This window comes from Talpa occidentalis, unplaced genomic scaffold (assembly GCF_014898055.3).
Source record: "Talpa occidentalis isolate TD23 unplaced genomic scaffold, MPIMG_talOcc4v2.1 talOcc4.2, whole genome shotgun sequence".
Lineage (NCBI taxonomy): Eukaryota > Metazoa > Chordata > Mammalia > Eulipotyphla > Talpidae > Talpa > Talpa occidentalis.
Window position 1 is genome coordinate 62,014,430 of NW_023602073.1, and position 72,089 is coordinate 62,086,518.

Sequence of the window (72,089 nt, forward strand, 5' to 3'; positions counted from 1 at the left end):
GGGCTTATTCCTCTCCCACAGAAGTCTTATGAGGTTCTCTGGGGGAAGGTTCATCCCCTCCCCTTCTTGTAGACCATCCCTGCTAAATTGTCTGCAGGAAGCAGTTCAGTGGCTCTCCTTGCTGGCTTGCCTGGACAAGCCTCCAGATGCCATTGAGGGCCTCTGGCAGATCATTCTACTTGCCTCATCCCAGGCCCAAGACAGACATCTGACTTGATTTCCAGTTCTTGAAGTTGGTCTTAGAATCTGTCCATCTATCTATTTCCAGAGTGACTGCTTTAGGATCACCAAGGACATCCAGGAGTATGAGGAACCTATAAGCTTCTGGACAAAATTCTGGCATGACAAAGAACAATGGTGACGTCTCCCCATTTCAGCCACCTTCTTAGATTAATGGCTCTAAAGCACATTACAGTTCTTTTTAAATTCTCAGTGTGATATTTCTAACATCCATGCTATGTCTGGTCCCAGTGCTTGCATTGTTTCTTGAAGGCAATGAAATTATGTTAGCAAACATGTTTTTGTATGTAGTAAACCCTAAACAGTCAAAACAAAAACCTGTCAGAATGAGTTCAATTGCAGGATACAAAATCACCACCAAAAATTTGTTGTTGTTCTATATGCTAACAATGAACAATCTGAAAAGTTCGGAAAACAATTTTATTTACAGTAGCATCAATAAAATATGTAGAAATAAACTTAATCAAGGGGGCAACAGACTTGTTAATTGGAAATGCTGCTGAAATTGTGTTGTGTTTTTTTTTTTTTCCCATTTTGGTACAGTTGACATATAACAGTTTAGTTTCACGTAAACAATATAATTCAACATTAGTATATATTGTAAAACAGTCACTTTTTTTCTTGATAAACATGAGGTATCAGGTAAAAGGAAATGCTATACATAGCCATTTAGTGATGTGGTTTTAAGGGAGGATGAACATTCTATACTGCTATGATTAACTCTTTCCATGGGCCTCTGGACTGAATTTTGCAAATGATTCTCAGATTTTTTTCCTTCTTTTAGGTGGAACAATTTGACTAGAATGGGCTGGAATTGGGTATTTCCGTTCCCCAGGTCAGTTAGGTTCTAATAATACACCAGCGGCCGATTTTAGTTTTCAGGGCCCTCCTTCAGGGGAAACTAGTTAAGAATAACAGAACAAAATGCTCTGGCCATGTTTCAAGATCATTCCTTTCCCCCCTTTCACTGTGGGAAGTCTAAGGGAATTTTTCTCCAATATTTATTGTGGAAATCTGGTTAAGCTTACATAGGTTTATCTCACAATACCGATTCCCCCTGTATTTTCTTTTTTAAACTTCGGTTTTCCGTACAAGCTCCAGTAATTCAACAACAGTCAAGGTTTTCCTGTTCAGCACTGGTTCCCAATTTCTGCTTATGAGTCTGGCTCTATCTGCCTGTCTTTCCAATCTTGGGGCAACAGTGCTTTCTTTCTTCTGGTACCTTATGAAGCCAAGAAAAGTTGCTTATTTTTCAGTCTGTTATAAAAAACAAGAAGGACATTATACATTAAAGGGTCAATTCACTAAGAAAATCTAATAATCATAAACATATGTACCAAGCATCAGAACTGTGAAATATAAAAGGTAAACATTGACAGAATTGAAGGGAGCAATAGACAGCTCAATAGTAATAGGTATACTAGTATTTCACTTTCATAGAAAAGACAACCAAGAAAACAGAACTTTAACATGATTGACCGATTGTTCCCAATCAACACACAAAACTTTCTACTGAAATTAAAGATAAGACACTTTTCTGAAGTTCATAAAGCACATTCCCCATGACAGACCATATGGTGAATACAAAAAAAAAAAGACTTAATAAATTGGAAAGTGATGAAATCATGCAAAGTATCCTATCTCAATATGGTGAAATTAGAAAACAACAAAGGAAAACTTGAAGACCACAATACATGGAAATTAGACAGTGTGATCTTAATCAATGGATTGAAGAAGAAATCACAAGTAAGGCAATATCTGAAAACAAAGGGAATGTGCAGAGGGAATTTTTAGCTGTAATTGTGTAAATTATGAAAGATTTCAAACAATTTAACTTTACCCTTTAGCTTTTTACTATTTTTATTGTCCTGTAAACCTAAAGCTAGCACAAGGAAGGAAATAAAGATTAGAGCAGAGATAAAAATAAAGAAATCAATGGAACCAGAGTTGGTTCTTTGAAATTACCAACAAAATTGGCAAACCTTTAACTAGGTTGACTAGGAAAAGACTCACTAAAATCAGAAATGAAAGAGGGGACATTATAATTGTTATAAAATTTCTTGTAAGAGAATAAATGACCAGTTATTATTAAAATAAAATAGTCTAGATGAAACAGATAAAGTCCTAGAAACACACACCAAAAATCATTTAATCATGAAGAAACAGAAAATCTGAAGAGACCTATAATTGATAGGATTAAATCAGGTATCAAAAACCTCCCAAAGAAATGTCCAGGAACAGATAACTTTATGGGTGAATTCTTTTATTTTTTTAATATTTATTTATTTATACATACAAGAACTTGAGTACAGGCCAGAGGTGTGGGGGGTGAGAGGATTCACCAGAGACAGAGTGGGGAACAGAATGGGCAGATCTACTGAAATACACTGCTGAGGGGAGCATTGGGTGAAACAGGAGAGGTCTGCTGCACCATGTGGGTTAGCTTCCTGGCCAGGGATCAAACTCATATTGCAGTGACTGGCAATAGCTTGATAATGCTATATCTTTAGCCCCTGAGTGACCAGGCCCTCATCAGTGAAGTCTATCAATCATTTAAAGAATGAACACCAGGGCCTCCCCAGTGATGCAGCAGTTGAGCGCTGGGTTGCGAAGCTGCCCATAGCCTCTGCAGCGCAGGTTCGATCCCCGGCTGCTCCCCAGCCACCGGAGGAGGGTCCCACATGGCGCACAGACCTCTCCTACTGCCCGCTGCTCTCCTCAGCAGTGTACTTTGGTCCTTCTGCCTGCTCTGCTCCCCGCTCTGACTCTGGTGAATTCTCTCACCCTCCTGCGCTTCTGACTGTACCCAGTGCTTGTATGTATAAATAACTCTTAAAAAAAAAAAAAAAAAAAAAAAAGAATGAACACCAATTCTCCTCAGACTCTACCAACATGTCCCATCGCCTTCTGTAAGACCAGCATTACTACAAGAAAACCATGTTTTTCTTGTATTAGCAATAACTATTGATGAAAATATGCTCAACAAAACATAAATTGATACTAGCAAACTATTCATCAACACATTAGTGGGGTTGTATACCATTACCAAGTGGGATTTATTCCTGGAATTCAAGAATGATTCAGCATATGAAAATCAGTGTTCTACACCATCAGAATAAAGAGAGATCACACAATCTTCTCAACTGATGCAAAAAAAATGACAAAATTCAATATCCTTTCATGATAAACAGTCATCAAATTAGAAACACAAGGAAATTTTCAACATAAAGGACACTTGTGAAAACTCACAGCTAGCATTACACTCAATTGTGAAAGACTAAAAGCTTTTCCTTTAAGTTCAACCAAACAAGGATGTCTGCTTTTGTCATTTTCTGTAACATATTACTAAAATTCGTAGAGAATTAGGGAAGAAAAAAATAAAAGAATCCAAGTTGGAATAAAACTATATCATTAAACATGATCTTATATGTGGAAAACCTTAAAGATGCCAAACAAAATCTTGTTACAATGAATCTGGTTGCAGGATACAAAATCAACACCCCAAATCAGTTATATTTCTATATACTGACAAAGAACAATCTGAAAAGTTAACAATTTCATGCAGCTCTCCTGCCCACCTGTGACTATGCAGGTGCCTCTCTAATAAACCTGTCCTTTTAAAATTCAAAAAAAAAAAAATCCCATTTACTATATGTAGGGATAAATTTAATCAAGGAGACAAAAGACTTGTAAACTGGAAATGCTGCTGAAAGAAATAAGACAAATAAATGGAAAAACATTCATGTTTATAGAATGAAGATTAATATTAACACATTAAAACATAAATTGATACAGATTTCATGTAATGCCGATAAAAGTCTCAATGGTGCTTTTTGTAGAAATGAAAAACCAAAATTCATATGAGAACTTAAGGGACCTTGAATAACCAAAATAATCTTGAAAAACCAAAATAAAGTTGGAGGTCTCACATTTTGTGATTTCAAAACTTATTACAAAATCACAGTATTCAAGATAGACTTGTAGGCAAAAGACGCACATTTAAACCATAGGAATCAGAGAGCCCAGTAACAAACCTTTGCATAGTGAAATGATTGACATGGCGTCAAAATCATTCAGTGGGGAAAAAACCAGCAAATGTTGCTGGGGAAACTGGATGTCAACATACAAATGAAGTGAGAACCTAACTTTATTAAGCAAATAACACAAAAAGCATCAAAGACCTAAATATCAATAGAGCTAAGAAACAGTGAAATTCTTAGAACCTCTGGGGAAAGCTTTATAACACTGGATATGGTAATAACTAACTGGATTTAATAATATGACCTTTCAGAATTAAGAGATGGGGTCACGAGATCGCTTAGAAGGCTCTGGACTCATACTATACTACTGCTATCCCCCTTAGGGAAAAGAAATATCTTGGAAAAGTAGAAGGAGGTCCCTGGAATAGGATTCCTGAGAGAAAGGAAATTTCTGACTGATAGTCCAGCCTCAAACTAACATATGATTGATCCTCGATGTTCCCTTTGTGCCAGAACATGTGGAATCAGTGGCTGAGCACATGTATGTACTAATTTCGAAAAACAGTAACTGATATTCCAACAGGGGTCCCATTACTGCTTTGACTGGAATTGGATAAGTGTACTAGAGAGGTATCCAGGATGGTCACAAGAGCTCCATCTGTGGAAATAAGAAATAGCGGGAGTGGACAGGACAGACCTTTCTTCATAAGGCCAAACAGCCCCAGGGCTCTCAGACATATTTTCTTGACTTTTTGAACAAATTATTGATAAGATCCATTTTAAGGTACATAAATAGACAAAATACAGAATATAAAGCTATATTCAGTAATTAGTATTACTAATCAGCCACCAGTTTCCCCTCAGGCTTGTCAAATAAACTTAACTCTAGCACTGGGGAAACCGGATATCAATTTCTATATCAATTGATAAACTGGATATCAATCAATCAAACTGGAAGGACATTGAGCCCCTTCTCAGTGGAGTCCCAACTACCGCTCCTGGTTTCCTTGAAAACCTGTCACACTCCATGGCACTAGCTTCTAGACACCATGTTCCCCTCACTTCTCTGGACATTAACATTTCACCAAACACTATCTTTTCTTCCCTTCTATTTGACTCAAGTTCCAGAGTACTAGATTAAAATCTGAATTAGTACTATAGTTAAATATTCCCTGTTTATATCTCATGCTTGGCCATCACTTCAGTCCAAGAGACCTCTGATATTGATTCCTTTGCCCCTTCCTCTCTCTCCCACCCCAACTAATATCTTCAATTATTTGCTATTATTTTCCTGAAATGGTATTATGATAATCAGTTCTTAATCTTAAAAAGAAGACAGAATTGGATAGCAGTCCAAAGAACAGACTTTGATTTGAGACAATTGAAGGGGATTAGAATACAGAATACATGCCAGTTGGCACACTGATTACTTTGAGCTGAAGGCAATTGAGATAAAGATGCAGGGAAGGACTCTGATTTTCTCCTTTCTACTTAGAAGCAGGAGATAAAATTTTGAGTGAGAAAGGTACCCTCCTTCTGTGCCAGGAAGAATACACTCTTATCATTGGAGATAGTGGCGCAAATATTCTTGTCTCCAAACATATCCTTTGTTAAAATAGTTTATAAATAAGAAAATTTGAAATATGGTATATAAACTTTCCAGTCCATCTGTTTCTTTGGGTCTTCATTTCCTATGATCTCTAGGTACCTGTAAAATTATCATCAAAGTTTATGTGCTTCCCCCTGTAAATTTAGCTTTTGTCAGTTTAGTGTTCAGCTCCAATCATGTAAATCAAAAGATTCAGGAAAGAACAGGGGTTTCACAATCCTGGCTGTGCCTGTTATGAACTGCTATATATAGTGAGGATTTGGGGCAAATCAACTGCTGAACTTCTCTCCTCAGTTGTAGAGGATTGAAAGTGTTCATGTCAAGAACATAGAGCTCTCAAGAGATCTTAGAGCAGTCCACTGATAACCTGAGTCCTGGAGTATTTTCAAAAACAGAATTATCATATTCTACTTTCTTAAGAGTCAAATCTCACAGTAAACTGAAACATTTTTAGTGACTCATCTTACATTCATTCTCCCCACTGAAGCTCTCTGTAGGAGATGGCGCCTCCCTAAACTCTGATCAGCCTCCAAGCAAACTTACTCCTACTCTTCCCACTATTTTTTTCCTTCTTAACTTCTGCAATAATTTTCCTCTCCAGGCAGTGAAGTCACTCTTTCCACTGCAAACATAGCTTCCCCAATTCTCATGCATTCCTCTGACTGATTACCAGAAACTGAATGAGATCTAGGAGCGTGGGGGATGGCAGAGATGAGAGAGGGACAGGAGGTCTCAGAGAACATTCAGACATACATCATTTGACCCTATTACACTAGACACTATTGGCTAAAAGTTAAACATGTGTCATGCAGTATGCTGTATGTCGTGCAGTATGCACTGTGGGTTAGGAAAAACATATGGTGTATGCCTGGCTATTAGAGTTCTTCCTCAACAACTCATCCCTCAGATGAGATGGACTCAAATTATATGAGAGTCTTTACCATGACTCATATGTTGGTGCAGCCTCTCAGTTGTTTTATTTTGAATACAAAGTGCCTTGTGGGGAAGACACATTAGCCAGAAAAGACCTCAATCAATGCCAGTTCAGGACTGTGCTAAAGATCATGTGACAAAATGAGGCATCACTTGTACACATAGTAACAACCATTCATGAGTTATTCCTTGGGTTATGTACTCTGTCTTCACAATCAAATTTTAAATGTCACTACCAACGCATCTTTTAGCGATCACTTGAAGATTACTGTAGGAAACAAACATCTGATCGTAGGAAGAACAGGGGAAAAGATCATGACTATATTATGTAAATGTATCCTCGTGGCTTGTTTCCTATAGTTATGTCTGATTGAAGTATGAGATGGCTGAGCTACAGGCAGAACGTTTTCCAGAGCCATATTCTGTCAAGTACGTCATTAGTGATGACAACAATAAAACTGCATATGAGGCAACAATTCCAGGATAAATTTAAACTCTCTCCCCTTGGCCCCAGTTACTTCAGATCGCCTACCTGCCCTCAACTTCTTATCAGGACATGACCTCTAGGGAAGCAGGCTACTTCTTCCTGTGCTTTCTAAATACAAGTTTTTCTTACCTTTCTTTCTCTGAGACAGTCTATTGATTACCCTTCCTCCTTCACCTTCATCTTGGCAGTCTATTAGAAGCTCAGTCTATTAGAAACTCATGTCTCCATCTAATTAAAGAAAAACTTTCCACAGTTTCCTAGTTATCACCGATTTCCTGACCAATAATGTCCTTGAAATATTTGTTCATTTCAGCAATGGACTCAAATTTAAGTGGAAGAACCCTAATCTACCACAATAAAGTCTATTGGGGGTATATAGAGACTCACATTAGCATTGGTAAATATTTTTTAAGACTTATTTATGCAGACAAGAGCTGGGAGTGTAGGCCAGAGGTGTGGGGTGGGTGAGAGGATTCACCAGAGAAGAGTGGGGACCAGAACAGGCAGATTGACTGAAATACACTGCTGAGGGGAGCAGAGGGTGAGACAGGAGAGGTCTGCTGCATCATGTGGGTTGCTCCCTGGCCAGAGATTGAACCTGTGCTGCAGAGGCTGCGGACATCTTCATAGTGCTGAGATTTAACCCCTTGCGCCTCCAGGGAGGCCCAACATGGGTAAATTCTGATAAAGACACTGGACACACAGGTTGACCCCTGCTCATCTGAGCTGGCCACTCAGGGCCTCCTGGGGCACAGGCAGAAAGGGGGCTCTACATTCTGGAGCTGTGATGGAGGCTCTCTGAGGCTCTGCTTTCCCTTCACTCCACAGCACTGTGTTGCCTGGAGTGGACTGGTGGACACTTAGTTTTAAGTTAACTAATCTTCACAACAGAAGTATGGTTTAGACTGCTACACTAAACCTATAGATTGTAAAAACTAATACAAGGCTCCTGAGAATAAGTTGAAAAGTTGATCATTCCTATTCTTAGTATGAGTTTTTATAGTCACATTGTGAGATAAAAATCAGTTCAATTAATCTGGGGAGAGATTTAATTGAAATTGTGCAGTATTATGGTAATGCTTGCCATTAATAGCAGATAAATACCTCTCTCTAAGTATACACTATGATCTAACATGTTCACCTTTGGAGTCTTACTAGTCCTGATAAATTCATACTACACATGCAGATTACAGAAAAAGCTACAATTCTGTCAGCTCTCTGTAGGTCTACACAATTCTGACTTTAATATGCCACAAAATTTCACTGAATTTAGCAATGAATGTTTAGGAATAAAGATAGAAATCATTTACCACTAGGGAAAGCACTTGGCTTATCTTACCATGATAGAAATTACTAGAATACTTCAGAAACAATAGGACAAACCAAATATACTACTTTATCACTGAGACTATTGGCAGACACACAGAAAATGCTGAAAATTTGAACAAACATGGTTTAGAGCAAATTACATTGTGTGGGAGGTTGCTATACAGTTGGATGAAACTACATTTTGAATATGTCTCAGCTTGTGGTATGTGCCAGATTCCATTTTAAAATGATATGCACCTGCAATTACTTTTGTGAGTCGCATTAGATATTAAATGACCACTTCATGGAAAATATGTGTGACCATCCATCGTTGAGACCAAAGTTTATAGATATCTCACCACATCTGTTGTATAAAGTGGATTTTCTAATATATATATATATATATATATATATATATATAAAATGCTGAAAGATGTCATGGATGGGACTAACTTCATGACAAGAGTTTTAAACCACAGTTGACACTTTGTAAGAGTTGCACTAGCACCAAATGTCTATGTTCTGAAAATAAAAAGCTCCTTTTCACAAATAGGGCAAAAAGTGTTTGAAGGTATGCATTGGTCTTTTCAAAATCTCAAATGGTCACATTTGCTGCCTTGACAGTAGTAGGGGGTTTTCTTAAAAAGGTAAAAGTGAAGTTGTAACAATATAGGGACAAACTGCATTTGCAGGAAGAGCTCATACTATGGACAGTATTATAAAAATCATACTTTTTCATGTTTCCAATGTTGAGATTTCCATGTTGACACTGCAAAAGTGTCTAAAATGTCTTGTCTGCATACTATAATCTGACTGAACAGATTAGAAGATTGTTTGAAACAATCAGGTTTGGATTAACTAATTAAAAATGTAGAAATATAAAACCTTCCAGTTATTTTACAACTGATTTGGCAATTGAGAATTTTCCAAAAGAGTCTCAAAAATGAAGGATTTTGCATAATTGGTAGATGGAATGGTTTCACAATTTAATAACCAATAGTGTATTTCTTTGATGTCGATATACCAATCTTTGTAAAAATCTGTTATGACAACCCTTGAAACCAACAATCAAAATAAACTAGATTTTCAGTACTTTATTCCAAAGTTAAACAGTTTAGAAAATAGAGCACTCATTAATATCAACAAATGAATATTTTTTTTTGTGAAGATATTCTTTGTGAAATTTTATAACATTCATATTTTGGAGTATAATTAGAAGTGTACACACATTAACATGTAGTGCTTACACATGGAAGTATACAGACATACCAGTGTTACTGGTATACCTGGATCACTGTTTCAAATGTGGCTTGAATTAATTTTGTGGCTTTGGGAATGAATAGTGTCTCCAAAATTGAGAAAGAAATTTAAGTGTGATTAATGGACGTGCCTGCTTCATCATACTCAAAGTTTACTAAAGGCAACTTATGCACAGGCATTCTCAGTGCAGAAGCCAGTAGATAGGACTCAGGTGGAGGCAAAATCCATACCACCTGTGCTGACAGGGCTCTCCTAGGCTCTGCTTAGTATGTGTGTTCTTGCTTGTATAAAAATATTGATGCCACATGTCCGGGGGCGATGTCAATATCTTAGTTCTAAGAATAGGGTTGTATATGGATCATCAGTACACAATGGGGAAATTGGCTGTCTCTCCAAGCAAGGTAGGGTAATTATTGGTTTCAGCCTAAGATGAGTCACAAGATGGAATCACTTTGGAAAGTCATTAGTGTAGGAAAAAAAACATTTATTGGTTCATAATCTATCTTGTTTATTTGATATTTTTCTAATTCCTTTATCTTAAAAACTTCTCCCTTGGGTTTTGTGACATTTCCTCTAAAAGTTGGAGTTCCCCAGGGGCTCAGTTGTATTTACTTCTCTACACACTGCCTCTGAGTGGATAGGAAATTTCTAAATCCTATCCATTTATTATCCAGCATCTGTTTACTCTACAACCAAAAAAGACTGGTGGAAGTCATCTCCAACCCATCCTTTGTACTAGAAGGACCAATTTTTGCATTGATCAGTTTGTTTTATGCATTAGTTTATATGCTTTATTATATTATATATTAATATATAAAATATAATATATTATGTATTATATATATTATATATTATATTATATATAATATACATTATATGCTTTATTAGTTTATATGCTTTTGTTATTTATTTTTATAGTGACCTTGAAGATATTGTTTATGAAATTTCACTAAAGCTAGTTACACATGAATGCTTTATAATGTACTTTTTAAATGTGTTTTTAAAAGGTACTTAAGGTTAGGTGTTTACTTACTTCTGGCACTTGGTTTATTTTTTGACTTGATAGTTGTGAAGCACAGCATTTTAAATTGGAAGGGTATGGGAATTTCAGTTCTATAAGTTATAGTCTCTTGTGGCAATATAATTTCTGCTTTTTGAAATTTAAGATTCTCTGATCTAGTAAAGAATTGATTTTTATTAGCCTTTCATGGATGCTTAGAGAGTTCACTTTGTTAATAGAGCACAAAGTTCAATCAGTAATTATCAATTTAGTGTAGAATAGAAAAAATCTGGAGCTCTAAGAAAATCAGGAGATGGAGATGTAACAACAATCATTCCTGGATATATCCCCAGAATATTCTCACAAGTTCATAAATGGAATATTCTAGAATAGTCATTTCAGTGTTAAGGAAAGTTGGGAAAGAACCTAGATGTTCATCACAGGAAATTAAAATAAAATTACAGAAGTTAGAAATCATGAGTTGCATGTAATCTAACCACCACCAGTCTTGGCATGTTAAATGAAATTGAAATATCTATAGCACAATTATTTGTGTAAATTAAAAATATGTGTAACATTTTATATTAACCAAGGACATTTTATATTACCTAAAGACATTTAACACACTTTAGAAAGATTGGCTATGAGAAAGTTTGGAATGGAGGTGAAAATTCATGGATAGGGAAACAAAAGGAAATAGGAGAAGCTAACATAGTTTTGGTTTATAAAATTTGAAATTTGGTGTGTAGAAGATCAGGCTCAGGCAAGTAAGTAGTTCACAGGGGAAGGAGAAATAGGATCTGAAGACAAAACAACTCCAGATTTCTCTGCTGAGCTGGGCAGTCTCTAAGTCAGCCCTCCTGATTCCTACCTCCTGGTTTTCACATGGTTGCATAATACCCTCCCCCCTTGAGTGTGGGCAGGTCCTGCCTCTTACTTATAACCAATAATATATAGCAAGAGTGTTAGCATGTCAATTCTTTATATTACATGAGTCATAATACATATATTAGTATCTACCCAAGGTGTAGATCATATTTCCCTCTGGGCTTTAATGAAGCAGTTTATCTGTGTTAAGAGAATGCATATGTCAAGGTAATTAGGGACACATAGAAACTGAGTACGGCCTTGCATAGGGTCAGGAACCGGCACAGTGCAGGTTTTCTGATCCAGCAGACAGGGTAAAGGAGGAGTCAGTCCTCAGTGGCTTTTGCAGGTCTTTTATTGGGGTTCACCAGGCATATGACAGGCAGGGGTGCTGGGGGGCCAGGAGGCTGGCAGTCCTCCCAGCCCCCAGCAAATCTGCACTCTCTCTGGGCTCTCTGGCATTCTCTGCTTCTGCTTCTTTGCTTCTCTCATCGGCTTCTTTCTCAGCTTCTGCTGGCGTCCCCGTGATGCCGCCCTTAAAAAATACAGTCTTAGATCAGCTGAATCCCATCTACCTATGCCCACACCCTATTTCAGGTGCCCGCCATCAGGCATGCATTCAGGACAAGGATCCATCATCTATCCTGATGGCGGGAGGGCAGAAAAGCCTGACATTTTCTTTACCCTACACCTTGTCAAATGCAGCAAGAAGCAGTTCTTACGTTCAGAATTACAAGGAACCAAGTTTTACTAAAGCCAGTTTGAAAGTAATTTTCCCCTAGGTGAATCTCTAGATGAGAGTGTAGTCCAGTCACTTTGATTTCAGCATTGTGAAGCCCTGAAGCAAAGGACTCCGGTAACCTGGACCTGGACTTTTAATCCATTGGAATGGAGATAAAGTTGATTTAGGCTGCAAAGTTCATAGTAATTTTTCTATGTTCTAGATGTATTTATCATTTCTTTTTTTAATTTCTTTTTTCTTTCCTTTTTTTATATTCCCCATACAATATCACCCCCCTTATTTTGACCCCACTCCCTCCTTTCCCCGCCCCCCTCATAGTGTGTCTCTGGTTTATAGTTGTTTGTTTATAGTTTATAGGTTATAGTTGTTTGTTGATTTTGATTTTTTCTTTCTTATAGTTATTTTTTTCCTGGTCCCTTATTTAGGTTTTCTAGATTCCTGCTATGAGTGAGACCATCCGGTATTTTTCTTTTTCTTTCTGGCTTATTTCGCTGAGCGTGATCCCTTCCAGCACCATCCATGTTGCTGCAAATTGCATGAGTTTATCTTTTTTGAATGCTGAGTAATATTCCATTGTGCATATGTACCACATCTTGATCCAATCTAGATGTATTTATCATTTAAATTTATGGTTAGCAAATGGGTCATGCTAAGAGAATATTGGGGACTGGAGGCACAAACTCAAATATTTATCTTCCCCTGGCTTTGAGCATCACCTCACGGTGATTACATACCCTCCATGTTGGCTGCTTCTGCCAGGTCACCTTCATTGTCTTCCTGCTTTCTGGGTTTTGGAAAGACAATAACCTCCCTCTCTCTCATTAACCTGGGCTGCTAGTGGTTGCTTGCTGTTGCCAATATGATTCACTGTGTTCCAGTGCAGCCCTACAGGAAACAGGGTATCCTGGGTGAGAGTCCTCACACATGAACTTAAGAACTTGGGACAAGACCCCAAAGCAGACAACGAGAGAAAAAAAGGTTTATTTACAAAGGCAGCTGGCATGGGAGACTGACCACATGTTGGCCAGTTAATTTTTCTCTCTCAAATACTACCCTTCCTGCACGGTACCAGGATACAAGTCAGGGTTGCAGAAACAAGAAGGCCAGCATTAGCATGTGTTCAGTTATATGTCAAACATGACACTTGACTCCACCATCAGTTCCCCTGCTCAGGAAAATGGTTCATGGTGCCCCACGATTCAGTCCAAGGTGTGCATGTAAGTGGAGGCAGGGAAAATGGCACTGTCCACTGCACTTCTCCCCTAACAACCACATTGATCCCTTTTTGCTTCTGTTTTTATAATGCCTATTCTGATGTATTTCTACTGGATTACTCCTACTTAAGTAGGAGAAAACAGCCAACAATGACAGACAAAAGACTTATCTTCACTAAGTATACTAAGAAACAGAAGATCTAAGTAGAGTGTTATGTCATTCACGGAGTGGTGAACTTGACTGTTGAAATGCCTATTCTCCCATTGATGTAGTCAACAATACCAATACACCAGATTTTTGCTATAATTGACATTCTAGAATCCATACAGAAATGGAAATAGAATAACCAACATCATTCTAATATAAAGGAACAAAATTGGAAGACTTACTACTTGCTTTTATAAAGCAACATTAGTAAAGACTGTAGTACTGCCATAGAGGTAAACACAGATCACTCATCATGTCATGCTATCTGGGACACAGATGCTGAAAAATGTTAGGAATGTAAAAGATTTGAAAGAATAAGAAGGTAAGACCTGGGAATGTCTCTGCAATAGAAAATGTTTGCTCCTGAAGGGAGGTGCATTATGACTAGAATTAGCTAGATCTTTGACCTAAGTAGTGGTAGATGAAAGCAAACTCTACACGGGGCAACCTCTAGCCAATGACAGACCAAATTGGTGGTACAGTCTTTAGTTGGGGCCTACTCTGAAATTAATGTAACTTCATAAAAAGCTGAGGCAGGCACACCCTGAAGAGCTTAAACTTGGAGGATATCAAGTTACCCATCCTTGTCTCCAGCATTGATCCCTTTACTGATGTCATCAGTGGAATAGAGTTCAGAAATATGTTCACGTGTAAATTAACAACGTAACCAATGCAATTCAATGGAGAAATTTTTCATAAAAGAGTTAACTACAAATCCCACCTCATTCCTCAATCCATTTGTTCGGAATGGAAACAGATCAAACCCCTGTTTAAGAGCTAAAGCTTAAAAATTTCTGAACTTATATAGGACTATTGATGATCTGTGACTACTCCAGATGGGACGATAATGGCTTCTTTTGTACTACAATGGCAGGGTTGAATATTTGCAAGAGACTATGTGACCCACAAAGTTTGAATATCTAGTGCTTTGGTCCTTTCAGAAAAGGTTTGCTCAGTCACCACACAGGTTTGCTAGGTTGTCTGACCCAAGCAGCATAGAACACCTGTTTCTTCTGAGCTCCACTTGGATTTTGCAGCCTTTCTTGCCACTGAGTATTATGGGTCAGTGGAATATGCTGCCTCTGAGCCTAGAGAGCCCCTACAGGTTTTATGCTTCCCTCTTCAGTGAAAGGTACAATAACTTGTCCTTGTTTTGCCTGGAATATAGCAGCACACCCTTGACTATCAGACTTGTAAAAGATTTACTGAAATGGTAAGCCCCTGAAACTAAATGACCTGTCTTCCACCCCATGAAGCACATGGCCTTGCCCATTCCGCCAATGTGCTAGCCCCTTCCTGTTTATGAGTCCAGTCAGCATGCCAACAATAGCATGGCTCAACATTAGGACCTTTAGTACATTCGGATTGTCATGATCTCCTCAAACTCTTCTATTGTCATAATATAGCTTAACAAAGCTCTAGGACAAAATCAATATAGATAACATTGTTCCATATAAATGAATCACTTCTGATTCTAACAGGAAAACATTTACCATGCTAATGATCACATACCATGAATCTTAGGCCAGATTAGTCTGTCCTAACACTGGTGTCTTATAGCACTGCAGCTGCAATGGGAGCTACTGCTTACTTCCAGCAAACTCACACCAGACTCGCTTGTTTTTGCAACCAGACTGATTAATAAATAGAGATATGGACTTTTCTATCCACATATCCTTTATAGTTGGCAATAATCTGTACCCTTTTCAGCAGTACGATATTGTGTGGATTCATTCCTTTGGCTAGAAGGAAACAGTTTTAGAAATTGTTGAGTAAAACCTACTATAGTTAGGGAAGGGCAAGGGTATGATGTAGGAAGTGTGTCAACTAACAAATCTGATTATAAAAGCTGTGAGTTTTTTAGTTATGAAAGTGTTGGATGAATAGGGCAATGGGAGGTTTAGACAATAGGTTTCAGATGTGAATCCATGCATTGTATGTAACTTAATATTGACTGAGAAATATTGCTGGCCAGCAGGGAAGGGATGTTCTATTCAATATATTACTCATAAGGAAAACATTTTATTTATTTATTTTTTTGATAATTATGATTTTATTTCTGCCAGATGTTTCTTATAAATCATGAAATGCAAAGACAAAGATTTGAAAGTCATTCTGAACAAAAGTGTGGTTGAGGTGAGGTCTTTTGTTACAATTGTTTTTAGTCTTCTCTAGGGAGAATTTGTTTTTTAAAATATTTGTTTCCCCCCACCCCCTCAGATTGAGTCCCCATAGAATTTCCTTCCCAAAGGCACCTGTGCACCATCACCACAGTCTCCTCCTGTTCTCCTCCCTCCCTCCCTCTCTGATCCCTCTCCCTCTTCCTCCCCTGCAGTATGTCTGATTTGTAATTGTGTTTTTGCTTTGTTGTATTTTGTACTGTTTATTTTACACTGATGTCTTATTTGGTTCCCCTATATTCCTGTTATAAGTGAAACCATCTGATATTTTTCTTAAGGAAAATATAATACTTCATTTGTCTAATTTTTGAATGACATAAGGTTCATCTATAGATGTGAAGCAGAGCTTTATAATTTTAACAAAATATGTTTGACTTCAGTAAGAATATAAAAAGTACATCAAAAAAAATTAAGAACTTTTCTGTTCAAATGAAATAAAGCAATGAATAGAAAAGTACAATTGGATTTGAGATCTAACTTGATCAAGATTGGTATCCAGGATATGTGAAGAACTTCTAGAAATCAAAATCTAAAAATAAAATGATTAAAACATACCATTAATGGGACCATGTTAAAAGAAACTGAAGAAATATTTTAATTTTCCTGCATATAATAATGGATATATTTTTCATGCATATAATCAAAGAAATGAAAATTACATGTCATGTACTTTTGTGCCATTGCAATTTTGTCCCATTTAATTTTTGCCAGTACTAAGAGTTGACAAGGATGTTGGCAAGTATGTGGAACAAAGGGAACATTTTATACCCTGCTGATAAGTTATAATTTGGTGCTGGAACTTCAAAAATATGGAAGTTTTAAGACCCACTCTCATATATGCCATAGAAAAAATGTATACTTGTATAAGATTCATGAATCTTCAAAGAGACATTGGCCATAAGAAAGAGTATCTGATCCACCAACAGGAAAATGAAGCTATCACATTTTATCCATGGGAATAACTTGGAAACAAAAAATGATTAAACACAGCAACATAAATGTCTAAGTCTCACAGTGAGTGAATAAATCACAGGAGGATTATAGTTGTTCACTTATTAAAATCATCCACAAACATGAAAATAATGAAAAAAGGGATTGAGCAGTTCTGCAAAGGTTTTCCGAGGTGGTTAAGGGTTGTAGTGCAATGAATTGCTGATCCTTTGCTGCTGGCTTGTTTTTATTTCATTCAAACTTAATGTTTGAGTTAAAAAATACACATTTTATTACAAAGTTGATTTTTAAGTGGATGATTAGTTTTGACATGTTTACACCTAAATCACTTTCCCAGATTAGTTTTGACTGTTCTAAAAATCCATGGAAAGAAATATACACCCTTGTTAGTTTCTGGAGTTTCTGGGTTTCTTCACCATCCCTATTTAGCTTCCCCAGTCTTTCATTACTCAAAATTAGAAACCACTGAATATTTCAAGCAAAGTGAATTTGTGTTCCTATTTGGATCTGGACTTTTAATCAAACTCACATTGCTGTGGGAAAGTCTGCTTTATATTTGTCTTTTATGTAAGATTGTTCATGAATACAAGTTTCAAAAAGTCCCTTTTGCTTTTGTTTAGTTTCATAAATCAGATAATTTAGACTTTGAATTGAGGAATGTCTCTTTTCTCTGGAAGACTTTAAGATTGGAGTTAACAGAGCTTAATGAAACAGTCTGGGCCTGATTTTATTACTCTCCCAGTTATAGTTATTCAGATGAGTCAGTTCTTGACTTCATTATGGCAGATTCTTGTTTTGTGGAAATGTGTTTGTGTCATCCAAGTTTTCAAAGTTATCGGCATAAATTGGTTCATGGTATTCTTGTGCTGTATTTGTAATTACATTCCATGTTATCAGTACAAATATTTCATTAGGGCATTTTTCTTTGACCAATTGCTTTAGTTAGCACAAGGAGATAATTTGGATTTTGAGCACAAGGTGATAATTTAGAAAACCAGTAGGTGAGAGGGAAAGGGAGACATTTAAGAGAAGGCAGCCAAATATGATGTTAAGCCTCTTACTGCTGGGAGTAACTGAAGACTAATCCCATGGTGAAGATCCTGAAGGTCAGATGAACTGGGGCATTTAGATACCAAAATAAAATGATTAAACCAACTCTAATGGGGCATGGTGAAAACCTGCTCCAAAGATGTGTTAATACTCTAGCATTTTGGGCCTTTGTCCTATGAAGAAACCCACAGGTGGAGAGGACAGGTGGAGATCAGTCTTTGCTCACTGGTGTGTTAAAGGTTCAGGAATATGGATGGACACTAGTCATACTCCAAATTTGTCTATTTCTGGCCTTTCCAAAGAGTCACTATTTGGTTGTGTTCCTATTGCACCACTACTTTTTTATTTCATTGGGCTCTGCTTTTGTATATATGCTATATACGTGAACATAATTTTGATGTTCCATATTGAAAGTGCTAAAAAAGTAGAATGTGCTCTGAAAGAAAAATTTAAACTATTTTCCATTTCTCATAAGTTTTGATTCATGGCATTTATTGTCATTCATTTACAGTATAGTATCTAACTTACATTATGATATGTTCTTAGATCAAGAATTTGTTGATTTTAGTTTAAAACTCATCATATGTTTGGAATTTAGGAGATTGACAGATAAAATTGCACTTTGGTCATAGAAAGTGGTGTGTGAGGGAGTTTTGGTGGTCCAGCCCCACTCTTGGCACAGCCGTTCTCAGTGCAGCATGGAGGACAGTGTATGATGCTAACTATGTCCTGTCTTGAGGACTCACGGCTTATCCCTGAAAAAGTGTAATTCTCTGAAATTTGGAAGCTTATTCAAACACATACTTAAGTGGGGTAGTTAGGACTCATAGGGGGACAACCTTTTATAAACAGGGATGGAAGTTATGGATACATGCTGTGGCCTCCATCCTGCAGACACATGTGATACTCTCTGGTTCCTCAGAGGTGCCCCTGGGAGCCAAAGTCCAGGTGCCCAGAGCAGTAACCAACTAAATGCTCCTTTACTGCATCTTGTCACTCCTGACTCCTATGGATCTGCTCCAATAAATCTCTGCCCTTGAGTTTTCTCAGACTAAATTCTTAGAAAACCATTCCATGACTGATGATAGAATCCTTAAGTTTGTTGAAACTTGCTTGGTGGCCTTTCATGTGGTCAGGTTACAAGCATTTCCTATGTACTCAAAATTAAATTATTTGGCTGATTGATCTCAGATCACTGCACCTTAGATTATGCCTGTTTGGTGTTTATTTTTATTGCACCTTAGATCAGATCTGTTTGGTGTTTATTTTTATTCAGTCTATAACAACCTTACCTCTTTTGCCAATTTGATATAACTTGATGTTGCATGCATGAGACACCACTTACACAACACTTCAGATCTGTTCAGCTCATCTATCTCTTGTTCCAGCAACTGATTTCACATTGACAAGATCTAACAGCACTACTTTCATGTTGGCACCTCCACTCCTGCCCTTGGGTTTCCCTATTCAAATGGCAGCACAGGACACCTTAGGTCCCTGCTCAGTACCCAGACCTGTGCAAAAGGGCGCAGGATGGGTAACACTGTCAAGAGTCTGTTCATCCAAAAGGAAGTATTGATCTTCCACTCCCCATTTTCCATCAGAGGCAGTCAGGGACACAGATTATAGTCTCAGGAGGGTCCAACAATATTGAGAAATAGGCTGTATTGTTACTTGTCCCCCTTTTGACTAACAGCTTTTAGTTCCAAGTCACATCTTCAGAATCACCTGTAATTTAATCTGCAGATGCTTTGGACAGTTCTAAGTGAGTCTGAACTCATGCTGACAATGTCCAACCTCAAGTGAGCTATATGCTGTGCTTTTTGCCTTGGGGTCCTCTGAAGTCATTAAAGTCAGTCCAGCACAAATGCAAGTGCAGCCTGGGAGTGAAAGTATGTGGGGAGGAAATTAGTGTCTAAACATCCCCCAATATCTGTCCTTCATGAATGACTTGGAAGACCTCCTTTATGTTTCTCAGATTGCACCTGACCATGATCCTACAGCATCATTTCCTGGGTTGAAGTATAGGTAAAAAGAGACACTGGATTATGTAGTGGCTTTAGCACCTGCACAGTATTAGGTAATGGAAACTAAGGCTTATAAAAGAGCATGACTTTGTAAAACTCTAGTATAGAAGTCTTAAAGGAATATTGAAAAGCCCCGATCAGCTAACTACCTTCTCAGGATATGGTGTGAAAGTCAGGAAATTTCAATGACTTCATTTAAGGAGATCTTATTGCCTGTTGTTGGAGAGCAGATCATGCAGTGAAGCAAGGTTGAGAATTTGACTAACAGTGGCAGAAATACAAAGGAAAAATCATACAAAGTCTTGATAGGTCTGCTATGCTAGATTGAAAGCTCTGACTGAGAAAGGTTGGGACCCTGGGACTCAGGGGCATCCCTGAGAATGTATCATCCTGAGAATCATTTTTCCTAAGGCTCTGGGCTTGGAGAAATGCCCTCCTCATACTAGAAAGCAACTTCCTGTTGTCTGGGGATCACAATGTGATCACACAAGGCAGATATCTTGAAAGATGTCACAGGACATAAAATTCCACCCATCTCCTTCCCCTGTTATCTTAAGGAAAGTAACTTGGGTGAGATCCCCCAAGCCAGGATCTGAGTCACTGCCTGAGAGGAAGGAAAGTCATCACCATAAAGTTTAAAATGCTGCTCAATATATACTGCTGCATTTATGAGAACACACATGGAAGTTTTATCTTTAGGATGTTGGACCATGGGGGTGAGAAGACTAGGATGCCAGATAAAGGAGAGTAACATGAAAGCACTTACTGGCATCTCAGGATCTATGCACTGGCTGTGACATCTAGAGATGCCCAATCCAGGTTGCAGGGTAAATGAATTAATCAGGCTTTTTTCATCACTATGGCTAAACCAGTGGCTATCACCTGTGGCCTTGAGCGTGTTGCTGCAGAAGATGCTTGAGTGGGTCATGTGTGCCTGATTGTGGCCAACTGGAGCATGGGTGTGGGCAGGCACAAGTGTGCACACCTGAGCCAATAGGCCAGCGATAAGGGCAGCATCACTCAGGACAGCTATGAGAGGTCTAGCAGCATGACTACAGAAAAGGTAAGAACATGAGAGAACACTAGAGAGCCCAGAGAAAGTAGATTCATGGGGGTTTGGAGGCTCAGTTGCCTGACTGCCTTCCAGGCCTTTGCTGGAAGGGGTCTGCTTCCTTTCATGCCAGAATCCTTGCCTGGTATGCCTGTGTACTTGGTTCCCTGAGAGAGCATTAAAGCCTGAAAAATCCACTGAGGCCTCCTGGACTCTCCTTATCCATCTGCACAAATCCACAGTGAAACTGCCCTGTGCTTGCTGGCACTAGACAGATGCTTTGCTGGCTCTTCTGAAGCTTGGGAATGATGACCTATAATAAATGAAGTAGAGAAGCTAGAACTGGTTTGGTAGAATATTGAGAAAGGGGATAGAATGTGGGAGAATTATTACAATGATTTTTTTCCTAAAATCAGAATCTACCACCTAATAGTGTCTTTTGGGTCCTTCTATAAGATAAAGGTGACAAAGACTGCATCAGGGTATCAATGACATAGATACTGTCAACTTACTTCGTTGTAAGATTTCACAGGTGCTGCTGCATGAAATTAGGTTGGTAGCCATCACGGGTATAGACTTCTATGGAGATCAGGTGTTAGCATTTTACCTCCTGATGGTAACTTAACAAGCAAGGTCTGAGTGGTCACCTGCAGAGATTGTTTACCTGCAGAGATTTGTGATATTGGCTAATATATCATGGTATTCTAGGAATGAGATAGTTACCCATCTAACTAATTGTGCCTCTATTTCATCACTTGAACAGCAAGAAATATTCAAGGACCAAACACAAGTGTGATTTTTTTTTTTCCATTATGATTGTTGAAATCAGTTTTTGAAGCTTCCAGGTCTGAGGCAGCTGTCTTACTGAAGGAAAATGCATCTCAAGGAAAGGCCTGCAATATCAAAGCAAATTCTCTCCCAGGAGGACAGAAATCCGTTTAAAAATAATCATATGCAAGAGAACCTGAGACACCATGCTGCACCTCTTGTTAGCTTTGGGTTTGTGGAGAACCAGGTGATAAACAGTCCTAGTTCAAGTTCATGCCACAGTGAGGCCAATGGTTCAGTGGATCCATCCATCCTGTTTATTCTTACTCTTGAGTGAAGAGTTGCTATGCTTAGCAGCTTACTGATATTGGGTGTGCTTTAATTTTCACATCTATGCTCAGTGACCAGTGGTATAAAAGAATGAGTTAGTATCAGAATTCTCAGATTGTATCATCTGAATCCATTCCAATTTCTGTTTATCAAGGCCAATATTGTTTCCCAGGAAGAATTACATGTATTGGTACCAAATACCTAAATAGTGCAGGGATGCTGTTCTGTCATTACCCTGTCAATTCATTTCTTTGATCCTTATTAAAACTAGATAGATGTGACTGATAATGGGCCAACCTAAACTTAAGTGGCATCCTAGTTATACTGCTGTATCAGACGTACTTTCTTTACAGGAATAACAGTTCTAACATTTGTATACAGCTATTAGTCTAGAAAATGCTTCCCCACCCCCAGAATCCTGTCAGCAAAGGCAACCAAAATATTTCATCTTGCAATGTCTTTTCCTGCTCTGTTACATCTGGAGGCACAGGAATTATATTCTCAGTCTCTAGAACATCACTGGTTTGATATCTTGCTGACATGCTAATTGGACTCTGAACAGGAATGGCAAGTTTTCTGTATCTCCAAGTAAGGCACATGTATTCCAAGGGGTAGGTGATAAGGGCTACAAATACAAGGCACACTGAAGAGTCTTCAGAAGCACAGGAGTCTGGGACACATCACAACATCCCCATATGCTAAAACACTTGTATTTTATTTTGACTACCTAATGCTAAGTAGCCTTGCACTTAAGATTATGCTAGACAACATACTCTTGAATTTTTCTTTCCTTGGAATATACCACACCCCTGGGACTTCATTAGAAGTGTCAATTTTGAGTGGGCCCAAAGAAATGCAGAGCACCATAGTAGGTCTACTACTAAGTACAAACTCAGGATATATTAAGCAACCGCAGGGACATTAGAGGTATCAGAGATAGGCATGTGGTGTGTGGTCTTAGATCAAACCCAATAATGGAATTGCAGCATAGATTCCTAGAGCACTAAGCAAGGTTATGCCATCTGCAGTAGAATCATAGGTGTTGGGGTGTCAGTGGGCCCTTGCAGAGGATGAATGCTGACCAGGGTCATCTGTGGCATTAGAATATACTCAGGAGGAGCCACTTGACCCCTGAACACTTGCTTCAGCTTTGTAATGAGTTGTATGGCCAAAAATGGCAACCAGACTCCTTTAGGCAGGAATTATATAGTATGTTAATGAAGGGTTGGGTCATAGGGAGTTCATCTTGCAGTTTGATCTGGTTTGCTCTGCTTTCAGGTGAGATTCATTTGTGATGTTGCTAGAACACCTATGGAAAATGTTTACTCCTTTCTTGGGTCTTTAACTTTTAACTTGCTTGTATCCTGGTTCCAGTCCTAGGTCACACAATGCACTAAGTCTACTTTTAGTACCCAAATATAGCTCAGATATGAAGGCTAGAACTGACCCAGTTTTTCCTCAAATTGCTCCAAGATTGAACTTGAATATGCTAACTTGAATATGGATTTCTCAATCTCATTCTACAATTATATATTGGTGGAATTTACTATGGTAACATTAATACTTTGAGCTTGTCCAGCGTGTTCCCCAGACTAATCTGTGTGTGTCTGGAGAGGTTTTCCCATTCTGCTCACCTAGGAGCTAGAGATCATCCCACTGAAGCCAAGATGAGAAACTCATTGATTCTTGAGTGGTGGAGGTGGTGAATACCCCAGAGACAGACCTCACCTGAACATTGACCGTCTAAGCTGTGAAGTTCTTTCATCCATCTGCTGGATCCAAGGCGAAAAGGTGGCCAATACTCCTTCAAGAACCCTAAAGTGAAGGCCTATGCAAAACAATTTATCAGTTCATTGTCTGATCTTTTGAGTCTACATGTCAAAGACCAGCTTTCTAGAAAATTGATTCACTTCCCACAGCAATCTTGGTGGATTATGTTAAAAAGTCAGGTTCATCCTCTAACAGAAGTTGTTTCTTTTCCTGAAGATCTAAAAGTCCTGAGAGTCAGGATGAATTCCCACCATTACAACTTCAAGGGAAAGCCTTTGGAATTGGGTGGTTTGAGATGCAATTTCCTCTGAAATGATCAGTCAGGATATATTAGGTCATTATTTATACTTAAGGATATAAGCATCCCCCAGTGATCTTGAGAGCATAAATGCTATTTCATACAGGAAACATGTTACAAGTTAGACAAGGGTCTCAGGGGGAAGGGTTGGGGGGAAACCCCATGTAAATGCCAGTGAGTCATTCTTTTAAATAGATTTATTTGGGGACAGGACTTTTAGCCACTGAAATTAAGAAAGTTGGTGGTATTTATACCACCAACTTATTTAAAGATAATCCAGAGCTGATATACCCCATAGAAGAGCTTTCCATGCAGGCCAGCCTGATGCAAAACCAAGTGTGGTAGACTTTGTCTCCGACATGAACTTTCACCCAGGACTTAGCCTTGAACAAATGCAAAGGTGTTGAAACATACCATCTCCCCAGGACATCTACTTTAGGGATTTCACATCCTAAGAGTTTTGCCATCTGGTAAATGAGATCTGTTATGGGACCTCATCTTGCAGCTTTTGTGTTAGTCCTCCATTTAACACAAACTGAATTTGCTGAACTTCAAATGCTTCCTAGCTTAGTTTCCCATGGTAACAGGGTAGGCATCCCCAAAATCAATTAGATGAAGGGAATAATCTGCTATCTGTGAAACCTGTCATAGCAAGGTCACTTGAAAGTGGTCTAAGGCATAACAGCATTTTAAGTTGACTGCCTGGTCCTTCTAGAACAAGTACAGCTTCCCTGGGAAGTTTTAGATCAATTTAGGGGGACTTGTACATCAGTTAGTCTCTTCCGGAAACTTTTAATAAAAATTTCATGAACAATTTAGAGAAAGATAGGACAGCTAGCTTGATAGTAGCAAAATAGGTTGTGGTATTAGCGTATCATGTCTACTTTGTGCTAAATTCCTGGTGTGATTTCTTCATTATGAAAGTCTAAGTACTTTTCACAAAAAAAATAAGTTAGAAGTTATATTTATTATGGTTTTCAACCAAGCATTTGTGGATAATCTACTATACTATGCTTTATTAGAAAGACATGGTTAAATATTTAATATCTTAGCATTTCTTCAAGCTATTATGTTTATTTAAAAATGTCTTTCTCATATTTGGTCTTTTTAGACTCAGGTACTAGGGGTAAAGTTGTTGAACTAAGTAAAGCTAGAATGCTAATCATCAACACTGCCCTGCTGGCTCTCAAACATCCTGTCAACATCAACCAACACCCTTATTTGATGAGGTCAATCAATGTTTCCCACCAACATAAAGTGCAAGCATTCAAGTAGGATTATCCATCAAGTAGGATTATCCATACCTTGCTTTTATATTCACATCTATCCTCACAGTGGAGGATTTCTTACTATTATACTTTGTAAGGTCCATTTCCATGGTCCATTTCTGAAGATACTTCACATGCCATAAAATTCACTCTTTGAAACTATACAGTTCAGTTTTTAATATGTTCACAAGATTGTGCAACTATAACCACTACCTAGTTCTAGGACTTTTTGATCCATGTTCAAGTTCATTGATTCTTTCCCTCTGTGTATTCACAAGGATTCAACATAGATGAGTTATTTGTTATTTAAGAATTTCAATTTTATTCTTTTAGAATAATTATCTAGTTGATAAGACTGCTATCAAACTTTCCTTTAGTTCTTTGGTCATGGTTACCTTTGTTTCTTTGAAAATCTGTATTCTTTGTCATATGAGACCACTGAAGTCTTTTCAAGTTAACTAAGTGGCTAGTTACTGATTGGGCAATTTTCCTAAATATCTAGAGCCCAAAGACTCTCAGTCTTTGCTGAGAAATTATGTTAGGATATGACTTCAGAACACATCTAGCTTGTTAAAGATGGCCTTAGTCTTCATTTCCTGCTTGTGCAGAACTCTAGGGTCTGTGAGGAGTGTCCTTAGAGCTTTCTCAGGTCTTTTCTGATGTTATTTATGTGACCTTCTAGATTCATAAATACATGTATGTGTATGTTGAAGCTTCTCCAAGTCCCTCTGGGCATCTGTTTTCCAGCTTTTCCCTTAAGTTTTTGTTTAACCTAGTGTTTCACCCAATTGTTGCCCTCATCTCAGGCAGCTACAGTGTTAAGCTATTTCCTCAGATAGTTTTTGACAAGTGCCCTCCAGGAAAATTTTTGAACTAGGTCATCACTGAATCAAATAAAGACAGCTTTGGGAATGGGGTCTTCCAGCAAACCACCAGAGAGGTTAAGTAGTGACATTTCTTCAGAAGCAGAACTTTCAAAGAACTCTACTCTTCTTCTGCTCCTCTGGTGATGACCAGGCTGTTTGTTTTCAAGGTTGTCACAGAGCTGAAGTGAGGGTAGTAGTTGATGGAAGTAGGGCATTTTAAAGTATCACAAAGCTACTGTTACTGAGATTGTTATTTTTCCCTTAAATTGCTGAAGATTGGTCAGTTTTCAAGTTCTGAAAAAGTTGGCAATATTTTCCCCATTGCTTTTTGTTGCTTTTGATGGTGATAGTGATTTTGATGCTTTTGAGGGATTTACACAGCCGTTGCACTGATGGTACTCCTTTATTGCTTTTTCTGAGGTAAGTAGTTAAAATGTTAGTCCTTTATAACTTGGTAATCACAAAGAGCAAACTGATATGGAGGAACATAGCATTTTCGTTTAATGTAGCTGGATTACATTTTTAGATTAATCCATAAAATTCCAAAGGGATTTTTATATTCAGAACTGAGTGTTGTGGGTAGAGGGATCTAGGCACAGGCAAGTAGCAAGTTACCAAGAAAAAAAAAAATTGTTGCAGAAGTAACTCAGCAAAGACCACCTGTCTGGCAGTCTGCACCCCTTCCTGAGAGAGAAGGGGAAGTGGCAGATGTGGCAGAGGGACAACTGCAGTGCAGTAGCTTAGCAGAGCCAGTTTCCCTAGGAAACAGTGTAAGTACTTCTAGACTCACAAGTGGAATAACCCAATCGGGCCCCCTCTCTCCTCCCAGGGATCTCCCATCACTAATAAAACTTCCTGAGCTTACCCCCTGTGGTGTGTCCTTAATTTTCTTGGGTGTGAGACCAAGAGCCTGGCAGAACGTCAGATTAGGAACACAGTGTAACAGTACTAATCTTCCTAGGATTTTCAATATTATTTTAAAACCCTTTAAAGACAGTTAGATTCAACTCAGGATGAATGCATTATCTAAAAGGATATTGCACATGAGGCTGAGAGATTAAGAAATGTAATGTAAGTAAGTAATGTTAGAAGCAGAAATGGTGGTTAAATGTGGGCCTGATTTTCAGAACCTTCTGTCGCTCCTCTAAAGCATCCTACTTGACAGTCTAAAAACTTCATTTAGGCAAAGATCAGGCTTCAGTAGAACTGATACAATGAACTTCACTCCTTGACCCTAGCAGACATATCAACCAAGATGCAATAAGATAGTGTAATAGGGAGCTCCCCTTAACCTTCTAAGCAGAGAATAGGGTTCTAGCAATCGAAGCCTGTGTTTGAGTTGTCACTATCTCAACCTTACATCCACTTACTTTAGGAACCTCCAAGATTGTTGGATAGGGGCAGGAATACAGATACCAGAAGTGTGGGATCCTTAGCATTTTGCTTTTCTCATGAGACCTGAGTCAACTTAATATATTAACCCCTGAAATACCATCCATCTCTCAGGACCTAAGGAAAATTTCTTGGGAGGAATCTTCCTGGAATTTAGAGGTCCTGTCAATCAAGGATATACCTGCAATGAGACTGGCTTACCAAGCCCTAAATGAGCAAATATACAAATGATGTGGGTCAGTATAAAGATGCCATGTTAACTTAGGGACTCTCAGATTATTCCACACTTCTCATACAGTGGCAACACAGGGGGTGACAAAACTGGTAGATTGGCTACCACATCTATGTTTTCTTTTTTGTATACTTTTGAATATAGTGGTTATCAGTCAGAAGGTAGTTCTGATAATGGCTGGGCTCTCACACATGCACATCGGTTCAAAGGCTACTCTAGAACGGCCTCAGCTGGGACAACAGGACTTTCACATGGCCTGGCCTCTAGAAGGGTCATTCTCATGACAGTGGTAATCAAAGCAAAAGAGCACAGGTCCATTGAGGCCTCGGTAAATTCTGTTATATTATGTCTTCCACAGCATTACAAGCTCAACTCATATTAAAACGGTAAAGCAACAAACTACTGGAGGAGTAACAAATTCACATTTGTAAAGGGTATAGATAGAGGAAGAAGTGCAGAATTTGGGCTCTTATAATCAGTTGACCACATGATCTAAAATTCATAGGTGAAAGGTTAATGAGAAAGGAGCATGTTCAGATGTCAACTTGAGCCATTCATTAAACAGCACCACTGTAAGTGCAAAGCCAGACTTTGCACCTCTGAATGTGGTACAAAAAGCAAGTCCAGGTCATTACAAAATCTTGACAACAAGGAATAGCTACAAAACTTGTAGCACCAAGTTGAAAGTAAATACAGGAGAAAAAGAGATGAATCAAAAAGATGTGGTATATATACAATGGATAAACTCATGCCACTTGCAGCAACATGGATGGAGCTGGAAGGGATTATGCCAAGTCAGAAGGAAAAAGAAACATCCAGTGGTTTCACTTAAATGTGAAATATAGAGAAACTGAAAAAAGGATCAGGAAAATGATACAACTTGCAAGATGACCATAGATATGAGACATAGCAGGGGAGGGAGAGAGGCCAAAACAAGGGAGGGAAGAGCACAAAGGCCTGAGGTGCTATGGTGCTGGGAGAACTATGGGGCAACATCTAAGGAGAAATCAAATACTGTACAAAAATGAGCAAGAAAATAAAATTATAAAAAAGTAAACAGGAGAAAGAACAAGTCAAACACTGAAAAAGCAGTCAGTCAAGTCCAGAATATAAAGGATTATAAAGGGATTATACAGAAACAAGTAACTAGTTTCTCCACTATAACAGTTTCTCCAGTATATCAGTGTATCAGTGGCACTGGGGTTCTTTTTATAGGCACTTGACCACATGATCTAAATTTCATAGGTGAAAGATTGATGGTAGTGGTGGTGGTGATGGGATGGCTGCAGGAAGAGACTTATCTTAAATGCTGTCAGACACATTTATGCATTTCCTCAATCTCTTGAAGTCACCTGACTTCCAAACATGGTCAATGCTATACCGACCTCTACCTTACACTGCATAGCTATGTGTCTGTAGATTTTGGCTTCTTCCAGAGCTTCTGGGCTCAGATGAAGTGCCATAAGGCATGGTTAGGATTTGTATTTCCTTCTAAATAGAGTAGCTAGCTAACCACCTAAGGGGTGGGAGCATTTACTCCCTGAGAAATTTGGGCCAATGATTACTAAAAAAGCAACCACATGACTTGCTCCTTCTCCCTCTATACTGCCTGCATATACTTGAATCATGAGACCCAGAAGCCAGCTGTGAACTCTGAAGCAGTGACCCTCTGAATGCATGGCCTTGTATAGATTTCCTATTCATCCCATTTTTATATTCCTTTTTGCGCAATGATATTTCTTGGGGGTGGCACCTCCTGATTGAACATTAGAAATTAAGGCTTGCCTCAGTTATGCTTTCTAGGGAACATGGATTAAGGCAACCACTAAATGCAGTCAAGGACTTATTTGGAGCTTGAGCTGGGAAAGCTAACAGTGGTGTTATGGCAACAGTGAGGATCATCCTCCAAAAGAGTGGGTGAGAGTTATAGCCAAGGTGGAGGTTTTTGGACACAATCCCCAGGAAGCCAAATTGAAGCTGCTGGGAGCCAGGACCAGTGCTGAGTCACCATGCTGACCTTAAAGCATGGAATACAGGTGAGCCTGGCCTGTTTTGTCTGGCTTCCAGTTATAACCTGGTTTCTGGCAGGTTGTACCTACAAATGGTATCAGCTGAGCAGTCAAGAATTTTTTTTCCCCTTTTCTTACTCCCTATGTAAATAAATCCTTTCATTGTCAGTTCTCTGGGTGTCCCGTATTTGTAAGTGTGCCAGTGATAACTCACCCACTGGTCATTTCTGATATCGCAGAGTTTGCCCTGATTCATCTTGGTGCCTAATGTGTGAACAGGCCATGATTGGCCAGTCCACAGAACTCTTCCTTCAGCTGACCAACAAATGCATTGTACATGCTGGACACATGGTGGGATTTCTAATTTAGGGGTTAGTTTTTCTTAAATGGAGTTCTCTCTGTAATTTGACTTAGAACATGAATTCAACTTTAATTTAGGCACATTTCCTCTTTTAAAGTTTTGGCTTTCTGATAAAATCTAGTGTATGGAAGCTGACTTCAGTCTTATGGGAAGTCCTGTGTACATATGCGTGTGGTTCTTTTCCAACCTCCTGCTTGGGACTTTTGTTTCAGGGGGGCTCAAAGATGTGTGTGTGTGCACGCAAGCCATGTGCACATATTCTACAACTTTATTTTTTTTTATTTCAAGAGGAGATGAGCTTTCTGCTCCAGCTAGGTGTCTGCTTGCACAAATTTTAGCTAACAGGAGCAAGTTAAGTATAGGCTAGTGTCTAAGAAGTGTAAATTTTTTTGTGACACTGCTTGGCCTGCCTATTTATTAGAATCAGGAAAATGACCTATGGAGCTATCAGGCTATTTTTCAGTTGGAGGGATTTTGTTAAAGATGAGATAGACTGGACTAGGTCCCATATATGCACACACTTATGTCCCTCCATGAAATATATTTATTTATTGTTAAAGATTTATTTATGTATTTATACAAACACTGGGTACAATCAGAAGTGCAGGAGGGTGAGAGAATTCACCAGAACCAGAGCAGGGAGCAGAACAGGCAGACTGACGAAATACACTGCTGAGGGGAGCAGCGGGTGGCAAGAGAGGTCTGTGCGCCATGTGGGACCCTTGCCGGCAGCCTGGGATCGAACCAGAATTACAGAGGCTGTGGGCAGCTTCTCAGCCCAGTGCTCAACCGCCTGCTCCACTGGTGAGGCCCTGAAATTGATGCCTATCTGAAGGGTGAAGCAGTCTTCCCCTTATCCTAATAGCTATAGAAGGGAGAAGCAAGAGAAATAGGAACACTGCTTCCTGGACCCCTATCCTGTGGAAGTTGCAGAGACTTTAAAAGCCTCACTGCAACTGCATGATTGGACTGGAATGGCTTCCCCTTCACAAACAAGTCAAGGCATCCAGTTTGGCCAGAGGAGCTACCCTGAGGTATACAATTCCATCTTCAATTCCTAGTGGGTATATTTATTAAAGAGGAGCAACCTGCAGGATACTATTGGTCATACAAACTATGGACCTGTCTGAGTTTCTTGGAAGGATTACTCAAATTTATCACAACTACAGACATGAATTGGAAAAATTCTGTCTCTCCATACCTGCAGGATCCTCAAAGGATGGCAGATTTGTTTGCTTCTATTTTGCCTCCCATCAGCTTACCTGTGTTAATGTACAATTCATGTTCTATGCACTTATCAGATGAATAGATAATGCTTTTAGGGAAGGCTAATATAGAAACCCCAGGAACTAAAAGCTCCTGTCTCAATGGTGGATTTTAACTGGGACCCCAATGATAGGGGTGAAAATACTAGAATTCTACAAGAAGTGCTTATTAGGACTAATAAAGTGAATGCTTAAACAAAAGAGTCCTGATAAGAGTATAACCAAAGGCTAGGGAGGAGCTGTTTAAGTTTCTTGAAAGGATTACACAAATTTATCATATTTAGACATGAATCTGGATGCTTCAGAAAATGCTTGAATAACTAACAATATTCACTGGACAGTGTAATCTGATATGAGGAGGGAATTAATGAACATAGAAAATGCTATGGAGAGCTGTCCTTCCAAGTTGGTGAAAATGGCATGTGGAATTTACAATGCAAAGAAGCCTGCAACTATTTTCATAGTGAAGACAGGACATGGTTTGGGAGGAAGAGAGAAGGGATATGAAGTAGGAGAAGCAAACCATTAGGGAAGAATCAGTGTGCTTATTCCAAGGAACAGACATTGCAAGGACAGGTGTTCTAGGTTGGAAGTAAGAAAGGGAGAAGGAATAAGAAAGAGGAAAAGAGGATGCAGATGATGGCTCAGCATGAGGATTCAGACAAGAATCACAGGATGGAATTCAGGCAAAGTAAAATAACGAGATAGGGAAGGAGGAAAAGATAAATAGTCCAGGATGGGGCCCAGAGGCTCTACTTGGTGTTGAAAAGTCTATTATAACTTCATTGGAGCTCCTGGTAACTCTTACTGTGAGGTACAGTTTGATATAGTCTTCTTGTTGACCTGAAATAGTTTAAAATCAGTCACTGGCATTATGGAACATTCTTCCATGTATATAAAGCTATGTTGGAGATTTAAAGCACCAAGTTGGCATTCCAGGCTTGTAGGAAGACTGCCAATCCCCTTCTTGGCCATGGCATTTTAAGCTTAATATACAGATTTTTTTCCACCCGAAGGTCAAAGGTTGTACCTATAAATACTTGAATATGCCTTATGATTCCAGATGATACCCAGGATGCCAGTGCCAGAAATCTATGAAAATAAAGTGGTTTGGACTGATGAACTCTGGGACATGCCAAATATGTAGAATCTGTAAGAATGGAAGTGGTGGAAGGGATCAGTACAATCAGGAGTTTCATGAATATATGGGTATGGCTAGGTTTTGCAGAATTTGGATCCCAAACTTTGGGCTAATAACAAAACATTCACATGAAACCCTTCAAGGCACAGACACTGAAACTTTGTTTTGGACTCTAATGTCAGTAAGACTTAGATGAAATAAGTCTTTCAAAGTAGGACATTTGAGGTAAGAAGTAAAATTTTACAGGAGCTTTAGAGATTAAGAGAATACTTATTTTGTTAGGTGTATATGATATGAGATAAAGTGTCAGTATTATAGGTAGAAGTGACCTAATAAATTATTTGTGAGTAATTGGATATTGTGCCTGCTATTTGCTTTGAAAGAATTTCAGCAAAGCCAAATAAGACCAAAAAAAAAAAAAAAAAACCAAACAACCTAGGGAAATAAATAAGACTGGACAGATGTACCCATTGAAATTCAACTCATCATGATTCATTGGAATATTCTCTACCTATCATTTAAATTTTCTAGAAAATCAAGTTCTTTTATTCTTTAAAAACTTTTCTATTTGCCAACTTCATCCAATGTTTGTGTCCTCCGAGATGGATTTATTGTCATCTAGTTTTGGGGACTCTATACATTCTATGAATTAATTCTAAATGAGGAATATTTCTCTCCATTATTCCAGTTTTCTTGTAAAACTACATAGTTACAATTTTTAAGTCCTCCACATCTTCTATTATTCTATTTATCTTTCTCTACCTTCTGGGAGAATTCTTCAGCCTCACCTTCTAACTCACTAATGACTGTCTATTCTATCCTCTCCAAATTATATCCTATCTTACTTTTCATTCTTATATCTGATACTTTGATTTTTGTTATTTCCTAATGCTAATGTTTTTAAGGGTGTTTGTAATACATTTTTTAAAAGATATATTTATTTATACAAGAACCGGGGTATTGGCCAGATGCATGGAAGGGTAAGAGGATTCACCAGAGACAGAGTGGGGAACAGAACAGGCAGACTGACTGAAATACACTGCTGAGGGGAGCAGCGGGCGAGACAGGAGAGGTCTGCTGCGCCATGTGGGTTTCTCCCTGGCCGGCCAGGATCGAGCCTGTTCTGTGGAGGCTGCAGACAGCTTCACAGTGTGGCACTCAACTGCTTGAGCCACCAGGGAGGCTCATGTTTGTTATACCTTTGTTCACATTCCCAGTGCTCCAATATTCTGCTTCAGACTGTACAGATAGTTCAGTATTTCTTTTGAAAGAGTGGATCTCCTCTGGTGTCTTGTTTTGATCTGTGAAATTATCCATTTCCCTCAGGAGAATGTGATTGTCCACTTGTCCACTATATCAGAGGTGGGATTCTAGTTTGTTTCATCTGAATAATTTCACTGAAGGAAGAGAAAGTCTAGGATGTCTAAGGTTCCAGGAAGCAGCTTTTCTTCAGTCTCCCTCCCTGAGAAGCAACAGCCCTGGAAGGAAGCCAGTTCTCTGGACTACAGTCCACCAACCCCACAACAGGACCAATTGAAGGACCAAATTACAACTAATCAACCCCCAATTGCTTTCACTGACCACTTACCTAATGGGTGAGGTCCTTCATGCTGACCTGATTTTATCTGTGAACATTAACATATGGGGTTGTCACCATTGATTTATACCAAGATGAAAGTGATTATCACAAAGAAATCATGTAGCAGAGAAAAAGGTAGAAATGAAGTCACTTCTTTAACACCCTCACAGCTCTGCCAGCTGGCCTCTCCCAGCTCACAGCCACTACATGCCTATGTTCATGGGTCCCCAAGTATCAACTTGCTCAAGCAGTTCCAGTTTATGCCTGCTGCACTAGCACTATCACTGGTGCCCTTTTTAACTCTAACATCCTAGTTTGGACAAAATTAAATGGGTATGTGTAACCATGGAGATGTACCACTCAGATCTCCTGTGGAGAGAGAATCTGCCTTAAGGAGTATAGAACTACAGCTTGCAACTTTGGGATCTGATGTAGTGTTAAAGACAAGGACACTTCAGATAGCTCCTAGGCGATGACTGGGCAGGTTAGGGCAGGCAGTCACCAGGGATGGCTAGTTCTTCACAATGTAGTACTCCTCTATGGACAATCTTTATGCCATAATCCTTGTTGGGCTTAAGGGCTGCCCTGAATTCTGGGTGTCTTCCTGCCAGACCTCAACTAACCCAGTCATCTCTATCACCCCACAGTGGTTCAAGCACCCTCTTCAGTCTGTCCAGGAGCCTGTTATTTCTAGATTCCATGTTGCTTCTATAGTTGATGGCTAAGAGAGACAGAAACCTTATAAGGCTTATCATAGCAAGAAATCTCAGGCTGGGGGTGGGAGGCAGGAGGCAGTAATGATTTCAGTGCCAGCTGTCCCAGCCCCATTTTGGCATAAGTTATGCAAACTCTTGTGAAAATTTTATATTTGTTATATCTCTTATTTCTCCTCTTATTCCACCAGTAGTTGCTAGAATTACCCATTCTAATGCCTTAGGTTACTAGGTCACTGTTGTGCAACCATCCCAGGCTGAGCAGATTCATTGTCAATTTGGGCAGATGAAAATAATTTGAGCCTTTGGTATCTCTAACATGCCTTTAATGATGAGACAGAAAAGGGACTGGATACAGGTAGGCCAGCAGGCAGGGAGGCAGCAGCTGAGTTCCCTAGGCTCAGAGTGATGCCATGTATGCTGGAGTTGAGGGGTCTTTTATTGCTTACCTCTCAGCCCAGGTGTCCAAAATTGCAGGTGTGTGTGCCTTGTGTTCATGCCTCTTGGCCCTGGACATCCACAAGTGCCCCATGCTCATACTTGGTGCTTTTTGCACCAACATGATATCATGTGGGGGTAATGCAACATGGGAGGAAAGCAACTCCTCAGGTGGTGGCTGTACAAGCTGTTGGCAGAAGGCTAAGAGCCCCAGTATTAGTTGCTCCTTACAGTCACGTTAAAGTGTTCATGTCTATAGCTATGGTGTTAAGGGTGCCAATAGCTAAAGTCAATTAGATTGCAGCATTGGGTTGCTAGATCTGTTCAAACTATATCTGTTTGAGTGTTGAGATTGTAGAAATTCCTATTAAATTGCCCAATTTTCTATGCTTTTTGCTTAAAAAAAAACTCATGCATGGGGACCTGGTATTTCCAGTATAACTTTATCTACCACATATTTTGATAAAATGTTAAATTGATATTGAATGTGTATTAACTACAATATTCATTAATAAGGGAATCAAGGTAATCACAAAGAACATCCTCATTTGAGAAACATCAAGAACACAGATGGACATACTATGTGTGGGGCCAGGATGCAGCATTAATTATTTTTCTTTGCTGTGTAAGTCTACAGAAGGGGAAGTTTCACTAACCTGTGAGCAGATTCAATTTCTTAGACTTTATCATCTAGTTTACAACAGGGTTTGGTCAATGAAAATACTGGTGGTAGACAATTGTATTTTTCCTTTTCTCCACTTCAGAATTCCAGCAGTGGGTATTTTACATCCAGTGTTCTAGAGTCAGCCCCTCACTTCCAGTTTCCTTCAAGAATTCCATGTCCATGACTCTAGCCCTGTTGTTACTATTGCAGTAGCAGACTGAACACCATTTCTTCCCATTGATTCTTCCACCCTAAGGGTAGAAGGGACTGAGTGTTAGGAAATAGCAAAGAAATTCAGACTATTTGGCTTCCAGTTATGAAAATGTTTTAGCTTGTTGGCAACGTTAAATTCACTCTATTGAACACCTTAGCTTTGACTCTTGTTTCCTAAGTAGACAGATTAACAGCTGTTGATTTATTTCAAGAATAAGTCATTAAATTGCCATTGCTTTCGGTTGGCATGGGTTAATGTTAGAGTATGGGCTATTTAGAGGCATCAATAGATGAACCATTAATCATAGATAGCAAGTAATATGTCTAGAAACAAGCTGTGAGAAAATTGATCTGTGGCTATTAATTAGATGTGTCAAGCAAAAAGAGTTTCTCTCTTAATAAGGCACTACACAGCACAGAGCTATCAAACAGATGAAAGTCAGGTTTCAGAATCATAGGAACCTTACATTTTAAGCAGATAATCATAGCTTTCTCTAACACTCAAGAATACCAAACCTCAGTTTAATTACCATTTGGGGGACAAGGATTTTTAATTATCAAGCTGTGAACATATTTATTGATCCTCAAACTACCCTCCAACAGTCTAGGCTCTAAGAGAATCAGCTAGCAGAACTCCAGAAAGCTGTGGCCCCAAAGACTAAGGCACAATTCTATAAATTCACGTCTATGTTAACTGCACTTTGCAAGAAGTCAGATAAAATTTGTCACTTATACTAATTATGAATGCCATAAATTTGCATACTTAATGCAGAGCTTCTAATTTTGTCCATTTTCTCAATCTTCCCTAAGTTTTTGGTCAACTCAACTGTACCCTACAATAAAATATGCAACAATAAAAATGAAGTCAAGAACTCTGGCCACATGGGTTTCCAGAATGTTCTGGTGGTTGTCTGCTATCGACCCAAAATAAAAGTGTTTGAAACTCTGCTGCTTACAAAGAATATAGCCTCTTAATCTTTACCAGAAACTCCAAGTCAAAAGTCAAACATAATCATCTACCTGTAATATAAGTAGGAAGGTTGTCATCGAGAGGTGGGTTTAACAAGCTCTTTCCATAGGGAAGAAGTGGCACAAGAGGAAACCATGATGCGTCCTGAGTTACAAGTTCATCCACCTTCCATTCTTGCTCTGGGTTTGAAATGCTGCTTTCCTAACTGCCCCTCGAGATAGTTCCTTGAGGGAATATTCCTAATGTATGTATGTGTTCCACTGCATCAATAAGAAATTATTTAAACCAATAAGAAGCTTCACATTGGGCTGGTTCAAGTGTTGAAGGCTAGCTTTGAAATCTCCATAAAGGAAACAATTGCTGATACACTTAGTTTTTCCCATGATCACTAGTCTCTTGGTTCTGTCACCCCAAGTCAATAATCAAGTCTAGAGGGTTCTGTGGGAAATTTGGTATACACTATCTACTATGTTCTCTTGGGAGGCACTGTATTTGTTTCTTCATCCCAAATATTCCCTCCCACTTCTTTGGGAGGACTTCACTGACATTTCACTCTCATAAAGTGATCCTAGGTCTTTGGTTGGTGACTAGGAATTCTGTTCTCCCAAATAAAAACTTGTGGTCACATTAATGACCCCTACCTAGACCCTCTGTAGCAGATAATTGTCTTTTTTAAAAGAAACAGTTGATGAACCATTTGGCCCTGGTAGAGTAAAAATGTAACCAAGTAATATCAAATAACTATGCATCTAGAACCTCTCATTTTGTGCTAGAGTCTGTTAGAACCACTAAACTACACGCTGTCCAAGTTCAGCAACAATTCATTAAGATGAAAATAGCATGACCAGAATTGAACCCAATAAATGGAGGCACAAGTAAGGTGCATAAGCAGATGGGCCCAGACCTCTGTCATCCATATCAGTTGCCCCAGGATCACCCCTGGGGTTCAGACATATGGATGTGTGGCAGTTCATTATGAAAAGTTGAAGAGGAAGTTCAAATTCCAGTATTAGCCACACTGGCCCAGAATATATACTATATATATATGGCCCCAGAATATATACAAGCTCAAGTGAATGGTAGCTCCATCATAAGTATATCTAGGGTGGTTTTGAAATGCAGTGGGCTATAAAAGACACCAAAGAGTCAAAGCAATCCTAAGAAAAATATTGGTAAGCATCACATTTCTTAAGTTATTTTATAAAATAGTAATTAAAGTAGTAAGATACTGGCTAGTAAGAACACAAGCAATGGAATAGAAACAAGATCCCAAATATAAATCTATGCATATAAAATATTAGTATTTGGTTAGGGAGCCAAGAATACTTAAAGGATAAGAATCTTTTCAATAATGGTGCTGGAAAAGTTGGATATTCGCACAAAAAGATGACATTAGATTCATAGTTTTTACCACTTAGAAAAGTGAACTGAAAATGGGGGAACAGATTTAGAATTAGAAAATATAAGACTCGTAATACACAGGAGGGAAGCTCCTTGTTTTTTTGACGTGATACCTAAAGCACATACAACAAACAACAAATGGGTTTACACAAAGCTCCTGCATAGCAAGAGAAATGGTTAACAAAATATAGAGCCTACAGAAAAGTATTTGCAAATTATCTTAAGGGGTGGCTATCCAAAATATAAAAAGACTCAAATAACATTTACATGGGTGAAGGATCTGAATAGATATTTTTCCAGAGAGTTGATTGGCTAACAGGTACATGAAGAAAGTGTGCATTAGAAATTATAGAATCAAAATCAAAATCATGATATCACCTCACCTGTTAGAATAGGTATGAAAGAGAATGGCTATCAAAAAAGACGAGATAAATGCTGATGAGGGAAAGGGAAACTTTAGAGTAAAGGGAACCTTAGTGTGCTATTGGTGAAGTTGAGTTGGTACAGCCACTATGGGAAACAGTATGGGGAGTCAAAAAAAATATATGCAGTGGTGAGGGAAAAGCTTTCCAATGGGAATAGCTGAGCAGTATACCATGGAATGAGAAGTAACCTGAATACATCTAAACTATAAATTTCTGGGTATCATCAGATAGCCAGGTCAACTGATCATAGGTTTGGAAGGAAGACTGGAAGAATTGGAGATTTCGGGTAGAAGCATATGGAAAAACACATGGGAAAAGGTTGAAAACAAAATACAAAGGCTCATGGGTACATGTTAATGATTATCAGAATCCCTTCACCATAGCTTAAGCAAATAGACAAAATAACTTGTCTGATGTTTGCCAACTTCATTGGTTAACTAAAAACTGCTATGATGGTTAAATATCAAAACATGGGTTGGGTACAGCAACAAATGACAGCTACGTAAAAACCCCAGAGTATGAGTTTCCACTACCAAAGCCATTGTAGATATTGTTTCTATTCCTGGAGGTTTAAATGTTCACAAACAGTGAACCTCTGATATGAAGAGTTATTTCTCAATGAGTGCTAAAAGTCACCTTGTTGAAAGTTAGCTCCATTAGGTCCTGCCACCCAAGAAGGGCAAGCAATGAGTTCTAATAGAAAGATACCATTTCAGACATGGGTTTGCCTGTCTTTCTCAGAGGCTCAGCCAGCATTAATCCCTAGGGACTTACATAGCGCCTGATCCAAGCCATGGGATCCATAATTTGGCATCCAATCAGACTCAATCATGTAACTATGAAAGTGTAGGAGAGCACCCTTGACAATGATCCACTGGTTCTATCAGATACAACACAATCCAGAGGCTGCATGCCTGATTGGGAGGATAACCTGCAGATGGCACAGTCAATGAAATCAGGTCAGATAAGATGGGAAGGTATCAAGGATGTGTTATAAGCATTGGTCAGAGACCCCTAGTTTTGTACCTCAGTAGGAAGATCTCATGGGCCTTGGAACCAAAGTTTCCAAGCAGCAATAGTATGCTTACTTTCTTTCAAGTGACTATTTGAGGGATTTTGTCTAGTTCCAAGTCTGGGCTTTGCAGTTTTAAAGGACCTAATCCCCAAAGGGGGTATATTTTTGCCAAAGAGTACAGCAAGGGTTCCAATGAAACACAAGTTATATGTGCTTCTAGGACCTTCAGGGGCTCTGTATGTAGAGCCCAGCAGATGAAAAGACACTTAGCTTATAAAAGGATGTTATGGCCCTGATTGATTAGTGTGGATTTATGTCATCTATTTAGATGCATAGATGCTATCTTAACTAATTGTGACTGAATAAAATAATGCAGCTATCTCACTTAAGTATATAATTATCAAGGGCTCAGACTCATTTAGGGCTTAGGTCATACCACTAAGAAAACCCCAAGAGACCAGCAGAGATAACAGCAAGAAGAATCAAGCATATATTGAGAAATGAGGGAAGGGACAGTGTGTGTGCCTTTGAGGATTACTGCACCAATGGACTACAAAAATTCATCCCAATGTTTCTAAGTTTTCCATCAGTAAGAGGCCCACTGAAACCCTGGAGGACCTGCTCCCTGAATATTCCTGGAGAACCAGGTCCACATGGCAGAAGGGGTTGACTGACAATGAGACATGCCATCCAGGTTTCCCTTCAAGAACGAACTTGACACTTGGGAAGTCACTGACAGCCTCTAGTTGCAACATCATGGTATCTACCAGCATTTGAGCTGAGGCTCCCCTCTCCCTGAGCAGTCCAACAATGTGCATAGGTCCTAGGGTCCCAATGTCTGCTCAATGGGGAAAATTCTATAGAAACATTTGACTTGTCAATCCCCCAGACTGGACACTGGTCTGAAGCTATACAATTCTTTTTCTTCCTTAAGAAGTGTTTGAAATTCAAATCTGAATACTTTCATGTTTCTGGCTCCTCCTCTAACATTCACAAGCAGCCTATATGTCTCTTATACTTCAAATCCAGAAGATTCAACCAGCATATTTAGGATACACCCTGTAATTTGGACAGTGCCTGACAGAGAAGGTATACAAATATTTGATTAAATGATACTTGGGACGTTCTCTACCTTTCTATCTTAGCACCAACTCTCACTTATGAGACATTTTACAAGGGTAAATAGAAAGTTGGTTGCAAACATTGGTAAAAGGTGTGTTTGGGCTGACAATTGAAGACTGGAAGGGGAGTTGAACTTATATGGTTATTACTGGAAGCTGTAATTTTGTCTATGTAAGACCCTACAGGGGGAAATAAGGAACATGGTAACAGTCTTGATCAGACCATCTTCAGTGCCTGGAATCTTAAAGGGACATTGGCCAGAAAAGCAATCCTAAATGGTCTACCTAACTCAAGAATGCTTTTACCCCTCTTAGAGCAAACCCAAGAAACCTATTTGTAGGAACATGATTACCTACTCTCTCATTAGTCTCTTATCCAGTCAGACTACTCATTCAGTAGGCATCTGCCAGACAATAAATCTGAACCCGATAGACCAGTATCAACTTAATGGCACTTCTAATCCCTCTGGATATGGAGCTCAGTCAAAGCAGAAGCTGAGCTGTCATTTTTACCCTATGCCTCTAGTTGTCTGACTCTCAGACAACCTATGTCCTCTAGCAATCTCTTCCTGACCCGGGCTTCCCTAAACTAAGCCAAGATCCTTTAGTCTGGTACCTGGCTAAGCCAGTTCTGGCAACTGAGGAAAGGTAAATGAAAATCTAATTCTAGGGGGCCCATGAGAAGCAGGAGACCAGAGTTGTTAGTTAGCATACTTAAAATACAGACCTATTGCATAAACAAAGGTTGACTAATGCCTCATTGTTTTAAGACATTCTCTCTGGAACCTGGACACTTACATAATCTTGTTAGTTCAAGTCAATACCAAGTAGGAGGTTTCAGGAAAACCAAGATAAATGTATTTTCTATAGTTCTCGCTAACAAGATTTTACATTTTTTTTTTTTTAAGGCAGAAAAAGATTCAGTATCACTTCTTAGGATCATCTTTACTATTCTAAAAATTTCTTTAGTCCAACCCGTTTCTACCATTGGTTTACCAGTAGAGATAAAATGATTGTTTTTCAGTGTTCACACAAGGTAGAATGTAGTGCTAAGCAAGCAACACTGTTGTCATGTTGGCTTGTCTGGGAGCTAGACAGCACCTTCAAACTTGAGATTCATGAACAGTAGCAGCGTAGTCATATGCACACCAAGATGTAGCTAGTATACTGGAGTTTCTGGCTATTGCAAATTTTACCCAAGTAACCTTAGTTTCGAAAGGCATAAAACATGAGGCCAATATGACAATTTAAGATTACATGGGATGGGGAAACAGATACAACTTCTGACATACTATAATATGTGAAGGTTGTGCACGTGCAAAGCGATCCAGAGCCCTAAGCTAGTAGCTAATCTGAACCCAGCTCCCAGCTCACTCTTTTCATTCAACTTCTTTCCAAACTACTGAAGTACTAGGTAGTTCTATGTCAGGCTAACATTCTCCACCACTCACTCAACCACAGGCAACCAGGTCAAAAGGCACTATGTCATGCCCAAGCCTGACATGACTCAAAGATACGCAGGTTAAGCAGGGTTTTGCCATCACAACAACAATTTAAAGGCACAGTGAGCCACAAATAACTATTTGAGACCCCAGAGTTCAGTTATCTCCTGAGCTTGACTTGCCTTGCTACTTGGCTAGATAGACCAGTAGATCAAGTTCCAGCCTGGAATATAACTAAACTGAGTGGCACAACTTTGCACCCATCAATACTAATTGCTTCGATTCCAATTTGAGAGCAAGCATAACACCTGGGATTACATTCTTTCTAGCAGAAAATGCTAGATGAGACAGGACTCTTTCAAGTCTACCCTGAGGTATACTGCCCTCTTCTAAGACATGAAACCCAGCCTGCTCTCTATTGGTCTCAAGTTATAAGAGTCAAAGTTTAGCTGCTCAACCTTGGAGATTGGCTCTTTGTTCCCAGTACTCTAAATCACATCTTGTTCCTTCCAGTATTTAAAATATATTTTAAGTGCTACAGTTACCTCCTATAACCTAACCAAGAAGGACAAGTCAGAAGGAATGTGGCATGTGACACCAAGTATTAGACAAGGGAATTCAAGAGATGGTTTTAGATCAGGTGCCCTTTTCACTAGCATGTCACCTTCAGAGTGGACCAATGCCTGAAGCGAGATCAAAGAGTCAGATGATTGAATATGACTTGCAACTTTTATGCTATTATAGGGGATTCTACCTGCCTTTTAAAGTAGGTGGCTATAAGCCAAGTCAACTCCGTAAGAATTGTGACCAACATTTCATGTTTTAGAATAGTATCAGGTAGAGCTAGCAAAAAAACCTTGGGTAACATGACCACATGGTCATGCCAAAGAAGTCAGAAAATACTGAGCAAACAGCTCTTTGTTTTAAACCATGATAAAAAAAAACCAGAACTGTCAGGATAGGGACTACACACAAGGCCTATGACTATTATGTACCATACAAGGCTTGTGCATCTAGGGTCACATCACGAACCACAGCCATTATTTCAGTTGAGGATAGATGAACTAGAGTTTCTATGATCCTCAAGGCCAGGCAAGGGGATAAAAAAAAGTTGGCATCAGGATGTAAGTCTAGATGCTAGAGGAGCTGTAGAAGATGACCGCACCAAAGACAAGTATAAACAGGACCCCCCCCATTTGGATTCCCATCAACCAACATTGACCAAACCCACCTAACCAGTGCTGAAGACCCACCAATGTTGATACTCTGATCCTTATTTCTGTTAGATCAACACAAATACCCAGTCCCAATTGTTGGAACAAGGATTTCCTAGATCCTTAAAAGATCTGGCTATGTCAGATCTGAGATCTTAGTGCATTTTGATTCTACAGAACATGATATTCTCATAAAATTCTCATTTTTCAACTGTCTGCTCTAGTTCCATGGTGGAAGGCTGACAGGTATATTTCTCTAGATCATCACTCCATTAGGTCTGCTCTTTATCTCACAGATCATGGCTAAGGCAAAAAGATACAGGATATAGAATCTTCTTTGATAACCATGGGGATGCATCTCAGATTTGAATGCAAGGAGCATAATGAAAAATAATACTTCTGCATTAACAGCAGGATCAAGACAAGGATAAACATTGTCAACATTTGTGTAATTTAGCATTGGAAGTCTTTAACAGAGTGATCAGGAAACAAGGAATCCAGAGTAAAAAAAGGAAACTTATTTACAGACAATATGATTTTATATCTATGTTCCTAAAGACTACAAAATAGTTATCAAAGCAGCAAAATGGCAGGTTATAAAATTTACAAAGATCTGTTGCTTGTTTATTGTGAATAAGGAAGAGATTTCATGGTCACATCAAACGAGAATCACATCTAGGAATAAACTGCAAAGATGTAGAATTTATACAAAAACTGTAAGACTAGAGGATATGAAGACACAAAAGAGATCCCAATGTCATAGATGGGGAGAATTAATACAGTCAAAGTATCATTCCATTCGAAATGTAGGTTGAATGCCAACTATTAAAATACCAGTGAAAATCTTCAAGGAAATGACAAAAATATTCATCTAGTTTTGGCATCATTCTTGTAGGAGCTGGACGATCACCACTTCAATTTATAGAAGTCACCATCTATCAGACACTTAAAAGTGATCTTATGTAAACTAAGCATTTCCCAACTTGTTTGGAGACCAAAATAATCCCGATGATCATTAGCTGAAGATGTTACAAGAGATGTTTCAAATCTATGGTGCCCAGAAGTAGTTTGAGGAAGCCCTTTACCACCTTCTTTCCCAAAAAGAAGTATTTACTATTTTGTGCTAATCATTTCATCCTTGGTGTAAAAAGTCTGAGTAAGGGAGATTGATGGGATTACTAACAGGAGTGAGAAGATTATAACACATTGAACTAAGACTTCTACAAACATGGTATTTTTGCAGCAAGAAGGCTGAAATCTGGTCATTCACTTGAGACTTTCTTAGTACTACACATCTCTCCCCAGAAGTGCTATTTTACTGGCCTCGAGATTTTGATTAGAAATATATAAGGCTTGCCAAGAAGATGGAATCAGAAGTTTCCAGCTTTTCTCTAAGGAGAATAAACAGAAGTCCAGACAGGCACTGAACTCAAAATCCCCCATGATGTGGGATGAAACCAGAGCACCTCTACTATGACATGCAACCAGTGCTGACCAATGCAACGGAAGAGATGCAGAGGAAATTTAACTCTGGGCAAAAAATAAAAGGCCAGATATGAGGACTGAGCAGAAACATGGAGCCAGGTTGTAACATGCTGGGCTGGAGGCCTAGCCTACACTGTGGAGACATGAGCCTGAGGCCCAGAAACTAAGGTGCAGCAGCACTGACACAGGCAAAGCCAGGGTACAGAACTCATGAGCCAGGGACACTTCCCTGTTCACCAAAAGGCCCAGCTATAGATTGGTTCTTCCTGACATGTGGCATCTTCTATTGGGAAGATGGAAATTCTGAATCCGTAATATTCAGGAAGTAAATATTGGGGAGATATAACAGAACAACCTGAGTCCCTAGGAGTATTCTAGAAGATAAAAAAAATCTCCAGAATTTAACCACAAAGATAAGATTTTGTCTTCCTATCAAACAGAATTCAAAATTTCTGATAAATTCTAAATAGAAGACACAGAAAAGCTAATCAAAGATCTACAAGAGAATTCAGGGTGAGTGTCCTGAAATAAAATTTACCAACAGATTGAAACTGAATCTCTAAATAACAAAATAGAGATACAGGATGTAGAAAGAGCAATAGAAAAAATTCTGGAGAAAGCTATGGGATGTAGGATAGATCAAATAGTAGATTGGATCAGTGACCTGGATAATAATGCACAAAGAATTCAGGTGGAAGAAGAGATACGAAGGAAAAAATGAAGCAGAATTTAACTTCATGAGGAAAGACAATATATGGTTATACCAGAAAGGGATGAGAGAAGGGAACAGAGAACTTATATAAATAGAAAGCTTCCCAATTATTCTAGGGATACCAGGTTAGTTTAACAACAGCAACAACTCAGTATTTCACCATATTAGCAGAAGTGAAAAGAGAAACCTCTCAGTAGATGCAAGAAAAGCCTGTCAAAAATATTCAACACAATTCATCAAACTGGGACTAGAAGACATCTTCAACATGAAAGAGTTTTATAAAGAACCTATAGTTTACCTAATTCTTAATTATGAAATATTAAAATATTTTTCACATACTATTGAAAGGCAGCAAATACTGGCTTTTATCAAGCCCATATCAGAGATCATAGGCAGTACAGTTAAGGCAAGAAGTTTAAATTCATGCTTCCTTGTATAAAAATATTGCCCTATGGAAGGAGGAAAGCAGGAAAATACAGGCAGTGAGGTACACTTCGGTTATCACCCACAGTCTGTCCCAGTAGACTAAGGAAGGAATGCAGTTAGAGGTCCCCAAGATCCTTTACTGCCCTTCCCACCACAGAGCCTGGGTACAGGGGTGCATCCTTTATAGTGCTTTCCCACTGTTTCCAGGACACTGACAGAGCAAAAGCTGAGGCAGTATGGCCCAGGGAAGTGTGGGCCATTATCTGGCTGAATAGATTTTATTAGTTAAATGGTTAGAGTAGCCTTTCCATTTAGATCTGTGTCACTTTACTTGTGAATGTGGTAGAAGGGTGAGCTTGGGCAGAGCTGGGTGAAAATTGTGAGCAAATGAGAGCCAGGGTATCTTCCTCCCAATTCTAGCCACTGTGCTTCCCCCTACCCCGTAGGATCAGCCTCAGTCTGGGAATCCAGACAAGCAAAGAAGGGAATATGGTTCCAGAACACATCTCCCCCAATACCATCTTGCAGGGGCACTGAGCAGGACTCTAAGGTCATATTGGCACCCAAGAAATCATGGCTCTCTCCCCCTCACCTCCCTAAATTTTAAGACCTCTTTCTGTTGCAATCTTAAACCAAACATGTCATTTACATGAGGTCATTAAGAGCAAAACTGGAGGAGACTTGAGGCTATGGTAAGTGGGGAGAAAAACCAATCAACCCCTGTCTAATAGGAAATACACCCCTCTACTGAAGGGGATACTCCACCTTAGATACCAACCCGAAGAGCCTTTCCATTCCCTAAGTTCTAATAGATTCCCTCCACTCTTGGTAAAGACAGATACTGGGCAACTCCCTGGTGTTATTTAAAACATCTTATATAAACACTTAAAATATAAACAGAGGTTGAACACATACTGATGGGGGTGACTAAGCACTTTTAGTAAGCAGCCTTGTCTCCTCGATCAATTTTGATGAAGTCGTTTATGTCTTCACTTATCACTAAAACTAAAGTCCTTTGCTTTAAATGCTTCCTATCGTAATGTTTACTGCATTCAAATAGCAAGTTTATTGATTTCTTCAGTGACTGACTTACATATTGCCAATGGCTAAGAACTTTCTTATTTAAAGTTACCCTAGCAAAGATCATGCAAAAGTAATAAGACTTAGATGCAGTCTAACTTATTCAAACATAATACTTAAGTTGTACATATTTCTAGCATCTGACATTCTTCCCATCACCAGTTTCAACAATAGCTTCATGGAGTAAAGATTGACACAGGGGATAAGATTGAGGTAAAATTCTTCTGTTGCCCAAGATCTGCTTCCAGTGAGAATGGTCCAGTAGATCTGAGGCTAAGTACTGAGAACAAGGACCTACCAATGAATGCAAAAAAAAAAAAAAAAAAAAAAACACATTAGATTGATGATCCCACTTCAAGTTTCCGTTTCTGGATGCTATGTTGCAAGGGATCCTCTTTAGCACGGAAATGTTTGTGGAATCAAGCTCTCATTGTTAAAGCCAGGCCAGATTTTGACACTAGAACAGAAGGTGCACTTTTGTTTACTGCTAGGTGCATGAGGAAACATCAAGCAGCTCTACTAGAATCCTCAAATCCAGTTACCTTGCTCCAAGATCAGTGAGCACACATAGGTTAAGATGCCACCTTCTAGAACTGTCTAACACTTTTTCAATATTTTCTAGTATGGCCAGATTTGTCTGACCAACCCCAGACAGATCCAGAGTGGGAGCTGTTTACATCTGGGAGAAATTCTACACAACGAGGCTGCCTGCACTCAGGAAATGCTGTGGTGATGCTTCAGGATACTATAGAACCCAGGGCCTTCCTGTAAGGGAGGTCAATACAGAGTCAAATTGATGTCCTGAATAGGGTGATAATAACAGCTTGATTCAGTATCACAACTGCTGAAACTCACTATGGTGCTTTTGGATGAGGAACAGCTGAAGGAACCATTTGGGCTATAGCAATTGAACGATGTAGGTATAATGGTAATAAATTGGAATTGGGAGCCATTTGTCTAAAAATGATGACTCAGTAACCCATTAATTCATCCATGCACCGATGAGGTTTCTATGATAGCCTTGAAAGGTCATGGACTATATCTCAAGGGTTGTATTAAATCCTGGGCTTGACAAGTGACAGGTGCAAGAGAACACATATTTTTAGTGGGTTCTATGCTCAGTTGAAGGAACCAATAAAGAAATAGGACTCAGACTTGGGTCAGGTAAAGAGCCCAAAAATATTCTGCCATCAAATTCCTTTAAAACCTCCAGGATGGCAGAAGCAGACCACTACCATGTGCAAATGGAAAAGCATTGCCCATTGCCTAAAGACCAAGCTAAAACCTCAGTTGATTATCTTTGAGGATGTCAAAATCATTCTGCCCTTTCTTATTGAATTAAGGCAAATTACTAGGGACCACTCTCAACATAGCTTAAAGAAAGGAATATAAATTGCACAGGAGGAAGAACTTATGCACTGAAGTATTTGCATGAGATAAGATAGCAACAGGAATTGGGAAGATGTTGAGTTTTGAAAAGGGATAAATTGAGTTATATCCTGGAAATTACACCCAAAATTGGTTTTATAAGAAAAATCTCTTGGGATTTTTCCCTGAAGCTTGGACCACAGAACGATTCCTAGCAAGTGAAGAGGTTCTAGAACTTAATATAGTTGTTAAGACTCAGATGCCTAGCAAGGTATTATGTATGTAGTCTTACATAATAGATACATTCTCCTAGAGAACCCATCAGTTAACTGTCACCTCTAGTGGGTTCAGGATATACCCTTCACTAGAACAAAAAAAAAAAAAATACATTTTAATTGATAAGTACTTATATGCTAAGTGCAGGCTGTCTGTCCTCTGTAGGCCAGGAATAACAATAGGAGATGCTGTCCTGAAATAGAACACCTTATAGGTGGGGATTGTAGTGACTAGAATTGACACTTAGCCCTTAGAGGCAAAGTGAAATGTATTAATGAGTCTGTTGTAGCTACCAGTATGTCTTGACCTCCAGGTATCTGACCATGGCTAATGAAAAATATTTCTAGAGAGTAAGATGGAAAGCTGATTGGAATGTTTGGAAAGAAAATAACCCCAAGAATTGACAATATGAAGTCATGACTCCCCAGCTTCCAGATCTAACATTTCTTAGATCTAGACCCCATTGCTTTATTGGATTCCTATTAAGGATGACAGCAGTGCCACTACAAGTTAAGGCAAAAACTGTTCTAATCCTTTGCCAAGGCCAGTTACCAGAGTTGTACTGGGAAGTCATTCAAAGATGCTGAGCTCAAATTCATACCAGTGTTGAAATGTCATAGTCCCTCAGAGCAGAAGCCAGATAAAGAGTTGTAGTTCAAGACACCACAAGCTGAGATACCAAAAACACTTGCCATGCCCACAAAGAAATACTTTGTTACAAGTTCAGATGTTGATTCTACTGGAGGCAATTTAATACCTATTGCCCTGTGCTTTTATGTTTATTACCCTTTGCTGCTACCAGTTCCCTGACTACTCCAAGTGTGGGTCCCCCAAGCCCCTTTGTTCTTGGGATTTTGTTTTGTGCCCAAAGTTGCTGCTGGTTAAGCTAAATGTACAGTCAGGCAGGGAGCCTCTCACCAGGACAAAAGTCTTGGTATTAGGATATCTGCTGAAAACAGCAGGCAGACATTAACCAGATTAGCATAACAAGCTAAACCACCTTGACAGGAAGTTAAGTGTTCAGAGACTAGAGATCATATTTTGATCAGCAGCAACAATGGAGCCCCCAAGCAACAGTCCATATTCACTCCCCTAGCTTGTGCCAGACTATATTATGCACCCCCAAATTCACATCCCCACCACACATTCTTCTACACGTTCCTCCACGGACTTGCCCACCTTCCTGGAGTCTGACCCCCAAATAAATGTGAGACTTGCCATAGGGGAAGGCACTGTATCTCCAGAGATGTAGGCCTGCCTCTCTCAACTTGGATTTTGAGTTATTTTTCCTTCATCCCATGCCACTCCCAAGGTTGCTGCCCCACAAGGTGACACCAAGTAGAACCACTGAAGATTTATTCTTAACTAAAACTCATGAAATAAATGAGACTGCACTATAATGTCAGAAGAAAAAATACCCTAAAATTTGCCCTACCTCAGTGGAGTTGCAGAACATAGAAGGGGAATTCAGGACAACAGCTCTGGTAACATTGATAGAAACTTTAAAAACAGGCGATGAAGAATGAAAGTATAATACCTCTTATTTCTGAATATACTTGCAACAGTATAGCTGACTTAAAAAATTAAGGCCTTCAATCGTATAGGAGGCAAAGCAATAGAGTATTGATGAACTCAAGAATTCTCAGAACACAATAAGCAGGGTAGAGAGAAAACAATGGAACAGTGTAAGAGCTGTCTGGGCCAACTTAAAGAGAAATGTTTATCAAAGGAGAGCCCAAAAGAAAGAATAGCTGGAGAATATGGATCCTAGAAGCAAGGAGTAGAAGGAATATCCTCTTTACCATCTTAGACACATTTGAGAAATTTGTGCTTTTCCTATATGTCTTAAAGCACTGTTGGACTTGCTGTGGTTATCTGGGAGAGGAAGTAGAGGAGGGAATACCTTGCCAGGAGACACAGATGTTCTACTAAATCTGAACTCATGGTAAGAAACCATCAGGCAAAGTAAGGAGAACACCTGACTACAGGTGTACTAAGGTTGCTGCTACATAATGGGAATAAATGTATCTGAAACATATGCTCAACTTCTTGCTGATTTGATGTTTTATTTAACTATGTAAGTAGTTACAGCTATTGTATCCCATGGAATGATGGCTTTGGGGTATGCCAATAGGCAAGCAACCCAGACCAGAAGTATAGTCAGATAAAGAAGATGAGTGGTAGAAGGGAGTGTTATCACCTCAGAACACACTTAGCAGAGAACTGCAGCTGAAGCCTCCTTAGCAATTTTGTATTTAATGCATTGAGAATCAGGGACTATTTCAATAAACTCTAGAATGTAAATGACAGGGTCGCCAGTCTAATCTCAAAAAAAAAGTTGTCACGGTAATGTCAGAGGCAGATTCAGAGAAGTGGTTTATTTTCAAGACCGATTTTCAAAATGTGTTAAAAAGTTACAATCACAGCACCCTAGGTTTTTTTTTTAGTTAAAACATATGAATAAAAATTGCCAAACATGCTAATTTACAGTCAGGTACTTTTATGCTTGGGTTACCATCATTAGCAAAATGATCAGGATTGCCTTAAGCCATGCACATTTTGTATGGACACTACTAAGCACTACTAAGCCTTTATACCAGACTGCCATTCTATCCTAAGATGGACTTGTAGAGGTGCAATTACTCGAAGGATGCAGGTTTTGTTTTTGTTAGTATCACATCTAACCATTTAGAATTACCGTAGATCACCAAGTTTTTCTGTGCCCTCAGCAGGATGAATCTGCTGTTATTAAATGGTGCAAGACAGTAGGCATTTGACTCACCCCACCACTGCCACCGTTCTGGCAGAAGTCACAAGCATTGACAGTAACTAGGAACACAGTAAATGTGGGAATAGCAGACCCAAATTCACAAGTAGAGTCAGCAAGATGTTAGTACTTCATCATTCTTGTCAGTCTAGAAAGCATTAGGAATTGAGACCAGTAGGTCTGACTGTATCCATGTCCTTGTTTTCAACTCTAAACAAGTTAGCAACCACTTTCTGCACCTGAATCCTGAATTCACTCCCCATCCCCATCTTTTGGATCTCAGGATGAATCACATAGCCAGTAAGTTTAAATTTTATCCTTTCTGAAGGACAGACACTAAAGTCTAGTTTGAACTTCAATTTTCTAACTATCCACCCAAGTTCTTCCCTTCTATAGTAAAAGAATTTACATAGTGTCCCAGGGCACATGGATACACAGAGAGTTTCCCAGTCTTTTGTGCCACTAGTATGGTCACACTGCAAGATTAGATCAAATGATGTTCCATGACACCCAGACATCCCAGAAAATGCTCAGATATCTAGCATTCATTGGGAAGAATACTCTAGATGTAAGGAGAAAGTTAACCAAGATAGAAGGTGCCACTGAAATGAGTCCTTCCAAATTGGTGGATGCTGCCTTTACAGTTTACAATGCAGGAGAGGGAGGCCTAACTCAGCAACTATTTTCATAGAGAGAAGATAGGAAGAGGGGCACTAGGAGGACAGGTGTCCCAGGTTGGAAGGAAGGGAAGAAATTAGGGGAATGAAAAGGGAGCATATGGTACAGAATGAGGATGCATACAAGGGTCATAGGATGAATGTCAGGTGAAGTAGAATAAAGCTGTCAGTAAGGAGGAAAGACAAGTGGTAAGTCTAGAATGGGGTTTGTGAGTAAGGAGACTCGGGCTCTACTCAATCTGAAAAAGCCTGTTACAATGAACTTCTTAGATCTCAGGGTAACTCATTGTGTAGGAGCCTTCGACTAACTTTCTGGAGGATGCTAGAACAAGTTACTCAGTTTTCAATTCTAAGTTGACTCCAGACTATACTAAGTCCCTAGGGTTGTGGGAAGGTCACAGAAGTTCTTCCATGTATAGAAAGCTGTGTTAGAGATTTACAGCACCAAATTGGCATTCCAGAGATTATAGTAAAACTGCCCAATCCCTTCCTTAACTATATACCCTCTTAATTTGATGCAGATTATTTTCTCACCCCAAGAGTAGAGAGTACACTTATGACTACCCCCAGAACATGCCTTGAAATTCTGGATGGTACTCAGGACACTCCACCAAAAAGTTGAGGCTCTCACCAAAGAAATATGACAGAATGACTTGGGCCGATGGAACTCTGGGATATTCTAAAAATAGGTTTAAGAATAAAAGTGAAGGAAAGCAGGTTTCCAACAAGAAAACATCCACTAAACAGAAGGTCTTGCAGTGGAATCAGTATTTCAAAAATTTCTCCTATTTTGTCTCATTTGATCTCTGTCATCCCCCCTTACAAGAGTGCTTTTCCAGCCAAGAAGCCTAGGCACACAACCTTTAAGCAGGACATTTTTTGCAATATCAAGCATAAGAGGGTCTTGCTCAAGACCCTGTGGCAGGGACTCTGAACACCTTCACTGAATTATAATAATTAGGCTCTTGTCCCCAAGCTTTGTTCCAGGAATGAGAATTGTTTTAAGCCAATTTAAGTAAGGAATTCATGGAAAACCTGAGGGAACAGATAACAGCAGACAAGGAGCCTCAACTCTAGACTGGTGACTATTTGGTTTGATCTAGCAATAGAATCCATCAGCTCTCCCACAGTAAGCAGTTGTTTTCCCAAGCAAATCTCAGATCTGTGGAGAAGAGCCATAATCATGCACGTGTTCTCAGGGTCAGTCATCTAGTTTAAATATTAGTGCCATCAGCCTAAATCAAGTCCTACAATTTCAATTCCAGTGCAGACAATGCCAATGTTTTGTCTGTTTCGTTTAGTTCTTCCACCTGTCTAGTAATGTCTCTATCAGCAGTGGAGAGTTTATGCTGTTCGGGGTAAAAGGTCATTGTTCAGTCTGGCCAATCTGTTCTTAATGCAGTAGAGTTACTTTCCCCCCACAACCACCCCACTTAGGAGATTGAGATAGACAAAAAACACTTTATAGTTACTACAGCTTCCTAAAAGCATAATGGCAACTTACGCCAGTGATGTTTGAAATGGTCAAGTTGAATTCAGTGAAAGATATCTAAAGGCTATCTGTGCACAGAGCATAAAATTAAATATGTAATTTTGCTTAAATACTTTACTATTGAACTTGAACATTTCCCCATGCAGCAATTATACTTATCCTTCCTTACATATGTTCTAGGTCAGTCCTAAGAAATTTTACATATACTATCAACTTTTTAATGTGCAGGAATGAAGTTTGAAATGTTGATTCTTAATCAAGAATATGGAAGTAAAGATACCATGTGTCCAGAATTTGGATCAGAATATCTACCAGAGTTTTTGATCTGTTTTAGGATTAGTTCAATATGGCAGACTACTAAACTGTATTAAGTCAACATGCATGAATAGCCTAGCCACACACATACATCACATCTTTACTATTTTAGTAGGTCAAAAACCACGTTAATGGGCTAAGTTCTATCCTCCAAGAAATAAGAATATGAGCCAGTCATTCTCAAGGCTTCAGAAATTCAGGTCTCAAAACTAATTTGTCTCGACTTTGCCTTCTAAATTGTCACCATTCTGGTTTCTTCTGACATCTAGGTAATTGAACTTTAATTCATGGCTAAACTCTATCTTCTGATTTGACTGAATTATATCCAGTTCTTTGTTTTTGAAACAAAGGCTCCAGTTTGCTTCTAGGGTAGTCAGAGTACAATGGTATTTCAACTGAACAGAATCATTTTTGGGAAAAAATCAAGGTAGTGGCAACTTCTTATGCCCCATAGGGAAATGTCTATTCCTGAAGTTCTTCACAGTGCTTACTCCATGGTGAGTGCCATCTGTAGGCCACAGCCATCCCTATACCTCAATGCTCAGCAGCTTCTGGTCTTATGTATTGTAAGGGACCCTGGGACAATCCATGAATCCAAGTATGCATTACCCACGGAATCAGTGGGTATTATCAGGCTCTCATACTGGATGAGTAAATTGAAATAGTCATTTTAGGTGTTTAAACAAGTTGTCCTACTCAATGCCCAGCTAGATCTTGGGGCTCTTAGGAAAACTCATTATATCATGTTCCAGTTTCAAGAAAATAGTATGAGTCACTATGCCCAACCAGTTAGTGATCAGAGTTGACCTCAATATACTTCAAGTACTATCTGAATCCACCAGGATAAATTAGTTTGCTTTACTTGGGCAACCTGCAACCTGGTAAGAGTGACCACCTTGAATGTTGACAACAGGACATCTTTAGGTAAGGAATGTTTCTCCTACAGTGAAATATGAGTTCAAGGCTATTATCTCTAGTGCCCAAGATCATGTTCCAGGACTCTGCCTGAAAGGGTCTCTTTCCCTTAAATTGGTTGTCTTGACCTAGAACCAATTTAAGCAGCTACCTAGAAGCCATGGGCCTCCTAGGATTATGCTTTGTTTAACGAGTTCTTGCTTTTTCCGTATTTAAACTAAAACTTCTCTAGTTAAGTAGGTTTGATGGTCTATTGTAGTCTCCAGGAGAGACAGATTCATAGTCTTTCCACCCTTAACTTTTTTAAAATAAGACTTTGGCATTGGCATTCAATTATTTAAACCAACAACTGCATAGAATAAAAGTCACTCTGCATCGCCTCATGTTGGAAGAGTTTTTAATAAGCAAATTGACTTCCATAAAAAGTGACTAAATCTAGACATTGGCCAACTAAATGGGAAATAGAATTATTTCCATTCAGAAAACAACTATCACAGGTCATATCGGAGAAGCTCATGCAAAGAATGCATGCCCTTGAAGGCTCAATTCTAACAAATGGAAGTAGTCTCAAATCCAGGGCTTTAGGAATATTAGGACAGTGCCCAGGTAGTTAAACTAGAGTCAGGGAGAAGGCTCTAGTTAAGCAGTTCCATCACAATATAGACTAGACAGTAGTGTTTCTACAGTGGCAGAAGTTAGGTTGTTGCTGAGAAAAAGTAAAAGACCTGGCTAACATACAGGCATGGACTAGAAGTTTGAGAAATGTAGAGGAGTACTCATGGGGAATATCTCACAACTCGATATTTAATATCTCAGCAAGAGTGCCTGAAAGCAGTTCCAACATGCTGCTGAGATGGCTCCCAGCTGCCGTAGTAAATGGGGAAAGAGTGTTAAGGGTCAAAACGCAAAGGTGATAGTGGCAGCCTATATAATATGACAAGGGAACCTACTACCTGTCCACGTTACCTGAACAGCCCTTCACTAGAGTGTCCTCTAGTGAATGCACTAGTGAGGGTTACTTGACATACAAATCTAATTGAGGCTGTCCTGATGTGGGCAGAGATAATGTATCAATAGGATGCTACCATGGGACCAATGTCCATGGTGTCAGTGGGAATGATAGTTTAAAGCAGGAGCAAGGTGACTACACATAGAGGGATGATGGGCATTATCTGTTAAATAGTAAACTCAGAATGGTCTTAACTTTCCAGAATCTGTGGCAATAGCATTGTCAGCCTATGGGGTTAAGAGCTGGGTAACCAACAAAGGTACTACTTGATGTGCACAATCAGAACAGGCAAGGAGGCATGGCTCAGTTATTGTAAATAGTCATGACCATAGTGGTTTTTTTGATGTCAACTTTGCAAGACTTCTGTACTGGTCAGTAATCCAAACACTAATGCAGGTGTTAGATGCAGTTGTGGTATGATTACAACACCTGACACTTGACTGAGATTATCCTGGATAACCTGAGGGAGCCCGATTCTATCAGTTGAGAGTATTCAGTCTTGCTAATGATCCTCTTTTAATTGTCCATGGACAATAGATATCTTTGTCCCATTAATCCTGTGAGTTCTCACCTGTGATCTTTTCTTCTGGGCTTCTAGCCCCACAAACTTATAGGACAATTCCTTAAAATAAATTCCATTTATTGATGTATTGATTCTATAGATTCTTCTCTGGTTAAACCTTGATTGATGTAACTTCTTGCTGAGTTTCAATGTTTAAGTTGCCATATTCACCTCATTAATTAGAAGGTACTAGCTGGTTCTAAAAGGCCCTGCAATATCACAGTAAACATGGAGTTAGCTATTTCCCCACTCTTCCCCATAGGAACCTATGCCCATTATGGTTACCTAGGTAACCATAATGAAGGGACACACAACCCGTCATAGGTAGTTCTATCAAAGAAACTCAAGCCTTATAGGTCCCTCTGACATAATGGGGCAGGTTACACAGTGTCTAGGTTGACAGGATATTCAGAGGGTAGGTGACAAAGTGAGACCAAGAAAATTTTATAGTGGCTCCAATGAACAGCAGATCTATGGTGCACATTTTCCATATCTGAGTACTTAGCTACCTAGCTACTGACAATCCTTACACTGGTTCCCTGGCTCATGGAGCAGAAGTCAGTGGGAATGCAAAGTGGAATTCCCTTAAGCTGTCCTTTTGTCCACACCAAGAGTAATTCAGAAGCTATACCACATTTTGAGGATAGGGAAGGGAACCCCATCCTGACACTGTCACCTGATTCACTAGTTTAGCTTTGTAGGAAATCAAGATGACATTATGTTACAAATTAGCTCAAGCAAAGCTGCTCTGCCAGGTGTGGCATCTCTACTACTGGTTAGTTGCTTTGGGTGCTTAGTTGAGGCAGTTCAACTGCCTAAGAACAAACTTGTTCTTAATTTCTATTGAGAGAATGCAAGCCATTCATGTTCACTTAAGCACAGCAGCACATTTATCATCTTTATCCCAGACTCCTATAGGTTTTTCCTGTTCTGCCACAGTAGCCTTTAATATACCTTTGAGATTCTGAAGATGGCCATGCTGCATCACTATCAATGCAAGTGTTCAACCTGATGAGCAAGTGGTTGGTGCCTTACTCAGACACGCATGTCAAAGAAGCCCTCTGGATATTCAGAGACCTGCCACATTTGACTTTAAGGGGCCAAAGACTTGAGGTATGTCATGGGTATCCATTCCTAGATGACTTGTCTTTTCTATTAGCACCTTATGCCTCCTACCCTTTGGTAGGCCTTAGGATTTGAAGGGCAGGATAATCACATGCTCACATGGAAGAGTATTTCGAGCAGGGACCTAGAACGAGAGGGCTCTGTAGCAGGTCTAGGATTCAACATGGTCTTCCTTACAGTTTGGACGCTATGATCATGCACACTAGCGGTGCTAAAGATAGACAAAGACATACCACATGGAGTTCTTAGACAGGTTTTGTAGAAGAGAACTGTTTAATATCTATTAACAACTTTTAATGTCCAAGTTTCTAAAAGCAGCAGAGTACATCTGGAAGACATCAAGTTAGGCAGTTTCCTGTTGGCTTAAAACAAGATGCTGCATTGCAGTTTTCATGGCCTGGGAGCAGTAGTAATAGGAAGTCCTCCCTGTGAGCAGAGACTCCAGCACTGTAACTGGTCATCTGATTGGTGAAGGACAAGTAGACAAGGATACAGACTCTGGGCATTGGCTTGGCTTAGAAGGGATATGATTGCAAGATGAGACAAGGAGCCTTCAGACAAAGACTGTGTGAACACTTATAAGAGCTGCAAGTGTGCAGATCTCGTTCATCAGACGTCTAGACAAACCTCATGGAGGCTGTTAAGCTTGTGCTCAGCCCTTGTTCTTTGGTTCTTCTGGAGAAGTGAATAGACAATAGGATGATACTGAATCTGATAACCAGGTTGGGCAACTAGAGTTGAAGCTTAACCCCAAGTATTGTCAGGAGCAAACTCAGGGTGTGCTCCCTTCCAGAAATGTTTGACACTCAGGGGTGGCAACTTCAAAGGTCAACCAGATACTCAGAGGTAGACATGCATCTATGTGCACTTGCATTCATGCCCCATATCAGCTATGGTTTACATGACCTCTAGTCCATCCCTTTCCCCCCTATCCTGTTAGGGCTGAGGGGGGGTTCTCCTGCTTGACTAGTTACCAGGAGATACACGGTAGAGCTTCTCCCCACTGCCCCATTCAGAGGAAGCCAAACACAGAGACACACGCCAAATAGGCTCTTAGTATTTACGAGATAACAGAAAACCCACAATAACTCCATTTGTAACAACAAGAAGTTAGGAGCCCTGCTTCCCTCCAAGCTTAGAACTTTTCCATGTATAAGACCCAGCAGGACACAATTCAGTGAGCTGAGTGAGAAATTTAAGAAAGACCTTAGTGTAATATGGAGGATTAAGGGAACAAAGATGAAGCACTGGGGGCTAGCAACAGTAGAAAGCTAGGACCAAAGGTGAAAGTTACCAAGTGCAATGAAAGCAAGAACTGTGCTAGAGCACAGCTATGGTTTGAGATGTAGCTGTGAAGCAGAGGGAGTTGGGAAGGAGTGCTCAAACCTGTCTTCTAGCCATGTCTCCTACTCCCAAACACACCATGTGCTATTTTCTGAGACTGGCTGGTACAGCCCATGGGGGTGCAGAGCCCAGTGGGGAATATTCTTTGTGAGCTGGCTATTCTGACCCACTATAGGGGCCAGTAGTGAGAAGCCAAAGAGAAGAGCCACATGACACTTAGAAACAGTACAGGACTCTACCCAGTCTTTGCACAGGTCAGAGCAAGCCTGGACCTGAAGCCAGAGGTACAAGCTCAATTTCCCAACATCAAGGCACAGATTGAGAGCAGTCATTGACTTGGAGAAAACTCTTTTTAAAAGATATGGGCTTAAATGCTTGCTGGTTACAGCACTGGGATGGGGACTCTTTAGTCCCCAGGGGATTTGAGAGCAGCCTGAGCCCAAAGGTTCAATACATGGCTCCTGGACCCTCATGTTCCCTCAACAAAATTAATGCTGGTTTTCTTAGTCCTGTTACCAAGGAGGTCAGCTTCCTCCATTTTCTAATGGAGAAAGATTAGATAAATCAATCCTGATTAAGGAGGTATTATCCTCCTCTTAGAGGTGCCAGTCTCAGCATGGGGAAGCTACTGTGTTGGGTATCATTTGAGTTTGTGGGGGTGGGGGAGGTATACCTTAGGGATTGTTCTTTACTTAAAGAGTACAAGACAATATGCCTTTCTTCAATTTGCTTTTTTAGCATAGCACTGTGATTGAGAAATGTGTCAATATTACACAAGTATAACTTTATCAATGTCAGAAGGATGTCTAGCAATAAGCAAAGGAATGTTTTAAGGAGGGCATTGCCTAATGCATTTATATTACATAATCTACTTTTTAGACAACTTCACATATGTAGCATAATTAAGATATTTCAGAAATACTAATTTCTACTTATAACCAAAAATTCCCTTCATGGTCTTGGTTACTGCCCACAGAATAGTGTCCCTACAGTTCATGTTTTTCAGACAAACCTCAGACCCTTTTCGAAGGTCATTTAGGAAGTCTCTTCCTTTCGGTCTCCTACCTGCTTCTCTAAGCCGCACCCCGAATTTGCTACCCAAACTGAGACCTGATGTCAGGTTAATTAAATAATTTCAGGTTAAGACAATCCCTTCACACTCATCCAGATGTATCAACCCCTTGCCTCCATTTGAGACAGTGAATACAGCTAAGTGAAGTAGGGGTTAGAATTAGGACTTCCAATTAGTCTGAGTGGATTGGCTCAGACAACAAAGTCATTGGATTTCCCCAGGTTAATTTCAGTGAGCTAGTAGTTACCCAGTACTGCTCAAGCACCTGGCGTGTGGTAGATCACTTCCCATTAGATTTGTATGGGGAAAGTCCTATGAGATGTGGCTAGTTCTGCAGCCCCTCGAGGATCAGAACATGGACAAGTCAGAGTTAATTCTACCACTCCTGTCCCTCATTCAAAGGGAACTGGTTCTTCTAAATCCTTGATCTGCTCATGTTTGGTTATTTAGTTACCAATCACAGAATATCTTCCCCACATTTTATGTTTTGTAGACAGACATGACTTTTCTTTGAGAACCTTTGAGGAGGAGGTTTTGGAATTTAATAGGAATGGGATGGGTGAGAGGAAATATTTGTTTTAACTTTTCAGAAAGCTGGTATTTGACAAGTATATACCCCATGAAAACTTCAGGAAATAGGTCTTGAAGATGGGGTTGGTCATGGGCAAGTAGGAAGGAGGGGGGTTAGAAGATTGAGCCTTTCCAGTTGGGCACTTTGAGGAAGAAAGGCCATCATTATAAATGTACACATTCAGGGGCTCTTTAAGCAAGCCTGCCTCAATATTACTTGATAGAGCTATTAACTCTGTTCCTTGGTAGCATTTCACAGGGACTATTCAGTCTTCTGAACTCTAGCTCATACTGCTAGTTCAAGTAGTACTCTACTCTCAAATGTCACAACCAACTAAAAGCATTCCAGAATCTTGCATGACTAAACAGTTGATAAATATTATATTTAAATCACTTAAGATCTTTCCCTTTACATAACTCTGCACAGTCATTTGTAAGCATGAGTAGGCATTAATAGCTCAAAGTTACCCAACTCCTATATAATTCAAGTCTGAATACAGTAGCAATCTTCAATCTTTTTCAAATTTCATCCAAATGAATATTAATGTTTGTCTTAAGACTGAGAATCTTCTAGACCTGTGACTGCTTAATTGCCTTGAAGCTGGAGACTTGTGAGCATTGATTTGAAGCTAGGAATAGTCATTAGGCTAGAAAATGTCTCTTGGTAGAGAACAGGGTGAAGTCAGCAGTGAAGGAATTTCATCTTCACTTATTTGACCCTTGAGGAGGGTTCTCAGAAGATTGAGTTTCTTGAGGCTTCAACCACTTAATAGGATGCTAAAAGCTAATTTCATGGTATATTGTTTGAGAAAGTTCACAGGAAAATATTGTCACCCTAAAAAAAATGTATCAACCCAAATGGATCCAAAGCTGTGAATCTCCCAGGCCCCCTCATTCTTGGGATTTTGCTTGGTGCCCAAAGTTGCTGCTGGTTAAGCTAAATGTACAGTGAGGAAGGGTGCCTCTCACCAGTATAAAAGTCTTGGTTTGAAAATCTCTGCTGAAAACACCATGCAGACGTTATGACCAGATTAGCATAGGCAGCTAGACCACCTTGACAGGAAGTTAAGTAAACAGAAGCTAGAAATAGGATGTTTTGATCAGCAGCAACAATGGAGCCCCCAAGCATCACCCCTATTCCCTCTCCTTAGAGCTTGTTCCAGACTATTACACATCCTCAGATTCACGTTCTGCCACATTCCTCCATGGACTTGCCCACCTTCCCTGAATCTATTATCAAATAGATGTGAAACTGGCCCAGGAATGATGCTGATCTCCAGAGATGTAGACCCTCTTCTCTCACTACTTGGACTTGAGTTTTTTCCTTCATCCCACACCACTCAAGGTTGCTACCCTGAGAGGTGACACAGCTTAAGGATGATGAAGTTATTCAGGCTCTTATTCACCTTCTTGCCACCGGCCTCTAAGGCTAGTGGCCTTGTTTTCTGCCTAGGTTTCATTACCCACACATGATATCATGTTATTGCAAAAAGTGCATGGAGTACTAAAATAGGGTACACACATCTATGATTATATAACTGAGGCTTAGCAGCTTGGGAGCATGGGGCATGTGCATGTATAAGTATGTTCACCTGGGCCTGAGAGGTGAGAGATTATTGCAGAGAAGAGAAGCCAGAGAGTAGTGAGCACACTTGGATACTGGGGACTAGGAAGCTCAGTCTCTTCCCATCTACATCTCTTACTTCAGAATTCAAGGCTTGAGAACTCAAGGGCTCCAGGATTTCTTTTTTTTGTTCCCCCAAACCAACAATGATCCTGCCTGGCCTGGGACGATTGCTGATACACAGCTAAGTTCAAGGAATCTTTCTAAGGGTGCATAAAGCCATCTTTAAGTGTTACTGTTCATGTTTAGTTCAATTTTCTGGTGTTGGAATTTCACCAAGTTTAATAGAATCACTTTCCTTTTCTTCAGATCACTAAAAAGAACAAGGCAGATAAGGACTTAAATGCCCAGCATAAGCTAGAATGTAAGTAAAGGCTCAAGTCAGCCGAGCTAGTGGAGGGGCTGCTAAGAACCTGGATCATTCCCACTTCTCAGCATCCCCAAGCTGCCAGAATAGGTGCAGAGAAGGCCCCCCAGATTTTCCCAGAAAGTTGGCAAAGTCTGGGTCTTAACATTTCTAACAAAGCATTTTGATGTGAAAATTTCTCACTATGTATTTTTTTATCCTTCTCATTTTGTATAATCTCTTACCCATTATACCCTTGCATATCAGTACCATAGATAGATGATACCCCTGAGGGCCTTTATAAACCTCAGTTTGTAAAGCTCGGTTTATCCCAGTTTTTTTTTTTTTTCTCTCAACCACATTTCTTGATCTGTCCAGCTGATCATGATCTAATTCACTCTCCTTAGCTTTCTCTTGCATCTGCTACCAGTACCAGATATGCCTGTGGAGAAGACATTCCTTAGAATAGGGCAGTTCATCCTGTTCCTTTAGTCCTACCTGTACCCGCATGGGTAGCTTCTCGGGCCTGTCCCAATCCTGCAGGAGTACCTAGTTACTGCTATTGAAGTTGGTCCGGACAATTCTGATATTGACCATTTTCAAACAAAACTTCATTCTGTGAATTTAGCAACTAAGATGGAAGAAACTTTAACTCCTCCCTCTGCTGTGCTTCCAGTTCTACCAACAACCCTTCTGGTGAACATGAGCTGAATCTCTAGCAACTGTCTCCCACTTCTTTGATAAATCATGGCAGGTTCTTCTCACATGTTATACCTCAAGGAGGTGCATTGGCACTGTTCCCAAGCATGCCAGGACAACTTCTGTCACATGTAATGCTGCTAATCTGCCTACTTACACAATTACCACGGCAGGTGGGTTTGTCATAGCTCTGTCAGTTGGCATGACTGCTTGCCTCTTAATTAGATCATCTGTTTGTAAGTGTATCTTCATTTCTAAGTAGTTATGTAAAAGGTGTGGATAGCTAATTAAGCCAGAGGAAGCAAGTGCTAGAACTAGCTAGTTTTTCCAGCTAAGTATAAAAACAAAACAGGGAACAACAATTCCCACTTCTGGCTTGGGGGGACAGCCATGGTAATTTTCAAAGGTAATCACAAAATTCTTATGTCCGATCTCATGGCTAATGTCTGATGCTGAGTGCAGGTAACCCTCGTACGTGCATTACATCACTGAGCAACAGTGATAATGGATTCAACTATGAACTGAGCTGACCAGAGGAATAGCGAGAACAGGTAGGTCCCTCCATAAAGACACAGCATATCCTGAGACTTGATGTAGGGTAAATGAGTTAAATTGGGCTTTTTTTAAATGCCCTCCTGCCACTAGCCTCTATGGCCAGCTCCTGCAGTCATACTCCTCCCATGATTATGGACACCTGGCCCCAAAGAGCACAGGCACCTGGGCCTAGAAGGGAGGGATTAAAGGGCAGTGCCCCTCTTGGGGGTTGGGAGGGCTTAACTTGCTTGTCTCCCTGTCAGCTGGTTTCCCTTGCTCAGTATTAAGCTATAAAATACAGAGGGCACAGAAAACAGGCTGTGAGAACTGACAATGGAACTACCTGGCCTGGAATGATTGCACACCAGGTGAAGTCTATTCAATTTCATTCGAACATTGCCTGGAGCAGTAGGGGGCCCACCTGGGTGTCTATCACTAAGGGAGCATGTAAGGAGTGATAGGAAGCCAACCAAGTCAGGTCTAACTACTACTTGTGTAAATCAACATATGCACACATTTGACAACGTTCACGTTTTAGAGATTTGCTTCTTGCAAGGAAATGGACGTGATAGCTGAGGAAATAGCATATTTAGTCCATGAGAGGCCTTTTTGGCTATGGACTAAGGAATGCAGCCACCAACTACCATCTGATAATTAAAATTTTTCTAAGCCATCTAGAAAGTCAATAAAATGTGTAAGGGCACAGGAATTGCTGTCAGATACTGACAGCCTTAAAACAAGCATGAGCCACCAGTGCCTTCAAGAAACATTACCAGAGGATAAGCCAGAAATGCCCCATTTTACAGTTTTAGAATCTGAAAGGATATTTCTGCAATTTCAAGTCATTGAGTCATAGAACCATGCCTTCATTGACAAGGTGGCAAAGATGGGTTGGCACCTTCCTTTTCTGTCATTTGTATGTTCTTTTTTGTTTTATGTAGGTGATATAATGTAAAAAGATAGCAAAAGTAACAATTTACACTGGGCACCCAAGTATATTTCAGTTCCAGGGTTTTACCTAGTTTTTTTGTTTGTTTTTTTAATGGTCCCAAAATTTTTACATTCACCTTTTACAATACATATATTTTTTATTTTAAAAAAATATTTGCTTCTGGGCCTCCTCGGTGGCACAGCTGTTGAGCGCTGGGTTGCGAAGCTGCCCGTAGCCTCTACAGCACCGGTTCGATCCCCGGCCACTGGAGGAGGGTCCCGCATGGCGCGCAGACCTCTCCTGCCACCCGCTGCTCCCCTCAGCAGTGTACTTCATCAGTCTGCCTGTTCTACTCTCTGCTCTGGCTCTGGTGAATTCTCTCACCCTCCCATGTCTCTGACTGTACCCAGTGCTTGTATAAATAAATAAATCTTTAAAAAAAAAATATTTGCTTCCACCCACCTCTTCAGGTTGAGGCCCCATAGAATTTCCTTCCCCAAGACACCGTGTACCATCATCACAGTCCCCTGTGCTCTTCCCTCCCTCTCCCCTGCAGTATGTCTGATTTATAATTGTCTGTTTTTGCTTTATTGTTTTTTGTACTGTTTTTTTTTTACACTGATGTCTTATTTGGTTCCCCTATATTCCTGCTATCAGTGAAACCATCTGATATTTTTCTTTTTCCTTCTGGCTTATTTCACTGAGCATAATTCCTTCTAGAAAATCAAAACCACATTGAGATACCACCTTACACCAGTGAGAATGGCACATATTAAAAAACTAGCAACAACAAATGTTGGCGAGGATGTGGTGAAAAAGGAACTCTCCTGCACTGCTGGTGGGAGTGCAAACTGGTCCAACCACTATGGAAAGCTGTCTGGAGTTCTCAGTCTACTAAAAATGGAGCTACCATACAACCCGGCAATTCTACTCCTAGGGATCTACCCAAATGACACAAAAACATTGATTCAAAGACACAAAAACATTGATTCAAAAGAGCACCTGTACCCCTATGTTTATTGCAGCACTATTTACAATAGGTAAAACCTGGAAACAACCAAAATGCCCAAAAATAGATGACTGGATGAGGAAGGTGTGGTATACATACACAATGGAATATTATTCAGCAATCAAAAAATATAAGCTCATTCCATTCGCAGACAACATTTGTATGTTCTTGAAGTTGGTTTCATGGTTAGAAGGGGAGCAGTCGGCCTTGGGACACTTTGCCTCTTGTGAACTCTAAATTCTTCAAGTCACAGGAATGTGTGGCACATGGTGAGCCCTGTGGTCCAGAGCCACTAGACAGGTAGAGAAGGAACTTCTTGACAGTTTGATTAGTCTGTTGTGGGGCTGGTATGTAAGCCTTGCCCAGCTGGTGGTTATGAGGTAGTCCTGGCCAGAAGAGGCAACAGGGACCACAGGTCCAGATGAAGACTCAAAATATTTTGAAAAGAGAGGTGTAGGGTAAGTGAAATTTATCAGGCTTTTCCACCCTCCCGCCATTAGCACAAAGGCTAGACCCCTGCGGTCCTACATTCATGCCTGATGGCGGACACTGAGTAGGGTGTGGTCATGCATAGGTGGGCACACTTGGCTGAGAGACTGGGTTTATAAGTGGCATCACGGGGACAGAGAATGAGAATGAGCAACAGCAGAGAAAAACCCCTTGGAGAACGCAGAGAGCCCACAAAGAATGAAGACTCGCAGGGGTCTGGGAGGCCTGCCAGCCTCCTGGCCCCCTTGCTTGCCGTGTACCTGGATGCAGCATTACAAATGGTATAAAAAGCTCAGTAAATCCTGAAAAGCCACTGAGGGCTCCGGGATTCTTCTTTACCAGTCGGCCTGGATCATAAAGTACCTGCACTCTGCCCTGCTGCCACTACAAGAGGCTTGAAGGGGTAGCTTAGAAAAAGCCAGAACATGCTCACTATAGAGTACTGGATTACCCAACAATGTCATCCATTCCCACCTATTAAGCAAATGGCACACTCAAAGGAATTTGACTTGGGCAAATTGAACAGGTTGGGGCGTCCTTGGTGGAATTCTTCCCAGTAAAGACCTTTTGCAGTGAACTTTTCGAATAAGCAGAAGCATGCTTAAGAGTCAAAGTTCATACTCCTTAGAAACATAGGATCAGAACATAAACTTATCTGTGAAGTTACCAGTGCCCTGGACCCAAGACCCTGCCCCCTCAAATGGAGGATTTCAGTTTCTAAGTGACGAGGTCAGGCTGCGCACAGCTACCAGTAGACTTAAAACATTTGTCAGGTGTGAGCCAGGAGAATTGGTTCTGAAGGACTTATTTTCTAATCACTGGAGGATTTATGCCCTGCCTACCATCTATCCAAATGCTAACTACTGAGTAGTCACCAGAAATTATTCTAGCAACCCAAGGCAACTGCACCTGCAAAGATCAGAAGATCAGAAGCTTCAGCTCTGTTTTCCACACTAAGCAAGACAGGACAGAGCTTGAAAAGCCACCAGTTGGAGACTGGAACAGGATTGACTGCCCAACAGGACAGGGGCGGGAGGGGATGGGGGTGGTGGTGGGTGGGTGGTCCTGCTACTGGAAGTACACTCTGTTCACGAGATCTTGGGGAATAGATTCCCACAGCACCCCCTCACAGCTCCTATCCCCCCGTTCCACATCAGTCGTATTCAATGCTGGCCTGAATCAAGGACTCATAGGTCCTCAGGCTTACATAGTACCTGCCTGCTGGAAGGCAATGCTTGGGTTGGTCTTCCTAGGTTCAAAGGAAGTCTCTGGGAATTTGTTCTACAGACATTTTTTTAAAGATTTATTTATACAAGAATTGGGGTACAGGGCAGAGGTGTGGGAGGGTGAGAGAATTCACCAGAGAGCAGGAAGCATAACAGGTAGGTGACCCAAAACACTGCTGAGGGGAGTAGCAGGAGAGGCAGGAGAAGTCTGCTGCACCATCTGGGTAGCTCCCTGGCCGGCTGTGAATCAAACCTGCCCTTCAGAGGCTGCGGACATCTTCACAGCTCTGCGCTCAACTGTCTGCACCACCAAGGAGGCCCTGAGACTGGTTATTTTCCTTGAAGACATTGTACCTTTTTTTCCTGTGTTAAGCCCTCCATCTCAGTCAAAACTGAGGTGGAGAGTTGCCTAAAACTGAGCCAGTTTTAACTCAGTTTGTCTACACTGAGCCTCCAACAATATTAGTTGTCCTTTAAGTGAATTTATTGCTTGCTGGTTCCAGTTCTGGCTTTTGCTCCTGGCAAGCTGTGTTTGTGCTCCATTCTCAGAGCAGATGTTTGTTCTGTGACTTCAGTATTGAGGTAAGAACTGTTGATTTTTTTGCATTTTTAAATTTTTTAATGTTAATTTTTTAATTTAATTAATTATTTATATATTTTTACATCATTTTTCATTTTTTATACAATGTATGCATTTTCATCTTGGTTATAGTCCCCATAAAATCCCTACCACCCATTCACCTGTGAACTATCACCATGGTCCCTTGTGCTTTTCCCACCCTTGTTTTGATCCTACTCTCTTCTCCCCAGCCCTGTAGTATGTCTGATTTATAATCCTTGATCCAGTCATTTATTTTGGAGCATTTGGGTTGTTTCCATAATTTACCTATTGTAAACAATGCTGCAATAAACATTGGAGTGCAGGTGTCCTTTTGAATTAATGTTTGGAATTGCTGTTTTTTCCTACTGATTATGGTTTTCCTTGAACACAAGATCAAGTTAATGTGTCACATTAAAGTGTACATGGGACTGGAGATTTGGATGAAATCTCAGGAAGTTTGCCCAGTGGTAAAACACTTAAGTCTGAGAAGTGATTTGAAGTAGTCAGGTAATCCTCTCAGCCCTGCCTTGACCCTACAGAACTGTCACCAAGGAAGCCCATTCTGGGCATTCCAGAGAGGTGGATGGAACCATGACTGATTCTGAAAGAGCCTAAGGGGTCAGCAGGGTTTGCCCTCACCAGGTTTCCTAAAGAACTTTCCAAAGACAAAGGATAGAAGAATCCCTTCTACCTCTCCTCACTCTCCCCGCCTCTAAAGCTTTCATGAAAATTCCCATTTCTAATCAAGAGCTTGGGAAGCCATAGTGATGCCATCTTTGGGCAGGGTTATGAGCAGGCATGGAGTAAAAGTCACTGAAAAGTGGACATTGGGCTTAAGAAGGGTCCCCAGTTGGGCTGGAAAGCAGGAGCCAAGGGTTAAGAAAATAGTCTCTGTAGAAGCCCATAACAGTGGTGTTGGGATGGGGGTAGGAGACCCAACAGCCAGAAATGCCTGTTGTAGGGAAAATGGAGTATCTCAGGCTTCTCCCCCACCCCCACTCTCCCATCACCATCCTCTATGACCAAAACTTGTGGTCTTGCATTCCTCCTAGTTGTGGATGCCCAGGGCTGAGGCATGGATGCAGGGCACATGTGCCTTAGATTATGGACACCTGGGCCCAGAAGTGAGGGATAAAGGGGCTCCTCAGCTCTGGTGTTCATGACATCAGCCATCTCTGAGGCTAGTGGGCTCAGTTGCTCTGGTGCTGCCTGCTGATTCAGCATTAGAGGCCTGTGAAATGATAGAGGGCTCCAAAATCCTCTTTTGCTGAGAATCGATATGAACCTGCCCTGCCTGGGAAGGTTACACCAACACCTGCCCTAAAGAGGCTCGCTCTCCACCCAGGGTGCAAGGAGCCTCCCTTTTTTCAAGGAAGTGCTACTATCCTTGCTGCCACCAGGTATCTCCTAGAAGAGAACCCATCTATATAACCCCCAATTTCCCCACTGCCCACCTGCACCTGGGTGCAGGGTATATCTGGGTAACCCATCCAAGCCTATGCAGCTTAGTGAGAAGAGGGAACACCAGAAACCAACTAAAGTAGGTAGACGCTACCTACTTGAGACTTGAGGGTAGTTTATGCTCAGGGGAGTAGTGGAGGCTCAAACTACCTGGAACTGAGTTCACGACTTAAGCAGGTGAGGCGCAAGACTGGATGTTACTGCCAGCTGTAGGCAAGTTCCCTATGGCTCATAGTATTTACTTCACCCATTTTCACAGGTCAAATGCTCAGCAGTTTAGGGAACTCATACAATATATTGGAAATAAGTGGCAGAAGCTCAGGCTGAAACTTGACCTTTTAGCTATATGGCCCACATTTTTCTGCCATTGAAGGCCTGTTAGGAAAGGCCTTGGAGGTAAGCTTTGTCATAGCAGCTTTCTGGTAGGGAATCCACAGTCTAGATTCTGCCTACTTTTGGACCCATCCATCTCACCACTTGGACAGGAGGGGCTTTCCCGGCATAGATGGAAGATACAGTGAGTTCAGACAAGTGGATCACCAGCCCATTATCCACAACTGGGAGTCCCTAGTTGGTCCTCCCTCAGTATCCTACGTCAGAATCCTACCTGGCTACCAGCTGAGCAGGCTGGGACCCTTGGGACATGCCTGATCGTGTGGCTGTCATACTTGTTACTCGGTACAGGGCATCTGTCACCCAAAGGGAAGTTGTGTCTGTAGCAGAACATACTGTTAGCTCCTGTGCCCTTCCACATTCAGGCAAGTGCTGGGCCCCTGGATTTAAGTCACTATCATCGGTCTACTACCTCTCCACCCTGCTGCTTGCCCCCTCTACCCCACTTTCAGGAATCTTACTTGTAGCACTCAATTTAGCTACTTGTCTAATGAGGTTCTGGGTGAGTCTTTGTGACCCTTAATCATGGGGATGAGTTGCAGTTGTAGCTATACAACCGAGGCTAAGTATTCACAAGGCCACAAAAAATAACACCTGTAGCCTATAAGCTGGAAAACATTTTTTTGTAGAAGCTCACAAGATTCTGTCCATCCCCTGGTTTAAGTATTTTAATGCAGTTCTAAGTGAATCCTCTCAGATTACCGGCCTAGCTCTGACCTTGCAAAATCCATGATCACAAAGCCTGATTTGAACTATGAGCAGCTTAACAAGCAATTTTTATCCATCACTTGAGTTATGTCATTTGAAGCAATTGTTTTGGAGGAAAAGAGCAAGGTGTCAGCAGTGCCTGCTTGGGCAGGTAAGGGAGCTAAAAAAGCATGAGGATTAGTGAGTCTGGGGAGACTACAGAAGTACTACAGAAGTTATAAGGCATCTAAGTTAAAATGATATGTGTGGTTAAACAATATGAATTCCCTGTTGTGAAGCAGTACAGATGCCAGGTAAAGTACCTGTGACACCCACACGAGGCTGGCACTGGGTGGGGGTATTCCACCAGACAGCTGTTACTGTTTACCGAGTACATACCATGATGAGCAGTGGTCTACTCATGGTCAAAACTTTAGTTTAAAGCAAGTTCCCAGCTTCAGAGATAGTGACAGAACCAGAGTCAGAAACAAGCTGAGATTGACTCACATCCTCAGCCACAATTACACCATGCAGTGTGAAGGCATTTCCACATGGAAGCTCAGAGCTCGAGCTCCACTCAACAGCAGCTCTGCTGCAAGAGATGTTCAGCTCCCTTTCAGACCCCAGCACCCCCACCTCCACTTTGAAGGTATCTGAAGCACTTCAATTGACCTTCAGGAGTTTGCCCAGAACTGGCCCAGCTGGGTAGACTCCATGCACACTGGCCTTGATTTTCAAGCAATGTCAGCATCCCCACTCACTTTCCCAGTTCAGCAGGGTTATGCTGCCTCAGGCTATGGGTTCTGCTCCTTAGCCCACTAGATCATGTAGGTCAGTTGCCTGGCTGGCTCCTAGGGTGCCCATACACTCTGACTTCATTTTCATCTCCAAC

General features: G+C 40.2%; 1 long non-coding RNA gene across 2 annotated transcripts; it reads right to left on the bottom strand.

Annotated features, from left to right (window-relative positions):
- Positions 1-658: 658 nt before the first annotated feature.
- Positions 659-57,353, bottom strand: LOC119252430 (uncharacterized). 2 transcript variants are annotated; one of them, XR_008553209.1, is made up of 4 exons: positions 57,096-57,353; positions 36,194-36,452; positions 34,396-34,432; positions 659-1,497 (listed from the first exon to the last, which is right to left on the bottom strand). It is a non-coding gene; the product is annotated as an uncharacterized LOC119252430 (long non-coding RNA). The 2 variants fall into 2 exon arrangements; XR_005126809.2 differs by lacking the exon at positions 34,396-34,432.
- Positions 57,354-72,089: the final 14,736 nt, after the last annotated feature.